Source organism: Nymphalis io, chromosome 6, assembly GCF_905147045.1.
Source record: "Nymphalis io chromosome 6, ilAglIoxx1.1, whole genome shotgun sequence".
Taxonomy (NCBI): Eukaryota; Metazoa; Arthropoda; class Insecta; order Lepidoptera; family Nymphalidae; genus Nymphalis; species Nymphalis io.
The window spans coordinates 14,246,128-14,318,216 of NC_065893.1; the positions used below are offsets into that span (position 1 = coordinate 14,246,128).

At 34.9% G+C, this 72,089-nt stretch overlaps 1 protein-coding gene across 1 annotated transcript; it reads right to left on the reverse strand.

Annotated features, from left to right (window-relative positions):
- Positions 1-1,690: 1,690 nt before the first annotated feature.
- On the reverse strand, positions 1,691-46,432 carry LOC126768871 (protein timeless homolog). Its single transcript, XM_050487249.1, has 22 exons — positions 46,066-46,432; positions 45,816-45,999; positions 45,239-45,373; positions 43,575-43,831; positions 41,345-41,542; positions 40,163-40,345; positions 39,279-39,563; positions 38,819-38,937; positions 33,041-33,191; positions 27,420-27,500; positions 26,481-26,587; positions 23,950-24,003; positions 21,244-21,319; positions 16,379-16,574; positions 14,069-14,217; positions 12,233-12,327; positions 8,507-8,713; positions 6,731-6,892; positions 5,769-5,954; positions 3,648-3,844; positions 2,824-3,232; positions 1,691-1,831 (listed from the first exon to the last, which is right to left on the reverse strand). The coding sequence occupies exons 1-22, from the start codon at positions 46,317-46,319 to the stop codon at positions 1,767-1,769; spliced, it is 3,750 nt and encodes a 1,249-aa protein (XP_050343206.1). The 5' UTR covers positions 46,320-46,432; the 3' UTR covers positions 1,691-1,766.
- Between the last annotated feature and the right edge of the window lie 25,657 nt (positions 46,433-72,089).

Sequence of the window (72,089 nt, forward strand, 5' to 3'; positions counted from 1 at the left end):
ATGCGGGTTCAATTCTGAGCGATGGTGCTCGCTAGATATAAAGCCGCAGATCTCGAGGTCCTGGGTTCAAGCCCCAGGTTGGACAAACAAAGTTTTAGGGTTTTTCTGTCGAAAAATTCTTAGTAGCAGCCTGGAGTTTGGAAGCACGTACACTCTGTGCTTCGGAAAGCACGTTAAGCTGTTGGTGTGGCATCTGATCTCGATGACCTGATTAAATTCAAAGAAGTGCACAACACCCCCGGTCATACCGCCATTTGATCAGTAAATTTTGTAAAATTGTAACACTAATCAATAATTTACTTTTTTTTTTGTTTATAGAATAGGAGCGGACGAGCATATGGGCCACCTGATGGTAAGTGGTCACCAGCGCCCATAGACATTGGCATTGTAAGAAATTTTAACCATCGCTTACATCACCAATGCCCCACCAACCTTGGGAACTAAGATGTTATGTCTCTTGTGCCTGTAATTATTTTTATAAATATGATAAGTTATGAGTGTAAATAATGTGGAATAAGAAAATTAAATAGTCGCGTCATGTAACTTTGTCCCTTTGAAGTAAACAGCAATTGATTGAGCTGTAGTCGACAAATGGAGGTTTTTGGTCGCTTGTTCGCGTTTGACCGAACGGCAATATGTACAGTGGCTACCAAAAGTACTTCACAATTTTGTCAGACTTTAATTTTTGATTTAATATAATAGTATACACTTGCATTGACTGCCTCGTTGGTCTAGTGGCTACATGTAAAGCCGCAGACCCGGAAGTCTTTGGTTCAAATCTCAGGTCGGGCCAATAAAATGTTGAGTTTTCTGTCGAAAACTCTCAGTAACAGCCTGGAGTCGGGAAGTTGGAAGTGTGTACACTCCCGTGCCTCGGAAAGCACGTAAAGCTGTTGGTCCTACGCCTGAACTCTTTCCGGTGGTGTCGGATAGCCGTCCTATCGCATTATGAGAGTGACGGACGAGAGAGTGCACCTGCGTTTGCGCACACACTTGTGCACTATAATATGTCTTGCGCAGTTGGCTTATTTGTCTTGAGATTGGCCGCCGTTGCCGAAATCGGTCTGGAGGACATTATTATGATACACTGGAGGCAGCTCGGTTACGAGAATAGTCTTATAATGAGACTACTTATGTCACGATCGAGCCAAAGTTGATACCGACGACAGAGAAGTAAAAAGTTTCATAAGAGGCTAATCAATATACAAATTCTATTACTTTTTTTAAAATCGCCTTTATTTCATGTAATAAAAGCGTATAAAAAATAGTCTCACTAGCTCAAGTACAAGTTGCACAATCTCATAAACCTGTTGGATTAAACAATTTTAAAATTTAGTAGAAAGAAAAACAAACAAGATTTTTTAACTAAAATGTTAATTAATCAATAATATTTTCGACATTATTCATTCATCATCGAGTGAACTATTCCTGACGGTGCGCTAACACTTTTCGCTCGCCGGTACCTCGCGACCCGCCCGCCGTTCGACGACGGTTACATGAGCGAATTGTCAACAAAAAAACAACTTAATTTTTGATGTTTCGTACATTCAACAAAAATAACGAACGCTCTTTCATCACTGTTGTCCGCCGGTCCGTATGTTCCGGCCTATTTTATTCTTCGAGAGGTTTCCTTCGAAGAAAATAATTATAAATATAACAAAAAAAAGGGAACAATAAATAAAAAACTTCATTCCCATCAAGTATTTATTTCGAATTAATTCAAGAAAGAAAAAATCCAAATGAGATTATAACAATTTGAATAAGTTTCACTCCGAATCGTCGCTAATTACCCGTTTTTTGTAGCGCCTCGACAGGACGGGCTCGTCGTCCGCTGGAAACGAGATAACTTTCATATTTCTTTTTTAATTAAAACGTCAAATTACAGTTAAATCCCCATTTTTGAACAGCGGAGTGCAGCTGGAGTGGGTTCGCGTTCGTAGCGAACTGTGCAGGAATATGTTCAATGTTGTTTTAGAACTTTTAACAAACTATGCCTGGTGATAGGGCCTGGTGAGGCCCGTCTGCCAGCAGCAATACTTAGTATTGTTCTTCCGGTTTAAAGGTCGAGTGAGCCAGTGTAACTATAGGGATATCATGTCAGTTCCCAAGGTAGGTGGTGCATTGACGATACAAGGGATGGTTTAAATTTCTAGTAGCGCTAATGTCTAAGGGCGACGGTGACCACCTTCCATCAGGGGATCCATTTGCCAGTCTGCCTCCTTATTTAAAGTAATATTTTAGATTGATTTAAATACTGTGTTAATTTATAACAGACAAGGGTGTATTGTCACTGTAGCTACTATCTATTCTACCGAGTACTACCGACAAGAAGCTACCTTGCAAATTAATAATACAATCAACTATATACAATTAAAATGAGAGAAGTTAAAAAAGGCACAAGATTAACCTTATGTAATGCTATTTACTATGACAAAAAGCAAAATAAAAACTTATTTATGAGTAATTGAGGTCATATATATGTACTTTACATATATACGGTTGGGTCTGCCTGATAAGTTTCTACGTCTAAGCCATTGTACCGATTTTGCTGAAATGTGTTCCGGTTTGAAGGGTGAGTGAGCCAGTGTAATTATAGGCACAACGGACATAAAATCTTAGTTCCCAAGGTTGGTGACGCATTGGTGATGTAAGCGATGGTTAACATTTCTTACAATGCTATTGTCTATGGGCGTTGGTGACCACTTACCACCAGGTGGCCCATATGCTCGTCCGCCTTCCTATTCTATAAAAAAAACTCTACTTTTTGTTCGTGGAGTGACACCTAGAGTTTTAAGAGCGATGACCAAGTAAGTCAGTACTCACCGCTGTCCGAGTGGTCGGCCGGCGGGTCGGCCGGCGGGTCGGCGCGCTGTAACGTTTTCTTCGCAAACGACAATATATCTTCTTCATCATCGTCTTCATCGATTTTCTGCATTTTTCGATTATTTTCTTCATCGGAACTTAAGCTGCGATTTCTTTTACGATTATTCGAAACACTCCTACTCGGGGTGTTGCTCTTATAAGGGCTCACATCGCGCATCTTACGTAGGTTATCGAATAAGTCATCGTCGTCGCTGGATTCATCTTTTGGGTTATTTTTCTCTTGTATCCCTTCAGCATTATTGTTGGTGCTGTCTACGATGAGCTCCTTGTTGACAGCTTTTATGACAATCTCTCGTCTTTTCCGTATTGTGTCGTAGTGTATACTGCTCGGTATCCTCCAATACGTTTCCTGTAATATCAATTATTGTGTTATAAATCTCTTTATTGCACAAAAATTCATACAAGAAGTTATCTTTCACTTTAAAAGTGGTTAAAGATATTCAATTTGCGTATAAAAATTTAAGGTCAATTCGTAGCTTAGAAGCTTTCACGATAAATGACCTACAGTATGTACTTGAGGAGCTTACGGGTATTACGAGCTATTAATTTTTGCTCGATTACCATTCAAACATTTTAATTATATATATATATTTTAGAAATGTACATAAAACCGGTACTTAAATGTACATAAATCCGATGGAACCGGATTTTGAGAGCAAGGAACACAAAGTAAGTTTTGCGTACACACTTGGGCAATATGATATCTCCACCGCAAGGAGGACATCCCCATCATCATCTCGTCGCCATCCTAATTATCATGTTACCTGTTCATCACTAGGCGGTGCTATTCCTACACTCTTCAATACTTTCATGAACAATGGGTTGTCCATTGCTTCGACGGATTCACTTGAAATGGGCACGAGCGGTGTTCCTTCGGACGTCGGATCGAAACCTTCCGCTTCTTGATCGAGCGCTACTTCTTCTAGATTCTCTGCTAGCCACTTAAGTGCTTCAGTCAAACCTGATATACGTTATAATTATCATTTATATGAAACTTCGAATTATAAATCTACAAAATAATTGTTATCAGTAATACCAAAGTTTGTTATCAGTATTCACTCTTTGAAAGCTGTAATGTCACGTGACCAACCTCTTTTGTGAAACAGTGTTTTTTACATAGGTTTATATTCTACCGATAAATAGCATCATTTTCATATTCTTGAGTTCCTGTTATAAGACACAATGCTTTAGATCGCATGGTCTCTTCGAGCGGTGACCACTTACCACCGGGTGACCTGATTGCCCGACATCATTATATTTGAAAGTAAAAATATATAAAATAAAAAGCGAGCTAGGAAACCAAGTGACTTTTAAATATATTAATACGAAGAAAATAACTGTCATTTCTGAGGACCGGTGTAACTAGGTCGAGTTCAGTAGACTCCGACATTTATATAATAAAATTGGATTTCCTCTTTAGAAATGATTATCCAACGAAGAGCACCAGTGATTATGAGAAGTTTTTAAACGAAGGTATTCGATGCGCTGTTAAATAATTAAATTATTTTATTTGTTATCTTGATGAAGTTAACAAATATCGACGCATACTATTATATTACTATTATACGTGTAGCACTAATTACACTTATTTATTATATTTCTTAAATTGTTATTGTAAGCCAAATATTTTAATATTTTTCGAAATTCATTTAAATGTTATGTTTTTCTTTACTATTTTTTATTATTATTTGTGTCTATTTGGCATGTCGCTGTCACCTATAAGTATGGCAACATTTACTCTTAGACCAAATATGTACACAGTTTATTTCTAATGATCACTGTACGTCATATTGGTAATGAATAATCGTTTTTAATCAATTAAAATATACAAAATATCACGTGACCAGAAAGCGCGCTAAATGTAATAGTACCGCTTTAATATTGGAATTTCATATATATTACATTATCCGATCGTATAATTTCTTATTCATAAATATATTTTGGCAAACGGTAATCGATTTCAACACATTCATCAATCACACGGCGAGTTAACGTTTGAATGAATCAATTCTCTCAGAATATTCCTGATGATACACAACTCATTTCGTTTGAAATCGTTTTTAGACTGTTGAAGTTAATATCATATATAATAATATCCAATATTATATCAGTAACAGCCTGTGAATGTCCCACTGCTGGGCTAAGGGCTCCTCTCCGTTTTTGAGGAGAAGGTATAGAGCTTATTCCACCACGCTGCTCCATTGCGGGTTGGTGGAATACACATGCGGCAGAATTTCAGTGAAATTAGACACATGCAGGTTTCCTCACGATGTTTGCCTTCACCGTATAGCACGAGATGAATTATAATCACAAATTAAGCACATGAAAATTCAGTGGTGCTTGCCCGGGCTTATATAATATATAATAATATTATATCGATATTCTTTGATTGGCTATGATAATTTCACTCTGTAAAAATTAAAGTAACAATAACTATAAATGTCACACAGCTGAGCAACGAAATTTCCTCTTACTGAAAATATTTTATGCTTGTTCTACCATACTGCTACAAAAAAGGCTGGTGGGTGCATTGTGACATTCACATCTTCACGTTTCGCTACACCGTTGAGCATGTAATGAATCATAAGTGATATTTGCTGTAATTACACAAGAGACATATAATCTTAGTTCCCGAGGTTGGTGGCGCATCGACGATGAGCGATAACACCACTTACAATCAGGTGGTCTATTAGCCATTAATGTAATGGTTTTTGACGTATTCTATTCACGGAGCTATAAATATTAGGTTTGTTGTAAGTTTAAAAGGGAATATAGTATACGCACCCACCCCCTACTTCAACTACTACCTTCTGTGGACGGGGCCCAGTTTTCTGCAGTTCTTCTATTTATAGTAAGTACTTAACAGTTAACAGTTGAACACTTACCACTGTCGACAGCCTCGATCAACAGTTTTGCGATTTCACTTGCACTTAATTCCACTCTCGCTGACTTCTTTTTATTTTCTGCTCTCTTCTTTAAAGGCTTCTTATGTTTAACATTAACAGCAGCCGTTTGTGGTCGAACGTTATCATCGCCATCAGAACTTGAGTGCTCAGATTCGGATGAACTTTCTACAAATGTATTAGTAATGTGAACTAACAGAAAAGTTCCACCGCTGCGATAAGTCTCCTCTTTTTGAGGAGAAGATTTGGAGCTTACTCCACTACGCTGTTCTAATGCGGGTTGGTGGATACAACTTAAGATTTTCATCGTCCACATGCAGGTTTCCTTACGACGTCTTCATTTACCGCGGAGCACGAGATGAGTAATAAACACAAATTAAGCACATGAAAATTCAGTGGTGCTAGGTTTTGAACTCGGAATCATCGGTTAAGATTTCTGACCACGACCATAACGGCTCTATTTTCTAAGTTATTAAGTCTATTAAGATTTATTTAATATGAGACTGCCTATTATATACGAGTATGTCTATATGTCGCTTGGGATAAGAATCTCCCTAATTATACATACAATAAATTGTTTTACTGACATAAAAACTAAATCTTATTTATAAGAAATGTGGTTGAATTGACTATGATAGCCAACAAAATGAAATGTTACAGTGTCAGTGACAAGGAGCGATTTCACGCTGGCGTTTCATTTTATCTATAGACAGCCCGTATCAATGACCATTCACGCACACTCTCACATCATAAAAGCGATGGTAAAACATTATTATCACATGAACGAACATAAACAACTAATTGGAAAGTTATACAAGATAATAAATAGACAAATTGAAAACAAGTTCTCGCAGCGTCCGAGTTTATAAATGAAAATATGTTCGACATAGAGGGAGGACAATACAAAAGTCTGGCGGATAAAGTTCAATTGCTTACAAACTCACCGTTCGATTTATCGCCATCGTCTCCCGCACTCTTGGCGTTTCGCTGGCGCCTCTTGCGACACTGCGACTTGTCCTGCACGAGACCCAACTCTAGCAGCCTGTCCACAAAGCTACGCTTCGATCGCTTCCGGGGCATTCGAGCGATTATTAGCCCCATTGGATCTGCGGAATCGGGGCAACTCTTAATCATCGATACCTTAATTATTCCAAATGGAATATCAGATTGTAATTATAAATTAATTACGTTAGCACAGTCTTCATTTTACTAAATTAGTTGCTTTTAATTGTGATGAAAAACTATGTAAATCTATAAAAAAACATGTACATTAGTTTGATCTATATTTGACGAGCCGGTTGGCGTAGTTACTTGCCTTTCATGCCAAAGGTTGTGAGTTTGATTCCCACCCAGGACAGACATTTGTGTGCATGAGCATGTCTGTTTGTCCTGTGTTTGGGTGTAATTATTTATATAAGTATGTATTTACAAAGGAAAAGTAGTATACGTAGTATGTCAGTTGTCTGGTTTCCATAGTTCAAGCTCTGCTTACTTTGGGATCAGATGACCGTATGTGAATAATGTCCCAGGATATTATTACTATTATTATTATATTTGATTATATAAAAAAAAAAATATATATATATATATATTATATATATATTATATATATATATATATAATATCATTGGAAAAAGGTTCAAAGCATCGTATAAAAAAGTCCACCGTTCAGTGGAAATAAGAGAATTTAAGTCAGTAAAGCGAATGAAAATAAAATTATTAAATGAAAGTATTGTTCCGCAATCGTAGGTGATTAGGGCTTTCTCTCTTCGCCCATCGGCCATTAAGAAATTATTTATTTAAAAAAAAAAGTAATTAATTCACTAATCAATTAAATTAATCCTACAGCTGAATGTAAATCGTCACAACTAATTACTTTACAGATTAATATTGAACATCAAAAGATAAATTACGCTAAAATAAATTTACATAAAAATAACAGCCGTGGCATCCCTGCCAGTAAAATATTTTATCTCGTAGATTCATTTGAAGTTCTTTTAGACCTTTTTCTATATGAAAACGTTCAGCTTGTTCAAGGAATTTATGTAGGATTCGTTTTTTGATGAATAGTCTAATCCGATTCCCCCTGAAGTTGATTAGTTTTAGTACTTTTGTGACGATAGAGGTCGCCTCGTTTGCTAAAATGATTTAATGTAGACGATGACGGAATTGTTGTGTTGAATTTTATGTTGTTTTATTGACAACACTAAATGTAACGGGTAGTACGGCTCAGTGGACGTCAGACGGAACACTCGCTCGAAGTTCAACACTTATGTGTTCTGGTCAGAATGGCAAGTGAGCCAGTGGTATGAACATTTAAGTGGTTCATATAATTTTACTAGTGCCCATTTTCTCGTTTGCATTTATAGAATCAGCAAGTTTCTTTACCTTTATATAAGAATATTTGTGTCAATAAATTGCAGGAAGATAAAACTTATCACACAAATACTCTAGAATAAAACCTACTATAACTTTGTATTAAATGAAATGATATAAATGTATTTTTTTTGGTATTAATATCAAGTATTGTTGTTACTTTATGTTAATGTTATTATACATGAAATTTAAATTGTATAAGTGTGAACAAAGTAAATAATTGTATGTAATATTAGTATAAAATTTGGCTGGCACACCACAATGAATTTTTTTTAGGAACAATAGAGTTTATTAAATAAAAACAGTTAATGTATATATAAGCCAATTATCGCTCGTGTACGTACCCGGTGAATCTTTATATTGTTTCCAAAGTTCGGCCAGAAGATTATCCTCTTCTTCGTTGAACTCTTTGGAGACCTTCTCCTGTCTCTCTCTGTTACTCTTTTTAGTCGGCGCTTTAAATATGAGACCTAAATCCTTTAGCTTCTTGATCACACTTCTCCTGGTACGTGTTTGGTCGATCAGATTGTCCAAAATCCAGTCGATTACATCTGTATAACGAACATTACAATTAGACAACACTTGCAGAACACATTCAAAGAAAACATACAACTTTGGTAATTTATTTTTGTATTAACTATTTTCGGAGTTTCGTTAAACGGAATACGGTGATGTTACACGATGAAACGGAACTTGGAAGAACTGATTGCAATTTACTCTCGCGTCTGTCTATGACCAAATCACGGAATTATAGATAAATTAAAGTAATCTAATTTCAGAGTTTAGTAATTGGATGAAATAGAAAATAAATTTATTACATGTTAAAATTATCAAATGACGAATATAATGAATATAAGTAAAGGGCTCGTTTTGAAAGGAAAACCGTAACGAAAATTCTAAGCCTTTAAGCTCCTATGAGAAACGGAATAGTACGCGACCCTCTTCATGCGAGTCCAGCTCGTATTTGTTTAAAGTGATCACGAATGAAAATATTTTTTCATGTAGAGACTTTTTCGTATGTTCCTTTCAAATTGAATGATACGTCTTTAGAAGTAATATTACTATTTACAGTATAATACTTAAGTTTTTTTCTGTATGAAAATGTAGCAGTTGAGAACACATAGTTCAGGGGTTCATTAGTTAATACTGCCCTTCTCTCGAATGTCAGCTCAATGACGGCAAAAAGAGAGAAATCTGTGTTTACTACGCACTCGCTTATACATGTAAGGTTTGAAGCGTTTAGAACATTAACGCAAATTAACAAATGTATGCTTTCAAGATAAAATACATGTTCTTTGAATTATTTTATAACAAGAAAAAATTATTTCATTGCATAATAGTAAACTACTTCATGTATGGCTGGAGTGTAATCATAACACCTTAGATCTTTTTTTTTTCTTTTTTTATAGAATAGGAAGGTGGACGAGCATATGGGCCACCTGATGGTAAGTGGTCACCAAACGCCCTTAGACATTGGCATTGTAAGAAATGTCAACCATCGCTTATAGCCAATGCGCCACCAACCTTGGGAACTAAGATTTTATGTCCCTTGTGCCTGTAATTACACTGGCTCACTCACCCTTCAAACCGGAACACAACAATATCAAGTATTGCTGTTTTGCGGTAGAATATCTGATGAGTGGGTGGTACCTACCCAGACGAGCTTGCACAAAGCCCTACTACCAGTATATATATATATCTCGAGGTCGCCAGTGCATTGATTTTAGGATCTATTCGCAATGGACTAACACTAACCGTTAGGTGGCACATTTGCTTTTACATCTTTTGAAAATATAAAATAAAAAATATTGGAAAAAATTGAGTATAAAATAATACTTGAACCTTATTTAAACGAAATTACTTGGCAAATAAACGTTGATATGATCTTATATTCAAATAAGAATTCTTATCTATCAGACGTCTGGGCTATTTACTTATTGAAGCTCATATTTTAGTGCTGACATTGCGTTAAGCTGAATAAGAGAGCCGACATGGCCCAGTGGCTAGAATGTGTGAATTTTAAACGAAGACTGCAGATTCAAGATCGCGCCAATTCGTTTAACTTTTCATGTAAGGTGTGTAATGAAGGAAAGTATCGCGAGGAGGCTTGCAGAAGATAAATTTTGTACCTGTAACCACCTAAATCCGCATTGCAGTAGCGTGGAGGTATAAGCTTCTCCCCGAGAGGATATGAGGCCTTCGCCCAGCAGTGGGTTACAGTTAGGTACAGACTGTTTCTTCTATACATTACTATACCCAACAAACATACACAAGTTATTTTGTTTCTGTCATAAAGTTTGCCTGTGAATTATCGCTATAGCGATAAAATCGCCTGTGCGAATTTTATAACCTTCTGCTATTATAATGTTATATGCATTGTGAAATACAAATTTTTAAATAATTGAATAATGAATATGATACGTTTATCAGATAAGACAGAGGTCATTAAAAAAACGTTTCGTTCTGAATAATAATTTAAGGCATTATAAATGTTAGCTAATATGTAAGTAGTGTTTCCCTAAATCCTAAAATACATTTTTAACTGAACTTGATCCATAGTCGTATTTACTATATCATAGAAACAAAATAAATGACAAGCTCGATTCATACAAAATATACTTATAACAATATATGCTTAAACAGGTAATCATGGGAGAGGTATTTCACCACAAAGCAGATTATCAGTGACATTTCCAGTATATTGTATAATGTATTTTAAACTAATATTCTATCAATAATATAAATTTCACAGCAAAATTAATTAAAGTCAGCATATATTGAATACACGCAGTAAAACAATTAAATGACCAATAATTATTTGAGCACGAACATGATTATTAATTGACTATCAAAATTAAATATCAAAATTATTAGAATCAAGTGCTTATATAACGTACTAGTTAAAAATAGCCTTTGTTCTTTCTTGGTGTTGAGGCTCACTTCATACCCAATATCATCAAAATCGGTTCAGTAGTTAAGCCGTGAAAGTGTAACATATAGACATATACTTTCGCATTTATAATATTACTACAGATATACTTTGTATATGTATTCTATACAAATAAATGCAGACTTTTTTTGTAATGTCTAACAAAAAAAATACTAACTTACTAATTACTGCGTTGCTCAAATGTTTTAGTATAAATTATTGTTATATAAGTAGCTGAGCTTCACAGTTCCAGCCAGTTTAGACTATTGACGTGACAGGGTGAATTTCACGTTCTTGTATTGACTAAATGAATACTTTTAATACAATTTTTCTACGAATAGAAAAACGCGCGTAAGTTTTAATTACATTTGAGTTTTTGTGATTAAAATGTAAACTATAAAAAAATGGAAACAAACTTTATTTATTAAGTTAAATTGCTTATTGTAATTTAAACTTTATAGTATAGTTATAAGAGCTAGTTCGCATTAACGAAGACGTCATCATTCCGCGAAGAAGAAACTAAGTGCTACAATATTTTATAATTTTAATTAAATATATTTACTAGGAGTTATTTCTGTATTTCTTTAGATTCTTCACAACGGCACTTTAAAAGATAAGGGGAACGTCGCCTTATAAACTTTAAGCGAAAACATCTCGAGACAGAAGCATTCAAATGAGTACTTTTCAACGTTTTGTTCTATTTAAAAAGTCTTAGTTGAAGGCACTGAAGGACGACGGACTTTATATTCCCTTCCATAGAAACCTACGGGAAGACTGGATTGAGAGAAATGCTAATGTGATTTTAGATGCTACTTGTACTTGGATCGTGTGAAATATTCATTTGGAGTCGACGCTGTGTGAATCCCAAACTACCTTTGGGGAGATTTTGACTCACTGACTCTTTTCAATTTAAAATAACATAGTGGACTATACCTTAGCTCATGTAAGAGCCACCACGGGTCGAGATGGGGGTTTTACTCTCATAAGCTCATGAAAATTTAATAACTTAAACAGCATTCGAACCTACGACATCATGTTAAGATCCACGTGTTCATCCATTATGACATATCGGATTTACTTTATGTGCAATGAATTATATATAATACAATAGTAATCAAAGTGAATGAATCCCCACACTTACCCTGATCATTTTCCGGTCTCGCCATATTCTCCATGTACAGGCTCCGAAGTTCCTCTTCCTGTTCCTCCGTCCAGAGCCCCCTGCCCGGCTTATCCCTGTTGACGGACAATTAATCAAGGTTCAACCTTTCCCCGAGTTAAAACTTTAACGTTTCCACAGAGTTACTACCTGCTTAGAGGATAAGTTCCATTTATATTAATGGAAGTTGAGAATTTTCCGTTCCACGTCAAATTATTTCAACTCGAGACTCGTTGTTTAATGCCTATCGAATTATAGATCAGAATAAAGTATGTTCTTTCTTTAATGAATACGGAAAGCACGTAAAGTTGTTGATCCTGCGCCTGAACTCTCCGCGGGAGTCAAGTTGCCGACACATCGGATTATGAGAATGAGGTTATGGGGTATGTGGCATACATACCCCACACACGAATGCACTGTAATATTTCTAGCACTAGTATAATTTTTATTATACGAATTTATAAATTAGTATAATTTTTATTATATGAAAAAAAAACTGTCTTGCAAGTTATTCCTACTATTATAATCAGGAAGATAATATTATTTGTTACGTTTTCACATCTTAACTACTCAACTACTCATCATCATGAAATTTTTCAAACAAACTGTCAGTATAGAGACCGACATAGGATACCTAGCACCGCCCCCTTCGCACGCGAGCGATCACTAGTGCTTAAATACCACAAACATAAGTCCCCTTTTTATTCACTCACTCAAAATCCGATGTGAAGCCAAATCAGACCTGACCGGCAAGAGTTCGGGCGAAGTACGAATGCCTTTACGTGCCATCTGAGCCACAGGAATGTGAACACAGCCATCACCCAAGCACCGGACTGCTACTAACAATTTTTCGACCAAAAACACAACATTTAGCTTGGCTCAGGATTTGAACTTCGAACCTCAGGATCTACCTGATAAGCTAGCCCCTGAGCCAACAAGACTGATATATATACTACAGGGCCGGTAGCAGGTGAATTACGTTCACAATCGAGGTTGACACTAATTGAGAATTTAGACAGTAAAACTTTACAAATGAGCTTTTTATTTCCTTTGTCCTGTCCTGATTAAATTCGTTGCGGGTCCCGGGAGGCCGCGGGGAGCATTTGAATTTCATTGTTCGGTTTATGTTTAGTATTTAACTGTCAATCATTGGAAAATAATTGTATCTCGAACAATTGTTCGATAATAAATAACTTCCTTTATGTCAGTAATTGGGTTCGATTTCGAATTAGAAGTGTTCATTTCATTTATTAAGATTAAATATGGAATTATTTTTGTTTATAATTGTGATAAAGGGTTATATATATATATCATTATGCTTATTTCGATTTGAAGGTACGATCTTCTAAGCGATGATGGGATTAGTTGTCCATATAATAAGGGAGAACGGTTCTTCTGACACGAGTATTACACACTATGAGTTCCCAACCCTGTTTCTATGTATGTATTGTACATTTTATTCGAGAATAAACTAATTTTGATTGTTTCGATTGAGATTGATTACTGGTGGTAGGGCTTTGTGCAAGCTCGTCTGGGTAGGTATCACCCACTCATCAGATATTCTACCGCAAAACAGCAATACTTGATATTGTTGTGTTCCGGTTTGAAGGGTGAGTGAGCCAGTGTAATTACAGGCACAAGGGACATAAAATCTTAGTTCCCAAGGTTGGTGGCGCATTGGCTATAAGCGATGGTTGACATTTCTTACAATGCCAATGTCTAAGGGCGTTTGGTGACCACTTACCATCAGGTGGCCCATATACTCGTCCACCTTCCTATTCTATAAAAAAAAAAAAATATCAATCGTATCGAACTTACCTCTGGTCGCGGTAGAGATCGTAGCCGTGCTCGATTTCGACGGACTCTTTAGAGTTCTTCCAAAATAACAACTCGATAAAAACTTTACCGTTCTTCGATGCTATTTCCGTGAATTTTCTTAAAATAAATATGGCGAACTTCTCCATTTCCTGTCGAGATTTAGATTTGTATTTATTTATAATAAAAATTTTAAATTTTCACTATGATAAATTATTAAGTGAATAATAAAAAAAAACAGTAATACTAACAATACGAATATTGTAATAAATTATAATTGGTAGGAACGTACTAGTCACATAAATCAAACTGAATAAATAAGCTTTTAATCCACTAATCTATTTGTCACCAGACTCAGAAGGGAGTGCAAAACTTTGATTCAATTGGATGTGTGGAATTCAATTGCAATATTTGAAGCATATATATTTACGAAGACAAAAGTGAAGTTTGTAAAAATGATATTTGTGTGGGGAGGAGGGGAGAGCTTTAGTGGGATATTTGCAGGCTGTTACTTTTTTAAGAGTAAATTTGTTTATTTCTCCTCTCCCACTGAAACCTCAAAAAAAGGATACAGGCTTTATCTGTAACTAACTTTCGGGAAAATTTCAAATTTCGGGAATTAAAAAACAGTCATACGTGAGAAGTGGATGGTAAAGCCGTATTTACTATTTTTGCTTCAAACGTGCTCAGTGTAACTGTTTTAATAGAGAAAAAAATAAAGGCCACAGTGTGCTCCGCTATGTTCACACACAAGTATAAACCGTTGCACATATGAAAACAGTGAAGTGCACGATTCCAGAGCGGTATGTGGACAAGTCTTTAGTGAACACCCACCTTAACAACTTTTCATCTGAAACTCGGATATTATTCCACGACCGTTTTATATCGAATAAATTTTCAAATACAAGACTTTCGACCGCAAAAGGTCTTATCTCGCTTAGAATAAGACTGAGAGTTAATCCCGTGCTGACTCGAACCGCTAATTCGTTTTCCACCACAGACTCGGTTCAGATTTGTTCTATTTCCGTCAACATTTGGTAATTGGCTAGACTGTTGCCTGCAATTTCCTCCCCTCTGCATATTTTCTCCGCTTATTTAGATAAAGCGGTTAGGGGTGCCTTTCCGTTATAAACGTAGTAGTAAACCTAACCACATAAGTGAGCTGTAGGATATTGTATGAAACAAAGTTAACGATCCGACTTGGTTTGAAAATAAAGGATAATTTTTTTAAATATTTGATACATTGATCGAATAAAGGACTAGAAATTAAGTGTATTTATTTATTTAAAAAATACCATTAATATCGGATTGGTCTTACGTCCTACTTTACTTCTGTGAATGTAATTTTGTCGCAGATAAATATGTTGTCGACGAACACACATGTTTTTGTGAGCGATTAGACTTATATTGATGTGTATCTATATTTGCTTATTTGTATTTTTCGTTGTGTCTTTAACCGTTCCGTGTATCAAATAAATAAAAAAAATTAATGTAAGTTGCACACAGAAACGTTGCAACCGATTCCGACCTTGAAACTTTTTGCTAAAAAGTTTTGCTAAAAAAATAGCATTACCATTACGCTACGGCTACGAGAAATCTACGACGTAGCATTTATATAGCTGCTACATAAAACGCTACACGAATGATACATTTTTACTAGCTTTTATAAAACTTCACCTGTAAGCATGGTCGAGTCAAGTGATGTAACTGAATTTTATACTAGTTTATAACAATCATTTTTACTGAAACTTTTCATGGTTTGGTTGAAATCACAGACATTGCAATATAGTATCGTTATTATTAGATCAACAATTACTTTAACGTGTTTCATTACATATATTAAGATGTTATTAATATATGCCTATTATACTCATATTATTTTAATTGTAAAAGTAAAAAGTCAATCTGTTACGCTTTCACTAATTATATTTGATGAATTCGGTATGCTTAGCTTAAATCCTAAATCTTCTCCCTAAGGGGACGAAAACGGAGAAAGTATAAAAAATACCTTTCGAGCACTTACGCATCTTTAATTATGGATATATCAGTATTTTTTTTTAATGAGGCGCGCGAAAGTCTTCAACGGGGGCAGGGACGGGGTCGTCAGTACCCAATCGGTCTCGGATAGGTCTTTTTTGTAAAAAATGTTAGTATACGATTTTTTATGGCCGGGCACGATTCATCTCAAAGAAATTTAATAAGTTTTCTTCTGTTCTGTCAGAATCGAGTCATCTCCAATATTCGAAACGCTCGTCGAAGTCAAATCAACTACTCCGATTAAATATCCTAAAGGAGTGTTCGGACGGGACGTACCTTTAGCTGCGGGCTCCGCTTGTTGAGTATCTTCTGGAAGGTGAGGAACAGCGAGGCCTGGAACATCATGGCGGGGCGGTTGCAGTCGCACGCGATGCGGTGCAGCAGCTTGAGCGCGCAGCGGGCGGCGCGCGCCGTGACGTCACAGCGCGCCCACAGCGCCGCGCACGCGCGCACCACGTGCGGCTGGCAGAACCTGCCCGCCGACACGAGTTAACGGGAGCCCTTCGACTACGCCTCTCTAACGTGCACTGTTTATTTTCTATTGTACCATTATTCTATTGAGGCCGTTTTGAAAATTACAGGAAAGTGATTCCTACACGTTTGAATCGGTCTTTTACGAGGATTATATCCACACCCTGATATTACTAGTGGACAGAATTAAATATAAAAAATTGAGCCAACTTTATATTTCTCTTTTTATTTATTTTGCATGGTTAACAAGGAAAAACTAAGGCTTTACATAAAATATACCGAGTAAATTCTTACTCAGATCAAAACCAGGTGAAGCTTGTTTGGGCACTCATTTGAGCATTATTACTCTATATTATTACAAATTACCAAATTTTATAATATTGACATCACTAGTCGTACAAATAAAAGAAGTAAAACTGCCGTAAAACGTACGAAAGGACGAAATAAAAATCTCCGATTTGTTAAAAATAGTTATATAATTAAAAAAAGTTTTTCTGACAAATAAAATGTAATCGACTTGATGTAATGATTTAATCGAGTACCGAATCTACTGTCGATTAAATTTAAGGAAACAATATCGATATATTTCAGTCAAATTTATTTTTAGCATGTCTATTTATATTAAAAAATAGTCTCTATTCCGATAGGAGATTGACAACAGTCAAATACGATATATATATAATATATGAATTTACACGCCACAAAAAGAGAATATGTTAATGTTATGTTAAGAAATCTTAAAAAATGTTATGTACTTTAAAAAATAAGTCCCGAGTTCACCACTAAGTTATTTCCGCCGATCGATCAATGCACAGTACATCACGTTCCGCATATTTTTTCATGCGTTTATTCCAATATCTCGTAATATTTTTAAAATAACTGGTAGAAATTCAGTGTTAGAATTAGCCATATTTATTAACATAAACAGTGTTAAGTACATTTTTTATTTATTCTGATAAGGTTTTATTTTTGTTAAAATTAAACTTAACTATAGTTGGTGTAATTATTTTTTCCTTTATGAATATATATATATAGCATGAAAGGCCATTCTGGTTAGAAAAAAGTAATGTTAAGGCGGTATTTTTATTTTAGATTGACTATTATTCTTTTAATAATCACAAATGAACATACTATGAATTCCTGTAGTGTCACTTAATATATTTTATAGTGGCTTAAATGGCTTGAAGAAAAAAATATTATACAAATATCCGATCTACGATTCTGTTGCTTAAATACCTCAGCATCTACCCATGCCGTTGGATATAGTTAATACAGTTTTTTTTATCAAAGTCAAAACAAAACTATTCAACTCACTAAAACCTTATTTATAATTAATAATTGAAGCACCTTTTTGGAAGCGGTGGTAGGCCCAAGCCCGCACCCGAAGCCCGTCTGGGTAGACGGATATTTCAAATCTAAACAGCAATACTTTGTATGGTTGCGTTCCGGTTTGAAGGATGAATGAGTAAGCCAGTGTAACTACAGGCACAAAGGACATAACATCTTCGTTCCCAAGATTGGTGGCGCATTAGCGATGTAGGTAATGATTAATATTTCTTACATCGCCAATGTCTAAGGACGGTGGCAATCACTTGACATTAGGTGGCCCATATGGCCATCCGGCTACATATAACATAAATAATAATAATAAATATTATTTACACTCAAAAACATGTACGTAATTTCAGTTGTCAGTTTTCTCTTAATCTAGGGTTTTTACATTAGCAACACTCTGGTGGACCTCTGCCTCCGAAACTAATATAAATTGGAATATCAGAGTCGGATTCTGATATTAAAATTTACTTAATACATATTATTTACATAAAAAACTACGTTAGTGGTATTTTCTTTTGGGGCCAAAATTAATAAGTTACTCGCTGAGCTCAGTCTGGAACAAGCAACATAAAAACTGTCCATTTTATAACAGTTCTCACTAAAATCAGTGCTGGCCATGTTCAACGACAGGCAATGGGACTTTTGATTGTCATGGGAAAGCACACTTTAAGAGGGAACTATACTTTCAAATTCGAATGATATACATATTAAAGTATATCACTAACAGTAAAGTTCGTTTACATAAAAGTATTACCTGCACCTCCCTAGGAGATGTTGATATTAAGACATTGTGTATTTTGCATTTCATTATTTGCACCCAGAAATATTTGAATGAAGTTTTTAGCGAAAATGTACATACGACCGTTCTAACACTTCAAAACCAAACTAAATTTCTGAAAACTTTGAAATACATGTATATCAATTCAATCAAGAAACACAAACGATAAATTTCAAGCAGACTATTTTATTCATTTTTATACTAATGTTTCAAACTCATTTTTTTTTGGGTTGAATTTCTAAAAACGATGATATACGAATGCATTTATTTTTTTTCAGAAGCTTTAATATTAAATATCATTCTTCTTACACCAAAAATGATGGAATCAATATAAACTTTCAATCCCTATTTTAAGGGTCAAATCAAAAAGTACTAAAACTATTTTTAAAAAGTATTTCAAGTCACTGTTGCATAAAAATCATAAAAAATAAATTTCATCAGTTTAAAACAGAAATATAAACAAAACCGAGTTAATAATTGCAACCTAAAGCCTTAAGCCACTATGTGTTTAATTAAGTAGATTACTTAGTTTAAACAAGAAAAAACTCAAATCAATCAGTTGAAACAACAACCCGAATTCTAATAATATGTATGTTAGGTGGTCACTTAATTTCGAAAAATCTGGATAGCGCGCTTCAGAAATTGACGTTTTGAGCACACCGCCATCTATGGGCTAATAGCCGCGACATATGTTTTAACAACAAAAAACGTACGTTTTTATAACTTTTAATAGACTCAACCGATTTTGATGAAACAAAGACTAAATGGAACTTCTAAATACTTCTTAAAAAATTTAATTATTTTAATTTGTAATTTTTAGTCGTTTCCGAGATTAGCTTGGACAAACAGACAGACTGACAAAAATAATGTTTTGGTTTAGGTAATTCGCAAATAGCCAACCTACCTTTAAAAGAATTAGAGTTATTTTAAAATCACAGACAGACAATTCAATTTTATTTATATGTATAAATAAAAATAAATACAATGGTTACGGTGAGTTATCTACAATAAGAGGTGGTATATGCTATCGTTAAATTTTTTGCAGACAGTTTGGATTACAAACCGAGCTACAAATTTCCTATGCAAAAGTTTTTTTGTATTTGTCATAGTTTTGACGTTCGCTACATAACTGTCTAGACCTACAAGCGACAGCCTAGTACGTAAGCGTACGAAAATAGTTTTATCGACTTAGACATTTATAAGTTATATGCTCTTTCTGTTAATGAAACCCGAATTAAAATCAGTTGCAAGGTTTAGAAGAAGTTAGCGGTGACATGGACAGAGGATTTGAGCGACTTTGTTATATAGAGAGAGAGACTGTACACTATGTACACCCGGTTTTTCCCGGCATTGGTAGTGACAGATTCTCGTTTGATCGGAAAACAAACTGATCTCCAGTCTTCTAACGTCCAATTATTGTGGAAAAATCGATAAAATATCCGGTAAGTTATATACAATATTGACGATTAGCTACCGTTAATTGGGGCCAGTGGCGGGTTGGTGGGATGTAAATTTCTTTCTTTGTCTCATTACCCATCTTCTGATTGCAATTACCTGGACGTCTTGAGCTTCTACTGGAGCTGAACAGCGTTAAGACCACGGTCTCGTAACGAAGAGGTTGCAATAAATCGGTCTTCATGTTCTCTAGCTAATTAACGTTTGCCATTTCCAGGTCTCTAATAATAGCTAATAAACCAGCCTCCAAGTACTTTTGGTACACCAGTTTTAACTTTAAACGACATAAAAGAAATCTACGCGCCATTTTAAGCTACAACTTGGTCAGCTTTCGACGGTAGCATCGATTTTATTACGAAAACTGATTACCGTAACATAAATAAAAACAATAATCGCACGACAAATTACCCTTATTTCAAGGTTATTTTAAACCTTTCAAATAATATTTGTTTCAAATTGATATAAAATTTTTACCACGAGACATGAAAAACCGAATTGGCTCGATTTTTTTACTCCCAAGTTATACATATAGACAAGTGTTTCTCGGTTGTAAACGAGTTCCTATTGAGTTTATTGCAATTTTTTACGACAGAATCTAAAATTTATATAGCGGTTTTGTATTAAATATTATCTCTTTAAGTTTCGATTCATAAGTGTTTGTAAGATTTCCTCGAATAAAGTACCTTGTCGTTTCTTAAAGCACGAAAGAAAATAAAAAGGAGAACTTTCTTAAACTGAAATTAGTACATTAGCGACAATATTGGCTACTGTCGTAAAATTTATTTTTTGTTTCAAAATCAAATCAAACGAGTTTTGATACTTGGTTAGACAATAAATTTAAAAAAAAATAATCATGAAATTAGGTTCGAGACCTCGTATGTACTCCATACTCGTGTATGTTTCCATCCGAAACTACAAAGCAAATAGCTTGAACATCCTCTATATAAGTTATCATTATTATATTAATGTAAAAAGTAATTTAAAATAATTATATGTTTTGAGGTACCTGTATAGAGATTGAAAAACAATCTATCCGAACGAGAGAAGAGTCAGCCACAGAGTTATTAACGTAAACATTTCATAAATATAAATAAGAACTTACCTCAGAACGAAATCTTGGAAATCGAAATCCGTTTCCACGACGGACGTTGTTCTTTCTTCTTCTTCTCCTTCTTCGTCTATTTACAACAAAAACAAAATCGTGAAGAAGCGTTCGTAATTAGACCTTAACGAAAAAAAATTAATGAGGACAATACGAGGCCCCCGGATATATGTATAAGAAGTATTTCTCAAACAAAGTTGCGAGTTGAATTATCGTAAACAAATGACTTATTTATTTTCTGTAGCGTTTATAATTAAATTTGAGTTAATACGGTATCGCTATATATATTTCAAATAATGATATATCATTAATTTCGAGCGGATTCTTTTTTGTTCTGGAAATAATTAAATCTGGAAACAGATAAACAAACTATATCCCACCTCACAAGGAACTTTTGAATAGCCATTGATTCAGTGTAACGTAAGTATAATATACAGGTATACGATATCAAGCGATTTCCGATTTCGTAAATTCATTATATACTTGGGCCGGTCGGCGTGGTTGGTAGATACTCGCCTTTCACGCCGAAGGTTGTGGGTTCGATTCCCAGCCAGGACAGACATTTGTGTGCATGAACATGTCCGTTTGTCGTGAGTCTGGGTGTATATAAGTATGTATTTACAAAAGAAAAATAGTATATGTAGTATATCAGTTGTCTGGTTTCCATAGCGCAAGCTCTGCTTAGTTTGGGATTAGATGGCCGCGTGTGAATAAAGTCCCAGGAGTCCTAGGATATTCCCAGGATATCCTTGGTATTCGTTAGGATCTGCAGATATTTAAACACAGCCTCTTAAATACTTAACACTTCCAGCAATGGATAAGCTTTATTACACAATATAAGGATATAAAGATGTGGAAATTTGGAGAGGTTTTGTATTATGAAGTGCAACTTACCAAATTAATTTTAACTCACGTGTTGAACATTTTTATTATATATTATTAATTAAATAAATACTATCAATTATAACTAATAATACAAACATAACTAAAAATAGTACATTGAGGTTTCAAACGACCCTTTATCCCGAGTGATCCACGCCGAGTCTAACTGGCATAATTTTAATAAGCATTTTTAGAAAATGAAGCTGAGTTTCTTGTCGGTTCTTCTCAGAATAATCGATATGTCGTATATCGTTTATTCTTAACACTGGTTGCTGAACATTCAATTGAATTATTTAACGTAACTCAAAAGTGCTTACAACAGCCTACTTGAATAAATTTAGATTTTTTCCTACATTGGTACCTTGAATTAATGAATAAATTTATTTCCCCATAATATTACAAAGCGTTTTATCAACTGAATATAATATCAAATCTTAGGAGACTGGAGCCTCAAAAAGGTAGGATCCTGGTCTTCAGGTCACCAGGCCCTGAACCCTTAATTAAAGCAACACTTATTGTACATCACAAAAATGTTATAAAGTAATATTTACTTAAAGAATCATCAACATACTAGGCTTATAATTATAAAGGTAGGTGAACTAAATATATATAATAATAAAATAAATAAATATATTTATTTACCTTCGAAGGTAATTGATCAGAAAAAAAATTAAAATGAATACACATAATTAGCGCGTGCATTTGTTAACGATTCGTATTAATATTAAGTGATGTTATAAAGTAAAATTTAATCTAGTGCGAGGGTCGTCTAACGAGCGCAGCGGGACTGCAATGCTTTAATGCGGAATTATCCGGATTGTATGAATTTCTAGGATTCCGAGCTTAATTTCTTCTTTTTCTAATTATAAACTCATAATTTAAATCGGTTTTTGAATTTCTGTATTTCTGTTTGTACGAGTTTATTATTTTCATAATTTATTTCGAATTCGAAATTTTAGTTTTGAACGAATATTTTTTAAAGCGCGGTCGAAGATTTATGTTTGAAGATCGACTTTAGTGCAACATGTATGCGTATTTGACGTAAAATGGTTTCACTTCGATTACATGTTACAGCTGCACGAGTTTTAAATTAAACTTTTTTTTTATATTTTAGTAAATTGTCCTTTTGGGTATGGAGAGATAATCCATACTGATACAGAAGCTCGAAACAGAAAAAAATTGAGTTTTAGGAAGCATATTACACCCGAGACCTGTTTTGACCTGTTTTTTAGAGGTTTCTAGAAGCCTGATCAAAGTCAAATTCCAGCAGACACTAATCCGACTTAATACTCACTAAGGCTTATTGGTCGCCTATTACGTCATCGGCTGCAGTCGACCAATGAGCATTCAGACAAATTGGGATCAAATCTATTTCATTATTTAATATTTTTTTTATAATTGAATGAATTCTGTAATGAATGATTAATTTTAAGTAACTTTATATAATTTGACATACTTTTTTCCTGATGTTCGTACTTTTATATATTATATATGAAAAGGTTTTAATTAATGTGTGCTTTTATTCTCTATTGTATTGTTTATTATTGTAAGCTTTATTCTTTAATTCGTAATACAGTTTGCTTCCTGAAGTATATATATATATATATATATATATGTATATCTGATTATAAATATATATATGACTTTGATCAGACGTCGCGAGTAATCTCAGTTCCCTGCTATTGTTACTTTAAGCTGAGAACAAGAGAATGATGAGTAATGATAATCATAAACATAGTGTAGCTAGAGTGATTATTGAGTTTAGAGTGTAACGTTTAGCTCTAAGACATTTGTTTTCGAACCGGTACTAAGTACTGTACTCACCATCGTCTTCATACGCGGAATTTTCTTCTACCTCTTCTTCATTAATTGTTGTATCTGAAACAATAATAACATGCAATAATCAAACGGAAATGTTTACATAAACAGTAACAGCCTGTTAATGTCCCACTGCTGGGCTAAGGCCTCCTCTCCCTTTTTGAGAAGAAGGTTTGGAGCTTATTCCATCACGCTGCTCCAATGCGGGTTGGTGGAATACACATGCGGCAGAATTTCAGTGAAATTAGACACATGCAGGTTTCCTCACGATGTTTTCCTTCACCGTCAAGCACGAGATGAATTATAAACACAAATTAAGTGATCCTTGCCCGGATTTGAACCCACGATCATCGGTTAAGATTCACGCATTCTAACCAGTAGGCCATCTCGGTTTACATAAGACCATTTATATCTGAAACAAGTAAACGCAAAATATAATATTCAATTGTTGGAACTAGCGCGTCTGGGTAACGTTTATTTATGAATAACTTGAATATTTATTCTAGATGTTACTAAAATATTATTCTGTTATAACATGGAACAGGTCTTATAGACGGGCGTACGGAACTTTGCTATAGTTCATATTATATTAAATGTGTTTGATTATTTTGCACCGCACTGAATTTCCAGCTAAGTGTGAAGTTGCTGGAACTAACGAAATAACAAACGTAAAGATTCTATTATATTTGAAGTCGAGATGGCCCAGTGGTAAGAACGCGTGAATCTTAACCGATGAACGTGGGTTCAAACCCGGGCAAGCACCTCTGAATTTACATGTGCTTAATTTCTGTTTATAATTCATCTCGTGCTTTTCGGTGAAGGAAAACATCGTGAGGAAACCTGCATGTGTCTAATTTCATCGAAATTCTGCCACATGTGTATTCTACCAACCCGCACTGGAGCAGCGTGGTGGAATAAGCTCCAAACCTTCTCTTCAAAAAAGGGAGAGGAGGCCTTAGCCCAGCAGTGGGACATTTACAGGCTGTTACTGTACTGTAAAGATTCTATTTACATTTTGGAATTTAATTTTATTATATCCTTATTACCAAATTACTTTGAATGGGTTTCTTACAAATATATCTGTAATGTATTTCAATTTATAGTATATACTAGTTCCCGCCCCTGGCTTCACCCCCGTGTTAGGAGGGAGGCGCTAGGTAACCCATATCCTTCTCTGTATCCCTGACAACGTGGAAGCAAATTTTCATGATGATAAGTTTAGTAGTTAAGATGTGAAAGCTTAACAAACAAACTCACTTTCCCATTTATAATATTAGTAAGGATTTGTACGTATCGATTTGTATGAATTGATGAGTGATTTACTGGCGGTAGGGCTTTGTGCAGGCTCGTCTGGGTAGGTACCACCAACTCATCAGATATTCTACCGCAAAACAGCAGTACTTGGCATTGTTGTGTTCCGGTTTGATGGGGGAGTGAGCCAGTGTAATTACAGGCACAAGGGACATAACATCTTAGTTCTCAAGATTGGTGACGCATTGGCGATGTAAGCGATGGTTAACATTTCTTACAATGCCAATCAGGTGGCCTATTGATGTATGTGGATATGTGGCCCATACGCTCGTCCGTCCGTCTTTTTATAAAACAGGTAGTTACGAAAAAAATGTAAATACAGTGAAATTATAATTTTTTTCATACGCTACGCGAAGTTCACGTTTTGATCAATTTCATTAATGCGTAATGAAATATTAACAAATTAACGCCAAACACGAAAATAGTAATACTAATCATTAGATAGAATCAGATTCACTCACGTTAATAAATAATTGAATCGTAAATCGAGTGAGTTCCTATCGAGGATGTCGAAATTAAGGTGAGCGCTCAACCGCCGCTCGATGACATCATCGACCGCGCGAAACGCTTCCAGCTTACGGAACTGAATATTGGTTAAGTTAATACTAATATTATCGTAGTCCAACTTTGAGTGTTTATTATATTTTGTTATTTATAGGGAAAATCGATTCAACGGGGAATACAGTTCGCATCCGTGCCAGCATTCCTCGCAATCAAGATCCGTTAAGTAGCAATTTTTAATTTTGATTTGTGTACGCTTATTTAAGTCTTCAACGTAAATACTTCTTATGTACATACATATACACACAAAACATATACAATTATTATAGCTATAAATATTTTTTTAAGTATTTTATATAAAAAACTAGAATTATATTTCTGTTAGACTAACCGATGAATTAATGGTAATATGTGCGGTGTGTTTGGGCATAGACCATGAACTTGTGGACTTTTTTAGATTATTAAATAGATTTAAATTAGGAAGACAGAATGAATCATGGGCCAGCTGATGGTTTGCGATGACCGCCAACCATAAACAATTGCACTATAAGAAGAAATGTCTGTAATTACACTGGCTCACTCGCTCATCGAAACCAAACACAACAATAATAATGAAATAGTGAAAAAACGAACATCAGTTTTCGAAGTCATAGAATATGCGACGCGAATTAATTCTCAGTGACGTCAAAACAATGTACAGTTTATAATTGATAGCGTTCACTAACCCGCTTCGACTCCTAAGTCGGTGTTGTAAATGGTCTCCAGCATGTCGAGCTCTTCGTCCTCCGTTATCCCGGTATCGCCAAATATTCCTTCCTCCGGCCACACTTCCCTGAATAGTTTTGAACCAATTAACAATAACCATTTTTTTTATAGAATAGGATGGGCCACCTGACGGTAAGTGGTCACCAACGCCCATAGACATTGGTATTGTAAGAAATGTTAACCATCGCTTACATCGCCAATGCGCCACCAACCTTGGGAACTAAAATGTTAAGTCCCTTGTGCCTGTAATTAAACGATAATAATCTAACATAAATATTCTATTTTTGACACGCATTTGTTGTGCGCTAATATGTACACAGTAAGAGTGGCAAAGTATTAGTGTATCACAAAACGGTACATGGTTGCAATGTCAGCATACATATAGCAGGTTTCCTCGCGATGTTTTCCTTCGCCGCTGATCATGGGATGAGTTTCAAACATCTTGAGGATTTGAAAAGATCACCATTCGCGTGTCATTAGCTCAGTACAGTACAGTAACAGCCTGTTAATGTCCCACTGCTGGGCTAAGGCCTCCTCTCCCTTTTGAGGAGGTTTGGAGCTTATTCCACCACGCTGCTCCAATGCGGGTTGGTAGAATACACATGTGGCATAATTTCAATGAAATTAGACACTTGCAGGTTTTCCCACGATGTTTTCCTTCACCGTCAAGCACGAGATGAATTATAAACACAAATTAAATTAAGCACATGAAAATTCAGTGGTGCTTGCCCGGGTTTGAACCCACGATCATCAGTTAAGATTCACGCGTTCTAACCACTAGGCCATCTCGGCCATTCGGTCATTAGCTCTCACGTGTGTGATCCTGATACGAATTGTTTGTTTTAGAAGCTTATATAGTGAGTGAAACGTCATATTTTTATTGTTGGCATATATTTTACCTTGCGGCTCGTAGAGTACCGACAGCACCTTCGTATTTGTGATCGCGCATCAGCTTTTGAATCTTCTTCATGCAATCCTCCCTAAGAAAATAAATTTGTGAAATATTGAATACATTTAGACTTTTTAACTTCACTTGTTGGCAGTGAATTAAAATCATGCAAGTGAATATAAAACTAGTTCCCCAACCGAAGGGCTGGAATTTTCGTCACCCTTTGGTACTGGTGACAATACAAAGAAGTATGATATTTATTGCGTACGTGAATTGAATGAAGGCTCGATTTGCAAACGGTATTTGTAATAATTTAACTTGTTTCGTTTTCGTTTCGTTTATATTTTTATTTCACATCACAAAATCCATATAAAGAATATTAATTTTATATTACGGAGTTATGGTAAAAACATTATCTTCCAGCCAATCTTAAGTACTGAACGAACGTTTTAATATGAACATGTTTCATAACTGCGCCAGTTTTTTTTTTATATAAAATAGGTAGTTGGACGGACAAATGGGCATCTGATAGTACATAAATGGTCAGTCGTAGATATCGGCACTGTAAGAAATATTACCAAAAATAATATTCTTCTACCTATAATTACATTGGCTCACTCATCCTTAAAACTAGAACAATACAATACCAAGTTTTGCTTTTTGACGGTAGAATATCGGGTAAGTACTACCCACATGGATTTGCAAAATACTTACAATGCATAGAAAACTCCAACACAAAATAATATTGGATCAAGTGAAATCCTATGAGACCTTTTAAATCGACATTTTACAAAACTACTAAATGTAAAGCTCCAGTTTCGGAAAGTAGATTCTATCCAAAAAAAGAAAAGCATCTCGAAGCAACGACAAGAATAGGAAACATCGGTCAAGTTTTATAAATTTACAAAGCTTTTACGCTTCAATCCCATAGTCGAAATTCAACGTCTAGACTAAGACAGGCAAAGAGCTAAGAGCCGCTTTTAAGCGTAATAAATTTAAGCACGTTTTCTACAAAATCTCTTAAGCATCCGGGCTATTTACTTTGATGCCAGAACTTTGATAAATTAAAAAGCTTCAATGATAAGATGAAAGAGTTATATATGAAATTAAATAATATTATTTATTTAACACCGAATAAAACGAAAAATACAATTGTATTGTTAAAGTCATCGCGATTTATGTTGTTTTTTATAGACACACGCGCAAAAAGGCTACATGACGCCATTGACATTGGCGCCGTAAGATATACTAATGATCCCTTACATCTCCAATGCGCCACCTTAGGAACTAAGAAGTTATGTTATGAATTATACTATGTTCGGATTTCAACTGCGGTAATTTTTTTTATTCTTATCTTATCCTCGACGTCAAAGTCGCGTGCGAGTGACACCTTGCGAGATGGCCCGTAGACAACTGAGCTACAGATATATAGTATTTGGTGTGTGGCTAGCTAATACAGCAGCGTGAACTCGTGTTTCTTGCGACTGATCTACGGTCGAGCCATAACTGTGAGTGCCTGTTTGTTTCTATGATATCTCCATAGCAGTTGCCTATCAACACCAGCCTTAATCAGTTAACAAACTATAGGTAAGCGAAAAATGATTTCAAGTGGTGAAGTTCACTGAGGTTGGCAGGCTCGGAGCCAAGAGATATTGATATCTCGAACAGTGACCCAACCACTAAATGATAAAAGAAAGATATGTATGATGGGTACATCTTCTTTATATAAAAGAATTTATATTTCTTAGTGTGTCCCGTATTCCATTTTTTTTAAAAAAAAATTTTATGTATATTTATATGACATTTTCATTCCAAATGCGATCTATTTAGGCTTGCCGTTGTCGACCGTCGAAGTTTCCCACTGCTGGCTAACGGCGAAAAGAAGTCTTCTTGGCTTAGAGCTCATTCCGCCACAATTAACATTAAAGTCAAGCACAAATTCTGTATAGTACACACAAAATTTCACATATGTATGTGTGTTCAACAACATCGTAATTTTCCTTACGACGTCGTCATTTAACGAGGAACACTAGGTGAATTTAAAAAACACGATTAAGCACATGGGCAGTGTTTCTTGCTCATATTTAAACCTATAACCTTCGAATAAGATTAATGTGTTCTAGCCACTGGGCCATTTCGGTTCTTGAACTATAACAAAAATCGTTTTAATTTTAGAAATTGTATTATTTTATAGTTTCAACTTTGGTTTCTGTGTCAAATGTCCTGTGTTACGAATGTAATTAATTTTAGATTGAACGCAAAACAGGTTCGTATACAGTAAAGGAAAACTTTTTACATTTGTGTAATATGTAAATATCATTTAGATTTTTCCTTCCCACGACACTTAACTAAACTTCACAAAAATAATTTAATGGTGTCTACCTTCACGTCAAAATAAATTCAATCACCTAATGGTACACCCATTGCATTTTCTTAATGAAATTGAATGTAGATTCGTCTTGCGTATTTTAAACTTCGGAGGAAATTCAACAAACCTTTTTATTTGCAGAAACGATACTTCAAACGGTAAAACTTTTCACGATTTATTAGAATTTTAGTTAAATGGATTTTAATAGACGTAAACGAATATTTCGACTTATATTCAATGCAGTTTTACGATAAGTATGCATGTCAAAAAATATCAATAGTGCGACACGGATCTTATGGCAAACCAATGACATTGAAAAGGGGCGTAGGCTTAAGGGTACGGTACCAGTTAATAATCACTCTTAATATTTATTACATTCTATTTTGTTTGGAGGAAGGTAGTAACAGCCTGCGAATGTCCCACTGATGGGCTAAGGCTTCCTCTCCTTGAGGAGAAGGTATGGAGCTTATTCCACCACGATGCCCCAATGCCGGTTGGTGGAATACACATGTGGCTGAATTTCAGTGAAATTAGACACATGCAGGTTTCCTCACGATGTATTCTTTCGCCGTCAAGCACGAGATGAATTATAAACACAAATTTAGCACATGATAACTCAGTGGTACTTGCCCGGGTCCGAACCCACGATCATCGATTAAGATTCACTCGTTCCAACCACCTGGGCATCTCGGCTTATTGCTCTATACAGTATACTACTAGGCAAGCGCGCTCCATCTTAGACTGCATCTCACTTTCCATCAGGTGTGATAACAGTCAAGTACTAGCCTATACATTTAAAAAAAAACTGGATATTTCATAAAATGTTTTCCGTAACTTAATCCGGGTGGGAATTTAAGATTTCCAATTAGATATGCCGTCACTATACGGTGGCAGAGGATATCAAATTATGACATTAGACAAGATGTTGGTATTAACTTCGATTTTGGCTTCGCGCCAAAACTATCCTTGTCGTACTACATAGAAATATATAAAAGACTAAAGTCAAAGTTAAAAATCTTTAATCACTATAGAAGCATTACACTTGCTTATTGATAATCAAAAACACTACAGACCTAGGAAGAACCGGCAAGAGAACCTCATCGGGTTTTATTTCCAACAATTGTATTTATATTCATGCAAACAGAAGTCATTAGGCTTAATAATATCCTTTACCACAAACGTTTTTTAACGATTTTATTTAACTTTGCAATTAAATATTTTTGAACGTTTCCTGAGATCATATTGTAACAGCGTATGCATTGTCCATCAAAATAATTATTAACCCTATGTAGTCGGGTGTTTTTAACTATGTGTAATATATATATGTCGCGGATTCAAATGGATTGCCATCCAAATGGCCGTCATTGTCGTCCAATATGTTGATTTTATTAAATCAGTCAGTGCGCACGTCCTGTCCTGAGAGCGAGAAAGCGAGAGAGCGCGAGAGAGAGCGATAGAGAGAGAGAGAGAGAGCGCGGGAGCGCGGGGCGCGCTCGACAAACGATCACACGCGCTACTGGCAGGTACTCCTTTATATTTTATATTTCCATCAGGCGGCTGCATAATCAAATACCCGTCTTACATTTTTTACACTTGACGTCTGACAACCGACCAGTAAGCTATAAGATGTCAAACACCTTGTGTGGTGTTGCTATTCTAATAAAATAAGGTATATCCGCTTTATTATCTCTGACATATGTGTATATATATATATATATATATATATATATATATATATGTATTATATATAGAGGGTGGTAGAGCATTGTCCTTGTCTATTTGTCAAGGTGACGTGAACAGTATTGACGAATCGTCAATACTGTTCATTGCGGGCACAGGAGATGTAACGTCTAAGATCCTACGGTTAGCATTGACGGTTTAAGGAGTAGTATTTACTTCCGCCAGTAGTGTCAAGGGGCGAAAATGATAAACCACCTGGAAGTGGCGCATTTGCTTGTCTGTCTATCTCAAAATAGATTTAGGCCACGGCGACAATCCTCAAGGGAGACTAGCCGACTGCGAAAGAGACAATGTAATCCACAAATTGTTCTCATAATCTAATTGGACGGCAAATCGCTGAAGGGTTTACGTGCTTTCCGAGGCACGGAACGTTGGAAGTTAGACAGTTTTGGAAGTTGATAAGAAATCCCAATAAATGTTGTTGATCCGACTCGGTATTTGTACCGAGGACATCGGGATCAATTAAAAATAGCAAGTGTCGAGCGAGTAAGTTGATATACGTGTAATGACCATGTAATATGTATGTACATTAGTAAACAGGCCGGCGGCACTGAGGTCGCTGTTAATTGCTGAAGTGCCGCCGACCGCGGGGGGCCGACGTTTATACTGGCTCACTTGTTCTTGAACCGAATTAGAACAATATTAGCTTCGTTTATTCCACACATAGTACTGTAATAAGTACTCGAATCGAAGATATAACTTATTAATACTGTTATGTAAGTTTGTACTTCCTTATTATAATATAAAGATTGACTGTCAGAGAATGCCTATATGGCGTTGTCCGACTTGTGTTAATTGTTTGCGTACAATTAAGTTTAAATAAAAAAAAAAATAGTTTAATGATAAAATGACTATTGTATAAAGCGAACAAGTAATGTAAAGAATTATTTATATATTTAGTATTCACGCATTCTTAAGTTTGTGGTAAGCATTACAAATAGATTTATGTAATCGCATTTAGGTCGTATCTATCCGCAATAAACTTTATTAAGCCTAACGTATAAAATCTAGGTATAATACAAGCGAAATTTATGTTTTACGGCTGTACCGTTTGTTTTATTTTAACCTTCAATCTATCTTTCTAGTATTTTGTTAAATTTGACCACATTTTATTATCTCATACAACGTTAAAAATGATTGTTCATTTTATAAACTCGAGCTGGACAAAAACATTTAGTAAGCCAAAATTGTTTACGTAAAGTATACCTAATGCAGCTAAGAATCAATAACAGCTGCGGTTAAGCTTCTGCCTATAATGTCTATTAAAAAAACACGTCCTATTACATTGCATATGTTAGAATCGAGCAAGGTGGAAAAAATTAAAATATCCAAACAATTATATATCAAGTACATATGTAATAATAACAATAATAGTTTTATTTTACTTACGTCTTCCAGTTAGTAATTAAATGTACGTCTCAGGGAATTGTGTAATACTATAATAGTTTTAGTTACAACAAATTTATGCATGTTAACTGTTTACCAAATAAATAAATAAAAATACAACAGCAGTAAAGACTTACTTCTGTTGGTCTATCGGCGTGTCGGCCGCCGCGTCGAAGGGCGGCGGCAGCTCGGCCACGCGCGCCGCCAGCACGGCGGCCACTTGCGGCCGAACCTCCTCCCACTGCGGCGTTTCCACTTCTTTGGGCTTGGGAGGACGAGGTTTTTGCTCTGTAAACGATATCATTTGAACGCCGTGGTTCCAGCAGAGTAGAATATAACAATCCTCATCTCGAACTTTGAGGGTCCGGGCCAGCTGAGAGATAACAATTGTTATTCAGTGGCTCATCGACCCCTATGTTATCTGAAACCGATCCCAGCAAAGTAATTCCCAATGTTTGGATTGGCATCCGATAGGCCGCAATAGTTTGCCAAATCTCTTCCCCAGACGCACATAAATGAGATAATGGCAACGGAAAAGTGAAAATGTCTCGTTAAAAAGCAGCTGTTTTTAGATATACATTCGAAAACCCTGAACAAATCCAGGCTGGAATAAATTGTGGGTATTGTTTAATTGCATGCAACCTTTAAATATGAACGTGGGCTAGTCTGTTTTTTTTAACCTAAGCTTCGTTCCACGGTTTCATCGTTAAACATATGATACACAAGTAAGTACAAGTAACAGTCCAACGCCACTTCTCCGTTTGAGAAGGTTTGGAGTTTATTGAACCACGTCGCGCCAATACGAGTTTACGGATGAGGCAGATTTTCATCCGACACACACAGATTCCTTCCCGACGTTTTCCTTCATCACGGAGAATGAAAACTATTATAAAAACAAATTTAGTACATGAAAGTTTAGTGGTGCTCCTCAGGGTTTGAACCTTTAAACTCGCAACCTTCGAATAAGATTCACGTGATCTCACCACTAGGCCATCTCGGTTCTTATAATCTTATAATACACAAGCATGTTTAATATAAATGATACGTGGCCCATCAAATCGAAATATACGTATTCAAATTATCTCTCACAAGCATTTCGATTCGTAATTCTACAAGATTATCCTTCATTTTCTGAAACGCTGATCAAAGCCGGATTAATCTAAATGGTCACTGGGCAATGGCAGTTGATGACGCAATATGCGACCAATCAGCTATCAGTATTTAAGTAACTGATGGACGATTCATAACCTGGACGTACCTATATTTAATCCTAAACTACATTCATTAACTAAATACTAAGGCCTACATCTGAGGTTCCTATTTATTTGAAATAAGTAACACTAAAAGGAGTACCACAGTTTTCGATGTTCAATGATTGTATGAATATTTTAATTAAAAAACCTCTTTTAGGATTCAACTTATGTATACCACGAAATCAATGTAATTTCTAAAGTACCTACAATAGCGAGGTGACGCAAATCTATTTATACGAATACATCACAATTACAGACGATGTTGAAATACGATTCAATTTTAAGATTTAAAAGCAATTTATTTTTTAATTTGTATTAATGACGCGTAAGGTATTGTTGTTTAATATAAAATAGAGAAGCCAAAACAAATAACGAGGGCCTTATATAATCGACATATTCTATCCTTTATTATTAAATATTTTGTAATAAAAGGTACTTTTAAATCGTAAATATCCGTTAACAAGTAAAATAAACGAAATCTAAAATAATTCCTATTTTAGCTGCACATATTCCTACTTAATTCGTAATTACATGAAGCAGAAAATGTTCAACTCATTACGAAACTTAAGAGAGGTAAGAAAATTAGCAGTTTAATATAAAAGCTCGTTAAGGGATGTAAAGTCGCGCTCTTAACAAGCCTTCTTGAAACGTTCCGACTGCCACTTGCGTATGTGGAAACTCCAAGATATTTGTTCAAGTGTTCAACTACACACGTTGGAGATGTAAATATTGCCAAAAAAAGCTATACAAATATTATAAATGCGAAAGTCAGTTTGTCTGTTACGGCTAAACCACTGAACCTATTTTGATGAAATTTGATGTTTTTTTTTAGAGAATAGGAAGGCGGACTAGCATATGGGCAACCTAATGGTAAGTGGTCACTAACGCTTTTAGACATTGGCATTCAAATGTTAACCATCGCTTACATAGCCAATGCGCCACCAACTTTGGGAACTAAGATTTTATGTCCCCTGTGCCTGTAATTACACTGGCTCACTCACCCTTCAAACCGGAACACAACAATATCAAGTATTGCTGTTTTGCGGTAGAATATCTGATGAGTGGGTGGTACCTACCCAGACTAGCTTGCACAAAGCCCTACCACCACGAAATAGGCTATTTATTTTATTCCTAACACCAACGTCTGCATCTGCTCTGCTATTATATATTTTTAATATTTTTTTATTTATAATAAAACACTATTCTACTTATATCCACTTAAATTTTAATTCCAAAGTTCTGATAGCAACTTCGCCGTCATTCAAAACGCATTTATTTCATTTTCGAATACGTAATTCAAGATCTCGACCAATGACATCGCATCAATTCAGATGTTGTTTCTTTGTCTTTGCTCTTGCGTTCGGATTGCGCCATACAAATGTTTTATAACGAGTAAAGGTGAAAATTCGCTTTAAAGTATTCGTTAGTTTAACGTTTGAAGAAATATCAAATAGTTTATATTCAAAATTGAATGTGAAATCGCTTTGATAATATCAATTAACAATTTACGTCGGTGCAGCAAACGTATTTATTGTCGCATGAGAATCGTTTGACGCTTTGACTAACGTGGCACGTTCGGCGCTTTGGCACGCAACATTTTATTAATTTTATATTTACAAATGAAATGCGGAATTAAACTTTAAGCCCTGTGAATACGGTCGCGATTAAATTATCACGCGAGCGTTAGTTCCATGGAGTTTTTGATCTAGGCGTGAAAGTGAAATGAACGTCAAGAGCGTATTGATATGACTTGGAACACGTTTAATTAAACATTTAATTGCTCGTACACTTGAGTCGGGTGTATATTTTTAACGTTATGTAATTCTCGCTTCAATGATACCGTGTCTGCGCTTGGTAAAGTGAATATATTTAAAACTCATTCAAAAAGAGGGCATACTATACTGTACAAGATTATGTCGGTGGCTATATTCCGCACGCGGCTTCACCCGCGTCAAGAGGTCAGGTGTAAGGTACCTCATAGGTACGCCTTTATATTTTCAGTACCCCTGACAACGTGTAAACAAAATTTCATTAATCTTGTTGAGTAGTTGACGCGAAAGCCGAACAAAAAATACTGACTATCGCATTTACAGTAAGGGTCACTTATAAGGGATCTAAGAAAGTCCGATCCTTGACTCGCTCGCCCTTAAAACTGAAATAGCAACACGAAGTATTACTGCTTTGCGATAGACTAATTGGTGAGTGGGTAGCACAACGTACCAACACCGGTTAATAATATTTGTATATTTATATATAATATAAATAATAAATTCATCCGTTAGTATGTGGAACATTCTTGTAAATGAATTGTAAGCCAGTTCTACACAACCGATTGAGCTGACATTTCGCACACACTTTCGGCAATACTAAGTATGGTAATTCTTTTAAGTCACCAAATAAAATAGATATGGAAAATAAAAATATACTTCATGCAAGGCCATTACAATAACTTTTGAACCGCCATCTTACATGAGTAATTTATATTTAAAGTTTAAATATCTATATTCCAACGAGAAGAACCTGCAAGAAACGGTAAACATAAATTCATACAAAAGAGCCATATTAATGGAGTCATATCAGTAGAGATAGAACAAATTGCGTAGAACATAGATTCTTTTTATTTGAAAATAAAAAGCTTTCTTTTATATTTTCCACTATAATATTGAGGGAATGAGAACTATTTTCACTTTAATAGCGCGCGTCGTTAGTAATAAGAAATTGATTGCATACTTTTAATTGCACTTATCGGAAATAGTCCGAGGCATTTTTAACTTTATATGTAACACATGAAGGTTCATTATATAATCTGTCATTGTGTTGTTGAACAAATAAAAAGTCCACCAACCCGCAAAAAAGACCACGCACCTCAAAAAGAGGTGCGGAGGCCTTTAGCCCAGCAGTGGGACATTCACAGGCTGTTACGGTACGGTACGGTAAATAAAAGTATATTATTGTTATCTGTTTCAAATACATATCGAGTTAAACCGTTTAACATAGTCGAGGCAATAAGAATCGTGATGGCCTTATGATTAAAAAGTGATTTTTACTTATAATTGCTGTTCGAATCGGCTTCTAAATATATTTTATATCAAATTTATATACATAGTAATGGTCTCCGGGTCGATTTTGGCCACGGTGGCCAATCTCAAGAGAGATTAGCCAACTACGCAGTAGATATTATAGTGCACAAATGTGTGCGCAAACACAGGTGCACCCTCTATTTCTTAACTCTTATAATCCGATGGGACGGCTATCCGATACGACCGAAAAGTGTTCAAGCGCCTGCCAGCCAGGGTTAGCTGCTTTACGAGCGCACCAACGGCTTTGGGTTGTACACACTTCTAACTTCTAGACTCCGGGCTGCTACTGAGATTTTTCGACAGAAAAACCCAATTTTTTACTGGCCCGAAATGGGATTCGAACCCAGGACCTCCGGATCTGCGGTCATATATCTGGCTACTAGAACAACGAGGCAGTCAAATGTAAAGGTATAAAAAGTACAACTATATACACACATCTGCCATTATTTAGACTAGTTCCCGCCCGCATGTGAGAGGAGGGGGTTTAACGTTACTTATGTCCGTTTCTGTATCTGCTGAAACCCGGTATCATTGGGTACGCAGACGACAGCACTGTAACGGAGATATACATATTTGAGCACAGGGAGGCCTTGGTAGAACGCATCAATTTGACGTTGGAAAACGTATCGGATTGGGGCGACGATAACCAAGTCAAATTAAATCCTACCAAGACTCAAGCGTGTTTGTTCACCTCCAAGAGTCCATTCCCCCGACTTCGACTTTCCGAGGTATATCTGTACCCATCACCGATAGTATTTAGCTTCTAGGAGTTACTTTAACATGCAAACTCAACTTTGGGCAATGCATTGAATCCAAAGCTAAACCTGCTGGCAAAAAACTTGGTATCCTTAATATGGTCAAACAGTACTTCACACTGGAACAGCTTCTGACCTTATATCAAGCCCAAGATCGTGCATGGAGTACTGCAGCCATTTATGGGACGGCTCTGCTAAGTACCACTTGAAGCTTTGGATTCAGTGGATCGTCGTGTTAGAAGGCTCATTGGCGACCAAACACCGCAAAACTCCAGACATTGGAACACCGTTGTAAGGTTGCCTGTCTGACGGTTTTCTACAGAATATATTTCGGAGTGTGCCCAGGAACTATTTAATTTGGTTCCTCCGTCAACTTTATACTACAGAACTGCGAGGCATCGTAAAGATCTGCAACCGTACGTAGTTGACGTATCTAAGACGCGTACAAAACGATTTGCTTCTTCGTTTCTGATATGCACCGCTAAGATCTGGAATACCCTCCCGACCTCCGTTTTCCCACCACCTACAATATCCCTTATATATTGTACCTTCAAGTCTAGAGTGAAAAGGTATCTTCTAGGCAAGCGCGCTCCATCTTAGACTGTATCATCACTTTCCATAAGGTGTGATAACAGTCAAGCGCTAGCCTATATATTTAAAAAAAAAGTAGCAACACTAGTACATCCTCTAATCGTACACTCAACAACATGCGGTCCGACAACCGCGAGTGGTGTGCGACACCATGTATAATAGAAGAGCTCTTCGAGGGTCGCAAGTTCAAAGCCACATATGATAAACTAATACTCACTTGACAAAATAATACTCACTTTTGGGTTTTCCCTTCTTCCTCACCTTCTTCTGCACCACGAGTCCAGTATTCTTGCAAAAATGTTCCAGCATTTTCAGAAACAAATGTTCCGTCTCAACCAAATCTACCAAATATGAGCTGTGGGAAAAGATTACACTAAGGCTTAATTACAAGTCTTCATCATTATTATTATCAACATAAATTATTAGCTTATTACAAAGTAAATGAATTTTTATTTTGTAAATATTCATGTAATTTCAATGTCACTATCTACTCATCAATGATATAAGACAATTAAAATAAACTTTTTTTTTTAAAGCACATAATATTATGAATTCGACGGGTACCCGATTTTGCCGCCGCACAGTCAGCTCCGGGCAGGCTGGATAGCAAAATAGCTTAATTAAATAATTTCGATCGCGGTCAATACTAGCTAGACTATCGGTTATTGTAAAAATGAAAAAAGCTGGAAGGCACACCTCGGCATCTTGTTCTCGTCGTAGTTCAGGAACATGGCCAGCACGAGCTCGCGGTACTCCGGCACGTAGAAGACGTTGCTCTGCAGCACGCGCGCCGCCTCCCGCGCGGCGCCCGGCGCGCGCTGCAGGGCGCGCAGCGAGCGCAGCAGCTCGGCGTAGGCGCGCAGCGCGAGGTGCAGGCGGCGCACCCACACCGGGAACTTCTTCTTCTCCACCTTGATCATGTCGGTGTACTTTTCCATTTGCTGCTGCACGTAGTGGAACGTCGGCACGGACATCGTTTCGCTGAAAATTTACGCTCGTGTTGCACCGGAGTAACTTCGACGAAGGTCGCTTTTGAAGTGATCGCCGCACATTATAGTCGGTGCTTTATGAATGTTGGTGTATTATATAGCTCCTTAGTCGCAATCGAAGTGAGCTAATAATGTATCAAACGAAAGACTCGACTATCCACGGCCAAAAAAAAATATTTCCCCCAATTGAACATCAAAAATAAATTCAACGAGATCCTCGGTTAAGGTCCGGCTGCGAAAGTTATACAAAATAGACATACTTTAAGTCGACTTTTGAAGTAAAAGTCTACCTACTAAATAAATGCCTTTCATATTAAGAAAAAGCGGAAATAATTCCACTAAGTTTGCAATTAGCACCAACAAAGTTTCATTGGCTATCCTTAGTTGGGACTGGCCGGCGAGACTGAAACCCGTCAGCAGAACATCACCATCACTTACCTCACTTTATTTTTTCACGCTGTGGAAACTTTTAGAAGATACCCAACTCCCATGGAGATGGAAACTGGGTTATGTGGGATTCTTATCCACTAAATCCACTGCGATGGCCGTCCACGGATCGGAGAGGCTGCGGAATCGTGTTAAATCACTTACCTGACTAATCCAACTTGGAAGTCGTGTCCCCTGTTGAACTCCATGAAGAATTTCATCGCCCACAAGTAGTACGACTCGTCGTTCTGTTGAGCTTTCGCCCTCACCAGAACATCCTTCACGTAATGCATCAGAGGATTGTACGAACTGTTTAAGAACTCTATACAAAACTCCTTTAGAAACAATCTGAAATGTTTTGCTGTTTTTACTCTCTATGTCTACTATAAATATTGCCTCGTTGTTCTAACATTGCTCTGTTACATATTAAATATTACACCGTTAATTTTTAACCAACATTATTGTGATATTTATATTTTTACAATTTAATTCAATGTTTGAAATAACGTTTTCTATTTTTCTTATTTATTCTGCAAAAGTAATCGTGGTAGCTATCTTTCTACACTTCTGAACGCAGTGAAGTATTCAAATGGATTGCATGCTATAAAATAATATAGGTATTTAGGATATATTAAACATTCTCTAGCACTTAATTTTCTTATATTCGCGAAGGCCTTCAAAGGGTCTGGCGGCCGATAAGTTCACGAGTTAGTCTTGTTACTATTTTGGACCGGCGAGCGAAAAGCGGGTCCGTATCTGAATAGCAATTCGATTGACTTATTGCTAGAAATGTATCGACTATATACGCATATATTGCAATTTTCTATTAAAAATAAATATCAAACTACCCAACATGTTTACAAATTTGTTACAAATTGTAACATTTACATTATCGTTACAATATTTCACGTATATATTACGTATTTTTTTACTTGTTTATTTTATTTGTCCTTTGCAATAAGATTAAAAACAGTATATAAAATGTTAAGTTTCATAAATATTTGTATAATGTGTTCTCTCAAATATATAATTTATTGTGTTTTGAAAAATATTAGTTTTCATTTGTCTCTATATATAGTATTTTTATATGTATTTAATTTACAGCTGATTTAAACTATAATGAAAACTGATTTAAAATACATTATTGTGTTTTTTTATGTATAATAATCGTTATCCTAATGTATGATAATTTTGATCCATATACGATAATTTTACGGCTCTGGTACAATAACTGCCTGGCTTTAGGTTTTGAATACTAGTTACAAGCACTATTAAAATCTTTTTGTTTCACCCATTGTACATTTCATGTGAGTTTCTACGTTATTATTTAATTAAATATAGTTTTACCTGATAGCGAATGCAGATCTTCGTTCCAACATGCCGCTCTCGGTAGGCCTTCTGTTCTTGGGTTTGACTAGTTTCGATTTTTTGCTGCCATTAAAATCAAAGCCCGATATTTTATTTAAAGGCTTAAAGGAAATCAGCTCGTTCTCTGATATAGACTTCATGTTTCGTACCACATAAGTACCCCCGAAACGAGAATGCCTACAAGAAACGGTATTTGTAATAAGTTTGAAGACAAACTGTCTAGGGAGAGCGGTGGTCAAGCCGGGTCTTCGAATTACTGATGTCACCAGTGAGTCCATCATATCATATAGGCCTCTGCGTCTTTGACAGATGATTTAAGCAGTATCGCGAAGGCACTTGCGTTCATGACTGATGAGACCAATGCGAGAGAGGATCCTTCGGCCGCACTTCCGACAAGTGTCGCATACCCCCAGATGGGCGGGGGCTTAAAGCCCGCTCATGACGCCTAGTGCGTTTTTCTTTTAATAATTCAAACCAGGCATCGTCATGGTCAATCAAAGCAATCAAAGCATGACGATGCCACTGAGTCCAGGTGCCAAATAACAGAGCGGGTCTTCAAACACTTGTGGGCAACTACACCGGGTTTTAACGACAGAACTATTTGATACGATCGTGTGATCATGATTGAAGAGAGGAACTCGATATTTATTTATTTATTTATTATAGTATTAACGGCAACAAGAAGTGCACTAATTAATACAATTGAGTCTTTAAACATGACGTTATACAAATCAAGTGTCTCCTAAATTATAGGTGTTGCAAAATGTACCAACATTTTGAGTTAACAAAAAAATAATAATTTTAAAAATCAAAATATTTTTAACAAATAGAATAGACATTAACAATTAAATTATTATAAAATTACCACATGATTGGTATAAAATGAGTAAAATATAAATATCGGAGAACATTTAAATTAAAGATGAAAGAAAAAGATGTTAAAAACAAAAATTTATATATTATTTTTATACATTATTATTGGTGAAAAAAAAAAGATATTTTTTTTTACGAGACTGATTCAAACTGTCATTAAAAATATCAATTATAGAGCTTCGTTTGACACTTTCTTATTGTTAATCATATTATTGAGCATTTTGTAGATATTATTAAAATCGATGATTAGCCTGTTAATTGGAGAGTTGCGCCCCTGACGGGAGTGAGTAAGTTTTTCAACGACGGGAGTATACACAGATGGTCTAGTGGTCTTTTTAGGAGCACGAATCATCATTTTAGAAAGGAGATAACTACAGTCGATTGTTCCGTTCAATAACTTATATAGGAAAATGTTATCGAGGACGCGTCTACGATCGTAAAGAGAAAAAAGCTTAAAATGTGAGAGTCTATATTCGTAACTTGGCAGCTTTGAAGCTAAATTTTGACCAAATTGAAATGCCTTACAGTAACAGCCTGTAAATGTCCCACTGCTGGGCTAAGGCCTCCTCTCCCTTTTTTTTTTTTTTTGAAATGCCTTAAGAATCTTTTTTGTACACTTTCAAGTCTATTCTTGTAAATATCGTAGTGAGGATGCCATACAATGCTACCGTATATATCGTAAAATACTGCGAACTAAGGCAGTGTATAAAGTAATTTTAGTCTGAGGCTTTTTAAAATCCCTATAATTTCGCAAAACCCTGAAAGCCTTAGTTACTATAGTTATATCGGTTACTTGAACTAAGAACATTTGTCTAAGTCCACAAACACCTGGACACAACCTTGAGACCAGGTCCTCGAACATTTGCTAAAACAAGATCTTCAAAAAGCCAACGACGCGAGTAGCGATCACTAAACGACATATTCAATGACAATTTTCATAATTTTTTGTCAAATTTTTGTCATTATATTTAAATGGACAAATAATGTATTCTAGCACCTTACTAATAAAATTTGTATACATTGTCGATTTACAAAATATTTTATCTTTTTCTTTCACTGTCAAATTACTGATAACAGAAAGAGAAAACATTACAACAATGATTGCGAGTTATGTATTGTTCCCATTATTATATGTATCCAAAATGTCTGTATATCTCTTATTTATTTATATGACATCTAATTGATTTTCTAATCTTAACCTCACCTATCCATCTGATTTGTGTTTTCTCTAATCTATGCACAGCTAGCTCAATTAAAGGCCAGTAACCAAAGGATTAAATTGAATATTGTTAAGTAAGCCGCTAATCATTTTAAAAAATCTATAAAACCAACTGACCTCGTAGATGAATACATCTTTACTTTGTTCATTCTCTCCTTGGTCTCCGTCATTCTCATAGTTAACAACTCCTGTTCATCTCTGAGTTTCTCATCCACACTCCTCTGTAAAGCTGCATCTGCTAAGCTCGTGGGGTTTTGTTCTCTTAATAAATGAGATATTATTTCTATAATGTGCATGAAGTACTGTTTTTCATTTTCCGAAGACATGTACAAGATTATATCTAAAATTCCTGCTTGATTTAATGCCCAAAGAACCTAAAAAGAGGTTTAATATTCATATTCAGCATAGAGAATATACAAATTGAAATTGTTACTGTAGTATTTTATCCAAGACATATACATAAAAATAGAAAAACAATGTAATGTTACATTAAATATATAATACATACCCTTAGCCTACTTTGTCACATATGGTATGTAAAAAGTTATAAATAACTAAATATTTATTAAATTGTATAAAAATATATTTACATTACACTAAGATTGGACTTGTGTAATACTTTTACATCTATTATAAACAACAACAATAGAATTTATAAAAAAAGATTATAATATTCTGAAAAAAAATTTGCGAGCCCTTATACAATAAATCGGGTAAAATATTTAAAAATTGAATTAACATAATTTGTACAATGAAAACATTTGATTGTAACCTTAGTATTATATTTTAAATGGCTGAAAATAAAGATAACACTTAAAGTACATTGTTCGCTGTGTTGATACAGCCTAGTAAATAGAAAATATACATGTAATGAAAGTTTTTTGGTTCATATTTTACATGAAGAGTAATATTGCAATTTGTATGTGCTCAATTGGTAAGAAATTCATCTCATGCATAATAATTAATAAAGGAACAGTTTAATCACTTCTACAACTACTCTTGTTGATAGATTCTGATGAGGGTCCAAAAGTGCTGTTACAAACAAACTACTATGATGGTGTTCTCCTGGGTGATTTTGGTCACTACAGCCAATCTCAAAAGATATTACGCAACTGCATGGGATGTTATAGTACACAAGAGTAAGCGCAAACACAGATGCTGTCCCTATTCATGCACCCTCATAATCTTATGGGACAGCAATCTAACACAACCAGTAAACTGAAATCTTAGCGCAAGACCAATGCCCTAACATACTTTCCAAGGTACAGGAGTGTACTTACTTCCAACTTTCAGACTCCGAGCTGCTATGACAATCTTTGAAATCGATAACGTTTTATTGACCCAACCTGGGATTTGAACCCAGGACCCAGGGATCTGCAGCCTTATATATATATTTATGTATAGGTAGGCAAATGAGCAAATGGGCCACCTGATGGTAAGTGCTCATAGACATTGGCATTGTAAGAAATGTTAACCATCACTTACATCACTAAAACTCCACCAACCTCGGGAACTAAGGTGTTATGTCCCTTGTGCCTGTAATTACACTGACTCACTCACCCTTAAAACCGGAACACAACAATACCAAGTGCTGCTGATTTATGGTCGAATATATGATGAGTGGCACCTATCCAGATGAGCTTGCACAAAGCCCTACCACCAGTATATATCAAGCCTCAGGACCAACAAGGCATTCAAAATACTTTTATATAATTATAATATTATTTTATGTATTATATTTAGACTTTAATTAAATTTGGCTATGATTTAGTCAATTATACCTGATCATGTACACTAGCATCATTTTCCGGTCTTCTCTCCTTGTCTAAGTCAGCAGGAACATGTAAGACATTCCTTATTAAGATCAATATTCTTTCTATTATCAATCCTGTGTCTTCGTCTCTTTCAGACCAATCCTGTTTGGATGATTATGTTCACAAATAAAATGTACAACTGGTTTAACACTTCCTACTTTCTTATAAATATTAAAACTAAATTTGCTGCTTTTGAACACATAATACATTGTCTTTATCTCATATATATTACGATAATTTTAAGCAACAAAACACAATTATACATAATCATAGTCAGTAGTAGATATTTAAAGAATCTATAAAATAAAGTATCAATTATGTCTAAAATTAAATAATGCTCTGAAAGCAAGTAAAGAAATATATAAATATATAAATTATTTAATGAAATTTTATGAAATGATATATATTTTATTAAAATATTATTTGAATAATTATGTAATTTAGAATAATTAATGAATAGCTATCACATCTATTCAAATATTTAGCGTTACATTAGGCTTAAGCATTACTAAATTGGTTATCAATAATGTTTTATTATACTCACAATTTCCAGTATCTTAGCTAATTTCCTTGCAAAAACTTGCCAAGTTTCAACTTTAGTAAAAGCTTCCTCCTTATATGACTGTAAATGTGTCAATATTTGTAAATAATTGTGTCGAGCAGTCCTGTCAACTGGTACCTCTTCTCTATACAGTAAGAGGGCTGGGTTGGTCAAATTTACTAAAAGCCTGTGAAATATTATTGTGTTCATGGTCTTATTTATTTACAAATTTATCAAATGTAGTTAATCTAACCTGAGGGTGACGTCAAAAAGTTCTTCTTTTTCCCAGTGATCCACAAGCATTGGCAGTAAGTCGGTTTGTAACACTTTAGTTTGTCCAAAATGTCTTCGAATTTCATGATCTTCTCCATCACGTCGCAGATATCTTATAAGATCTTTCACTGTATTCAAAGTAAAGTCATCTATCAAATACTTTCCTGTTTTCTTGTTAAATGTCCCTAAAGCATTGCAAGTTGCTGAAAGTTCTGCAGACAGTAAAGAACTCATAATTAGACAGTCACTCAAAGTTTCACACACACACTTTCGACATAAAACTATCGTTGTAATAGGAACTTTTCCATTTATTTTTAACTTATAAACTCCCTTGTTATTAAAGTACACTGACAACTAGAAGCAAGAATTTTGACATCGAAAAACCCGCGCTAATGTGACGTTTGTATATTAGAACATACATTCCGTGACACGTTAATATTATCTTAAGTTTTGAAGCTTCAAGATTGTGTAATTTCATAGTAATTTTTGACATGGAATAATTTCTATTTGGAAAATAATAGTTAAAAAAAATATTCACACTTCAACTACAATGAGATTCTGTAAGAATATAATTTTATATACATTAACTGACCTTATATTTTATAAAGCAGATAGGTAAATTATTTATTACACTTTATGTAACGTTCATTAATCCTTAATTTATTTAGGAGTTAAACATTATTATTTTATTTGTTCAAAATACGTCCTTGTTGTTAGGTATATCAATCTTGTACCCATATTTTAATATCGTTTTAAGTTACATTAATTGTTAATTAATTACCTGTAGTTAAGTTATATACTGCTCTGCAAAATAGGTGGTACCACCACGACCTTTGCGGTTGCTTGCATTTAAAAACGCATTATCAGACACGAGGTGAAGCGTCATCGTGTAGAGGTGGCGTAATTCTAAAATGTTTCAGTTTCATTTATAAGTAAACCTTTAACTATCGAAACGGAAATTGAGCAAATCAGAATTTATTAGTGGTTGCCTGGATTTCAACACGCGATCTTTTAAAATCCACTTGTTTCATCCACGGGGCTACGCAGCTCTAATTCATTCGAGATCAATAATACTGTTGCCTGGTTCCAAAAGGACTAATATCAACAACGATTACTTTTTGTAATCAGAAAATAAATATATATTAATCAGATTTTAATTGTTTTATATACAGTAACAGTAACAGCTTGTTAATGTCCCACTGCTGGGCTAAGGCCTCCTCTCCCTTTTGAGGAGAAGGTTTGGAGCTTATTCCACCACGCTGCTCCAATGCGGGTTGGTAGAATACACATGTGGCAGAATTTCAATGAAATTAGACACATGCAGGTTTCCTCACGATGTTTTCCTTCACCGTTAAGCACGAGATGAATTATAAACACAAATTAAGCACATGAAAATTCAGTGGTGCTTGCCCGGGTTTGAACCCACGATCATCGGTTAAGATTCACGCGTTCTTACCACTAGGCCATCTCGGCTTTATATACATGTTACATAATATGCCTTTTAACTTACACAATTAATATACCTTTTAAATAAATTACTAGAATATTTGATTATTTTAACCCAATGAAAACCTAATTATTTAAAAATAACATAATATCATAATACAAATTTAATTTATATAGTTACAAGGACTTGGAATAATTTTGTTTGAAGAAGTTAGCATTACGGCTTTTGTTTCTCAAGTTTGTCTACTGTGTATCTACTTGTTTCTAACTTCCTTTATTTTGTTAGAGAAGATATTTCGTAGAAATAATAAAACTGTAGACCGTGTAATATATTAGGTATATAAATCGTTTTTATTGTGTTTAATACGCTATCAAAAATTAAAATCAAAATATTCTTTATTCAAGTAATGCTCTTGTAAGCACTTTTGAAACGTCATGTTTAAATTTAATGTGGTAGCTTTACCTACATTTAATTTAATTTATTGGTTTGTAAAGTATTACCGCATTGCATACATAATATTGATTATTAAATATGTTAAGATTTACTTGATTTTTACAAGATTAGATAATATGAAAAGATACAAAATTGATTTATATAAATAAAATTAAGCGGTTGCATTGACATGTGACATTTCTCACGATTTGCTATAAAATCGTTTCACGCGTGTTACATGTCAAATTTAACATTCAATTTCGACCGAGTTTACGATCACATTTTCACTCTAAAACATAGTCTCTCTACTCCACACAACTCTTCTATTTAGTAGCCTGTATGTTCCAATAAGCCCACTTAGAAATACGCCTCTCGAACTATCCGTCGATTTTAATTGCTAGTGGATTATTACAGCACTTTTGTGTTTTTTTTCTCTGCCTTTGCATACTTCCCTTTAGTGGACGTTTATATTGAGTTCCGAGCTCCGTAAAGTTAAGAGAAATGAAGTTAAATTAAATTCAACGCTAAATTTACAGAGTGCATTTTATTTTGCTATCGTCAGTACGTATAATTATGCTCGGGAAGTATTTAAAGTGTTTTGTTTAAACTGTTTTGTAAATAGTGATAACTAACACAGAGTTTGTTTTGTTTTTAGTTTCATACATAACAACAGTCTTAGGGTACATATTGCTGTTACATAATAGCCTGTAAACTTGCCACAGCTTAACAAATACGAGGGGTAAACATATATAATTTTTAGTCAGTTTATAATATGTTTTGCTATGATATATGCATAATTTTACATAACGGCTTTTCCATTGGCGATAACAGAAGGTATTTACTTTATAATTGTTTTTTCGACTACGCTTGACCAAAATAATACTTGATAAAGTAAGTAAGTATTGATGCAATCTAATATAGAATACAATTGCCTAGAAGATGCCTATTCACTCTTGACTTGAAGATACTAAACTGATAATATACGACTTAATTTGATAGAAATAAGAAAATAAGTGGAGGATATAAAACCTTGGCAACTTTTTGCTTGATAAAATCAATGGATATCAACATCTAGCGAAACACAAGCTTAAAGCAACGTTTTCCCATTGATCTCTGTCGGCGAACGCAATCGTAGCCTATTTTCTGGCCTGTAGCCAGCTCGCAGTGCCCAGGATACGTTGGCAACACACCAATAACAGGATTATCGCGCTCTAATAGCGACTGTACGCGTACTGTCCACAAAAAGAGAAAACGTTCAAGTTGACAAACTAATTATTATGTCGGATCTCACGAATTCGTTTTGTGGATCTTTAACGTAGATTTTTTGATATTATATTAGTGTGCGTACAGCTTAAATTCAATACACTGCTAAAATAAAAGATAGGTACTTATTAGATGGAGTTATAACTCTCCTCTTTGTATAAGTCCACGATCAGGGTGCAGTCATTAATAATAGTGATAGGTGTACAAACATCAGATTGTAGTTAAATGATTTTTTAAGTTATGGTACCCAATTTAATTAAGCAATTTCACATACAAAATCTATGAGGCCGGACGTGAGCAGATTTTTTTTGTTATTATTTTAGCTGCTAACCATGCGAAATAAGATGGTTTGTTTCTTGTGTCTATAGTTACACTGAACCTTTATACCGGAACACCGGAACAGCAAGACTTAGTATTAGTCTTGCTGCAACTTATCATATATTCTACCGCCAAGGAGCGCTAAGAGTGAGTGGTACCTACCCAGACAGGCTTGCACAAACCCCTAGCACTAATGAACCTTGATTGTATAACGAATACTTTTTATTAAAGCGCTGTATCGTAAAAACGCAGCGGCGTATCTTTACCGACCGGACCAAATCGATCGAAATACATCCGAACTCTAGGAATAAGCGAATTAAATTTTAATAGAACTCGTGCAAAGTGTGCATACCTTTACATTAAATATTTTGTTTGTGTTATTTTAAAACAACATATTTTTCCAGTCTGTTGAAACAATATTGACCATTGTTATTATTTTATCGCTTAGGCGATTGAAGCTATTAAGCTTGCTAAGCCTAAATAAATAATGTAGAAGAAGATATTTCAATTATCTTAAGCAAAGCATCTCTGCTTTATGCGAATTCGAATGTATCTTGTTTCTACAAAAGTTTGCAAAGCGGAAATTCTTCTATATTTATTACAATTTATTTATATTTGCTTTGCAAGCATTAACTTTCGAAATAATAATTCAAAAAGTTTATAGACTGGAGAGTGGCATAAGAAGAACACACGGTTGGATGAAATATATTTCTCCATAGAAAATATTATAAAAAAAACCTTTCTTACGTTGAACCAAATACAATCAAATTAACTTAAAATAAAGTTTAGCAAAAACTTAAAATTAATTGTTGCTATCAATCAAAGCCAGGTCCAATAATAACGAGTTATCACATATTGTCAATAAAGGCAACCTCAGCATATCATTTATGTGCATTGAATTTTATAATTATTATTTATTATATAACCTGGTGAATGCAATCTCAGCTATGAGAGAGAGAGAGAGAGAAATAGTGTTGATGTTTTTGTTTTGTGGTAAGTCATGCGTCAAATATATGTAATGTGCTGAAAGCCATATAAAGACGTCAGCTTACTCAGCACTAGCTCTTAATACCAGCACAGATTGGTCGGTGTTCCTGTTCATGGGATATCCATATTAATATTATGAATACGAAAGTAATTCTGTCTGTGCGTTACGTTCATGATGAAACCATTGAGCTGATTTTTATGAAATTTGTTACGGAGTAAGAATGAATTCTATGAAAGGACGAAACGGTTCGATAATAGTAACGCGTAACGATCGGTTACCAACGTACAATACGACTCGTTAAATATAAAAACCGGGACTAGATTTATTAAACGTATATCTAAGTTACATACATTACAATATTTCATTTTTAATAATAATTACAGAAACACTTTTTGATATTAAAGCAGTTGATGACAACGTATTTAAATAAATCAGTTTATGGAAACGATAAACAAACAATTGCTAGATAGAATAAGGTATTCAGATTTCTCGGTCTAAACGAGTTACTGGAATAGCGTCTTGTTAGTTACCGCTCCCAGCCCAAGGGTAAATCACTGATTTAACCCAAGGAATGAATGTTGTTTGAGAAATTGTTCTCCGAGGAGCGCAACGCTTCTTTTTCTTATTTTCTTCCTACGTTCCGTCTAAACTACAATTTCCTCAATTTACTCTTCAACGGAATAATGTTTGGCTACTAACGGGAATTCTCGTGGTAAAGGATTATGTAACGTTGATACTGGTCAGCTTCAACTTTTATACAAATATGGATGTTGGTATACCTGTTTAAGATTAATAGACTATTAGTCTACATATTCAACTGCTTTAGCGTAAACCAATTGTGTTGACAATTGATACACGATTAACGGGGAATATTTTAGTGTAAGTTATATCGGATAATACTCAACAAATAAATTTAAAGCATATCAGACTTGTTCCTTATAACTCAGAGTATCAGTGTATTAGTATGTATACTAATGTTATATAGGATAAAATTCATACAAAGTAAAAAACAACACTTTAATTTTTTAATATAGTTGAAAATTCAGTTTAAAATTTCAGATGGTGAAAAATTTATATTTGATAAGATTTGCGTGAGTTTTACGTCATGGAAGGTTTCGGAGATCTCGCGATGTGTCAGTCACTTAGTATTTCGCTTACCTATATACATATATAGGCGTAAGTGACAAATTAATTATTAATGAACTTGGTTACTATTATATTATTTTATTTTAGGCGTTTTCCCAATAGCAATGGCGTGGCAAGATCTAAATATGAGAGCAAGATTTATCTTGAAATACCAGAGGGCATCGTAAAGTAAATTTTCGCTATCTTTTTGTGCACAAAGACAAGTGTATATAAAATATATTTTTAGGGAAATAAACATTTTATTGCTCAATACGTCGCCAATCGTAGGATTTAAGATGTTTTGTCCTTGTGCCTATTTACAAGATGATTTGTTTAATCTTTTAAACGATTTACGGGTGGTACGGCTTTATGCAAATTCGTCTGGATAGGTACCATTTTGGTATAAATTTCTGTGTTCCGGTTTGAAGGCTGAGTGAGCCAGTATGATTACAGGCACAAGGGACATTATATCTTAGTTCCCAAGGTTGGTGGCGCATTGGCGATGTAAGTGATAATTAACATTTCTTACAATGCCAATGTCGGTGGGCGTTGGTAACCACTTACCATCAGGTAGCCTATTTGCTCGTCCGCTACCTATACTCTAAAAAAACGAAGTATTGCTTTTGGTAATATAATTATAATGGTAATGTTTTACATTCTCCATTTAAAAACGATTAAAATAAAAAGCTTTTCCAGAACGATAATCTATATCTTAGCGCATATTATCTTCCTAAGTATATCTTAAAAGTTTTTATATCATAGAATTATAAGTAAGTGGTAGCTTATATAAATATATATAAAGTGCACGTTAATTAAATAATTAAGGGTTACTTTAGTGGTTGATTTTAAGCTAGCTCAGGGTAGCTATTTATAAATATGTTATTGTTATCCGCGTGAACTGATTTATTTTAGTTAAGTAAAATATATACTAAATATTAGGCCGCTTAACGATGTAAATATCGCAGGTTAGATTATGAACTTGTTTGGGGTATTGTCGTCTCCATTCCTAACACAAGATTTACGCTTAATTGGAGGAGTGAATAGGAATATCAGTAATTCCTTAATAATGGCCATTGCTAGTATTCTATTCTCCTTAAGTAAATCTTTTGCTGCATTTTAAGAGTTTCTAATAAACGCTCGCAAACAGTTGTTTTTTTTTTTAATATAAATAATAAACATGTAATTTTATTCGTTCGTTTATTTCCTTTTACAAAAGTAAAAATAAGCGTAAATGAGGAATTCATTTAAAAGAAGTGCTATTTAATTATCAAATAAGTGTTTTATTAGCGTAAGTAGAGCTAATTAAAGCATTGCAGTTGCCAATTAAAACCCATTAAGCCGTCTGGACAAAATGGAACAAATTATTCAGTTTACATTCTTTCTGTAAATGCTATCCCGTGTTTGAGTTTTGTTCCGAACTTTTTATTGTTCTTATTTATATTTTTTTTATTATTTAAAAATTTATTTAATTAACCAATATAATAATAAATATAAATGTATATGCGACCAATTCATTAATAAACGCGTGAGGTTTTTGAAACAAAGTTACTTTATATAATAGTGATGTCGCCTTAACCGTTTTCGGCCGCAGCAGCTCAATGAAAATAAGTCAAATATGCAAGGGATATCAAAGAGCAAATATTGCGCATAAGCCTGTGCATGATCTCATAATCCAATGTGATGGCAATCCCACATGGTCGAAAAAAGTAGTAATTTGTAATTAGTAGTAGTTTTGAGCCGCGGTCGTTTCAAAGAAGACTAAGCTACTATGCACGAAATATACGTAATAGTGCAACTGTGGTTAAGCATTACGACACGACTGGAAAGTATTCATAAGAAGAACGAACAACTTATCGTGCTCTTCGTTGTGAAAATTTTGGGATATGAGAAGCAGAGGCAGCGTTATAGTTCGTAAATGTTGTAGGATTTTAATTTATATGTTTACATTAAATTAGTAGATTCTTTTGTCCCTATAGCAGCGTTGATAGGAAAAGATACGCGCTAATCTTAAACCGCCATTTTGTTTGTGGACAACAAGGTAACGTTTTAATTCATGATTGGGTTGACGACTTGAGTTTTCTTAATAGTATTTTAGTTATTATTTGTACTTTTAAGAGTAATTTAGTAAGTTGTTTACTTGTTTCACTTCTAGATGCTTAATATATAATATCATTATTGTATATTAAAAAATTATAAATTAATTTAATATAACTATTACGAATACTTACTATAATAAATAATAGATAAAGAACTATATTACATTGTTGAAATAATTTTAGATATAATTTCTCCCCGCCCCTTGCTCTTTGTTGCAATAAACTAACATATTCCCGGGGGAACTTTTTTATCTACTAGTCGCACTCCATCGCTGAGCCCTCCAAGCTTTCCATTTGGTCCGCTGTGGTTTATACAACACCTTGACATATCATCAGAACTTGTTACACCACACTTACAATAGCTGTAGAAATCTTTCTATAAAATTAAGACTAGAAATATTACAAACTAGACCTTTATTTCTTGAAATTATATAAATTTAATTTGACGAATTGATAAATAAAATAGATTTTTTTGATATCATTAATGACAAACTATACAAAACTTAAATTCAATTGTAGTAGACGAAAGTCAGGCAAAAAAGTGCGTTTTCTTGAACGCTCGAAACTGCTCAGATTTTGTTATTTTTTTCAATCAATCAATCAATCAACAGCCAATCGTTGTCCACTGCTGAACATAGGCCTCTCCCAAGGTGCGCCAAAGCTCCCTGTCCTCTGCCTTCGCCTTGTTATTTTTTTAAATCTTATTAATTAAAAATACTTCAACCTTTAAGTGTAGTTAAGAAATTGACAAAATATAAATCTAGCTTTATTATTTTTTCATTTGCAACAAGTTTTTTTTACAAAACTTTCAATTCCATATCTTCTTTAAAAACATATAGTAATCTGAACATTTTTAAATGTCCATATAATCTGTTACTTATTAAATTTTCTGTTATCTTATTATTTTTCTGTCCAATTCTAGACGTCTATTAACGAAGCTAATTAAAGTTGTCTATCTTATCTTCAAAGTTGTCTATCTTATCTTTATTTCGTTTTGTTAATCAACAATTATTTTTCACGGCGATCGGTCGAACTGTGAAGTAGAAGTAAAAGTTGATGACAGAAGCGCCATTTATCAGCGAGTTACAACAAAGTGAATACGAGTTTAAATATTTCTCCATGAAAAAATTCAAATATGTATGAACTGTCTTGATAAGGCTTCTTGGTAGCACTTGACGATTCGTACTCGTAAGTAATTGTTAAAGTCTATTTGAGTAACGATATTTTGCTTTGATTTTATGGTGATCAGTCAACAGTGTCGAAGTTATTCTCAAACAGTACCAACATCCATTCTTGTTTATGTTAAGCGTTACTTGCTATATATATATAAAATTTAAGCACCAAGTAAGTACACATTATTGTATTTATATAGAGATTATCTTTATGTAAAATAAATTTTAATTTCTAAAAGTTCTAGGAGAAGACCAAAGGCTCCCGGATCTATGTAAATTTTATCGTTTTCCCAGCGACATCTTATTCAGCATTAATATCGGCACTGACAATATTGGTTTCATTCCATATCTACAAGTACATAATGTTAAATCAGATCCGAACATACTACAGAAACACCTTGTCATAGTTTTTGTTTCATGAATTTTTCGTCACTCTAACGTACATTATAACCCGTTCTACCACCAAACGACAAAATTTCGATTGCTAGCAAAAAAGAGATGAGGAAGATGCTTGAGGAGAAGATCGAAGAAGACAATCTATACCTCATCATCATCATTATATCAGCCGAAAGACGTCCACTGCTGAACAAAGGCCTCCCCCAAGGATTTCCACGTTGGCCGGTCTTGCGCTGCCCGCATCCAACGGCCACCAGAGAATCTATACCTATTAATACCCAAATACGCAGACGATATTACGAACGACTGTAGAGAGTTCTGGCGCAGAACCAACTAGAAAACTTTTTAAAGATTCCCAAGTTAAAATTCCTGACCGAGTTATGTCGGATTCTTACTAACTTAAGCGCCTACGATGGCCGCTCTCGGATCACATAAGAGTACAAGATTGTTTTCACATAAAAATCCACGGCACGTAAGCGAAGCTCTCCTAAAGTGCAAGACCCACCACGCCTCTATGTGGGATTGTTACGCACTAAGATCTCTTTTTTTTCGCTGGAAAAACGCATTTACGCGTTTCCCACACACGAGGTGGTTGGGTATGTGGGACTCACCAGCGCTGAAGGCGCCGGAACGCCCACTAAAAAACCAGTGGTACCTACTCCATCTTGTCGACGGGGCGTCACGGGATCGCTTGCGCATCCTACCGTGACGCACCAACGGTTGGTCCGCTCAAGCGGGCCTCCATTCCTAGGGGGTTCTCGGGGTACGGAGTATCCGCCTAACCCCAGTGGCTCCTACGGTGCCACTGGTTTCGCATAGTGTTAGCGCCTCCTCCCCGGTCTTCTTCGGCGGAGCGGATCAGCGGCGGCTGACCTAACCTCACGCTCTCGCTCCACGACCTCCTTCTGACATGAAACTCTCGCGAAAGAGAGTGAAAAGAGACCATCTCCATCTAACACCTATCGCTGCCAAGCATAGCGTTAATCACGCTCGGCAGCGAGATGTCTTCGCCAACTATCACCGTCAGATTGTGCCTCTAGGGCCCCCCTGCAGCACACTCCGTCAAAGTGTGGTGTGCCGTGTCCAGTTGCGCACCGCACTCGTGGAAGGAGGGTGATATCTCCCGCCTCGCTATCCCGTGTAGGTACTTACCGAAACACCTATGTCCGGTAAGCACCTGCGTCAGCCTAAACGTGAGTGTGCCGCTCCTTCTTGTTACCCAGTGATTCAAGTGGGGGCGGATCGCCTCCGCTGTCACCAGGCCTGCTGATGAGGATCCCAGGTCCTCGTCCCATCTGCAAATCAGAACTTGTTGGGCTACAGACCTGATTCGCTCCACCTCCGCTGATCCTGGACGGTCGCCATTCGCCCTGGCTTCCACCCGGAACCGATGCACTTTTGCGAGTAATTGGCCAGGAGTTCCCAGGGCGGATCAATCGCAAGAAGTGTCGCCGCCGTTCACGACACCGTACGGTAACCTCGTACCGCTCTCATCGCTATAACTCTCTGCGGTCTCCGCAGAAGAGCTCTATTACGAGCGGTGAGAGCGTCTACCCATATGGGACGCACTAAGATCCCTGCGACCAATGTCCTCGACATGTGATATAAAAAAATAAAATTTAATTATTCAAAAAGAGTAAAGTTATAAAAAAAAGTTTAAAACGTGAAATTAGGAACATAAAATTTGACATAAAACGGTCATTTATCTTTTATGCATATTGCCATAAGCGAAGGTAAGTTAAGTAGGTAATACGGCTGTGAATTAATGAATGATATAAAATATTTAAAAAGTTGTAATAAGTAAGTACAAAAGATGAACAATGAAAGTTATTTTATGTAAAACAACTTATAATATGCTCAAATTTTCTGTTATTCTTTATTTGAAAAAAAAAAATTGTAAAGAGAATATTCGGCTACTATTTCAGCCATTATTTACTTTTCTATTCCTGCGTACTATTTTACTGAAAAGTTTTGCGTACTTTTAAATTAAAAAATAAATAAAAATATATATACTTTTCTAGCGATCGTTGCGGTTACCTGACTAAATGGCTTATTAGCTGTGTGTACAGAAATTCAGCAGATCCGGCACACGAGGCCGGCCGCAGTCATCTCACGTCCATTTCGGGAGGCCACAATACCACAATTTATTTACTACTACAAAGAGCAGCGCACGACGCGACGGGTACAAATAGCTATGTACATTAGGTGCCTTGCGAAACGTATATTACATTCTAGATGGGCCCTCACATTTATGTAATATGTTTACGCTTTTAAATGAAAATATAAATCTTGAAAATTGATAATTTTCTTCTTATCAACATTATTATTAATTTTATAATATATAAAATATAACCTTATTTTACTACTTTTCACTTATAAAAGAAATAGTTACTATTTCGTCAGACTCCTAAGAGAGTCGTCTATATTTTTATTATTTGTAAAAAATTTTCGCTGTATTTCAACTCGATTCAAATATTGTCTATAAAAACGGCGATATTTTACGCCTTAATACGCGTTACTAGTAAATTATAAAACTACTACAATTTAAATTTATAAATCATACGTACAAATGTTAACCGGAGACTTCGGGGTGAAACCAGGGTATGCACCGCTGAGTATTTATACGCTTAATTTGTATTTATAATTCATCTCATGCGTGAAGGGAAACATCGCCACTAAATGCGAAATTTTACCGCAAGTGTAGCCCCCAACCCGCATTGGAGCAGCGTGCTGTATACGCTCTAAATGTTCTTTTTAAAAAAGAAGGAGTCATTTTTCCTGCATTTACTACATACAAAGATAACAAACAACTACATTAAACTCAATAAGTATAAAAACAATGTTATTATACGTGAGGATGGGTGGATTTTTGTTATTCATTCAGGGAAAAACTACAGAACGGATTTGAATGACATTTGAAATATATATATTTTAACACCAGTCCTTCCCCCCACACGCGAGCGTAGCCGCGGATGAAAGTTCGTATATACAAAGGATTTTGAAGAAACACGACAAACTATAATATCTCCATGGCCTTTTCCTCTTAGAAGACAAAAAGCAATGTTAAAACCTTTGCACGAAACTCATGACTCAATCACGGATTCATATTAAGTATGCCAGGTGAGCTAAAATGTCTCTTTCGTTGTTGAGAAACGTACCAGTAGAACTGTCACGGACTTTTTACGTCTACAGTAATCTAATATGAGGGTAACGTACGCACCAGTTTGGGAAACCTATTTTTCATAGTTTGTGTTCAATTTTGACTTATTTTCTTAATTTTGTAAGAACTCACTTCATTACTAGCCCGTGAAATGTTGACAATCGACTTATGGAGATATACTACTTTGATGCGTTTATGTATTATTTTTTTTTTTTTTTTTTTTTTTTTTTTTTTTTTTTTTTTTTTTTTTTTTTTTTTTTTTTTTTTTTTTTTTTTTTATAGAAAAGGAAGGCGGACGAGCATATGGGCCACCTGATGGTAAGTGGTCACCAACGCTCTTAGACATTGGCATTGTAAGAAATGTCAACCATCGCTTACATATCCAATGCGCCACCAACCTTGGGAACTAAGATTTTATGTCCCTTGTGCCTGTAATTACACTGGCTCACTCACCCTTCAAACCGGAACACAACAATATCAAGTATTGCTGTTTTGCGGTAGAATATCTGATGAGTGGGTGGTACCTACCCAGACGAGCTTGCACAAAGCCCTACCACCATTATGCGTTTATATATTATGTAAATGTCGCATATTACGGTCAATGTCACATATCACATTCTAACATTTTACAACCGTTTCTTGCGGTGAGTTTCGAGTTCTTGTTCTTAAAGAATAACCCTATTAGACGTGATCGTTAAATGTCTGAAAGTGTAGTATATAATAATTATAGCATTTAAAGAACATCAAAATATATCTATTCGTTCGTTATCGTGTCTATGTAAGTCTTACAACATTTTACGAGAATCTCTTTCAGAATATAATTGAAGACTTTTATTAAAAAAAAATTTACTTTTTGTAGTTGATTGTACAACAGCAAAGAAATTTGCTAAAAAAATGTTCTTATGAGATTTTTTCTGAGCAATATAAATATGATTATATTTAATAGAAGAAAATAATAAAAAGTGACATTGTTTATTGAATGAGAATATGGATAAAGTATAAGATAACTTTACCTGACATTTCGCTTACATTGGGCATTTCACTTTTATAATAAATATTATTTTTGGTAGGCCGACGAGCAAATAGGTCATCCACCCACATACACTTACGTCATCAATGTACAGCCAATCGAGTGAAACTTTGAATTCATGTCTGTTGTACCTATTATTAATACTGTTATTACACCGAACGAGTGCCACTCGATTTGGTGGGTGAGTGGATGGTACTCTCTGTTAGTGGCTGTTGTGTTACTATTAAAACTATTATTATTATCACTTCGATAAATTATACGCAATTTTAAACATAAATGCCCGTAACGAAGTCGTAAAGGGTACATAAGAATAATATGTTTTTTTAATGGTTAACATTATTTTTATAACTAACATATACTTTTATTATATACAAGTTTCAATTTTGTGAAGACGCACACTGTTTTATTATAATTGGGGTCATAAAAGGAGTCCACTGCAGGCTGCAGCCGCGATGCGAGATCGTATCCAGACCGTTTAACAAAATAATAAATATACTTTTTACTGACAATTTCCGAAAGAGCAGTTATTAAACGTTTTTATTTATAGAACGAAATTTGAAATTATCTTATCACGTATGTATATATAGATGGGTTATAATTTATTTTTCCAGTCAGCTCTATATACATATATTTTTTCATAGTTTAGTTGTTCGCGTTACTGATTCTAATAACATAGCACCAAATACCATTTGGCTTGTGTTGATATTCGAGATATGTAAAGCTCTTGACTGTACTGGTCTCGCTTCTGGCAGCGATGGTACATTGCGTAACAGTGCGGTACTAATTGGAGGCAGCGTCAAAGCATGCGTAAGGGAAACGCTTTGAAGCGCTTCGGTATTGTGACGCACAACGTTCCTTACTTGTTACACAATATGTGTCGCTGTACAATATTATCACATACAGCTGTGCAGCGGGCCAGCCGCTGGATTGTCAAGGTATATTATCTATACATTATAGCCATCTAAATTGGCAGCTTATGCAATTGAATAACCTTGTCTGTTAATTATAAAATAAGAACAAAATAATGTTTTAACAAACAGACCGGGATTATTATAAAATACAAAGGTAAATAGATAATGTAAAAGCGTGGAGCTCGTATTTATTGTTTTATATAAAGGATTTATTATTATTATTATTATATTAATATAATTTATATATAATAAAAAACTCATACTAAGTAAAATAAATAATATTTTTTGATTGTATGTTTAGCTGATATTAAGTTTTAACAAAGATTTTTCTAATTCAATTAAATGTGTTTAAGTATTTCTGACATTAAAACAAAAATATTTTATCGTTGGTTTACTTAATATTTTTAATGATTCTAAGACAAAATATAATTCAAATGTGAACCTACCACTGGTAGCAATATAATTCGAACAAGAAGAACTGGCAAGAAACTAATTCTCACTTTATATGTATATTAAAATATTTACAATCTTTAATACTTCACTAATTATTTACATCAAATGAAATTTATATCAATATAATATTAAAAAAAATTACAGTAATATTCGATTTTTGCTAATACTCTTGTACCGTATTCAGAATTGTCGTTTTTATTCGATCAATTCGATAGCGACTAAACAGTCCTTTAATCAAATCATGTCGAGGAAAATCGATTTCGTTTTGCCATTTTTTAACGTTGTTAACCACAAATATGAACTAAAATTGTACGCACTCGCCACTACACGCTTACTGTTTATTTATTAGAAATATAACAAGTTTTTCAAGTAAAATAAACCGCTGCTAAAATAAAAATTGAGAGATGAGAGTTATGATGTTAAAATAAACGATAATTTATTTATTTATCCAAACACGTTATTGACTTCAAAAAGAAACCTCATTACTGCGCAAAAACGAGCCAGCCACGGGCGCCCCCAATATAAATTTAGTAAGGGTCATTTTGCGGTTAATCAATATCGGCAGCCGATGGAGTTTTAATTAAAACGCAGAAAATCCCAACAGCTGATGTTTATTTAAATTAATATTTATTTTAGCCACGTCTTTAATTGTAATAAGTTTTAATGGACGTCTTAAATACTTGAATAAGATTTATGTTTCGTCTGGAAAGTTATTTGGATATTTTATTAAGACAGGTTATCAGGTGTTAGAGCGTAGCTATTCGTGGAATTATCAAAATTGTTTCTTGTAAACATTTTAAAGAGCTATTTGTTAATAAAATCCATTGTAACACCGCTTTTTTATATTTATTAAATTTTTGTGGAAGGTCAAACTAGTGACCTCGTACACTTACCATCATTGTATATACACTGCAAGAAGTGTAAACCACTCCTTACATCGTCATTACACTGGCTCACTCACCTTTTAAATCCGAACACAGTACGAACATGCTTTGGTGGACGCCTAATTAATTAGTGGGTGGTACCCACGCACACGGAACTGTCTAACTAACATAACCAAAACAATTGTTTGTCAAATTATATAGCAAAAATTTTTTCTAACAATTATATGGCAAATGAATTAATTTATTGAACCAATAGTTTGTATACATATGAAAATATTATTCATAATTGTGCCAAAAGTAATTTGTTAGATAATAATTTGTCATTTATTATTTATGAAATGAAAATGACAGAATTCCAAATACCTACAAGCTTGTAAAAATAAAATTATTCACAAAAAATTGAGAAACACAATACGGAAACCAAAACGGAACCGGAAACCAAAAACACCAATAATAATAATAATCAATGAAAATATTGTCTTATTTGTTTTAAAGATTACTTTTAGATAACACAAATACACAAAGACATATCAGTCGGGGCACTGTGCCGCTTTATTCCTGCTTATGTATTTAAACGTTGTCTGAAAAAGATAGATAGTTGTTATTTAATATAGAAGCATAGCAATATTGTGTTTCCAGCTGCGCAATAAAAAGCGATATCAACATTAGTTTTTCTTAATTCAACCCTCAAAAGATAAAGATGTCTGCAACTAAGTCTGCAACTAATCCTACTTTCGCAACGCAAGAACGATCGCCAGTTTTATGAGACGTCGGCTCCGGGGACCTATGTAAATTTTATAGCTTTGCTGAATACAGCCTCTCTCGATCCAACGTTCGTCCGTCGGTATTCTTATTCAGCGACACATGAAAATGTGTTCTTGTGATTTATTGATGCGCAACAACAAAGCAATTGAAAATTGATATCCATAGATGTAATCAAATAAATTTCCAACATCTGCAGTACGACATATCGAATTGATTTCACTTTATAGTTCTCGCAATTCCAGCAAATAAATAAATAATTATTCTGTATTTCACAGCAAGTTAAATATATGCCTTCGCATTTCAATTCGCAACGTTGTACATTACGATATTAAAATGGTTTTGTATTTGAACAACCGTTCAATATTTGAAAGACATTCGTGATTAAATTGTTTCGTACTGTAAAAATATTAATTAATTAAAACTGTGACAGATATAATTTTCACAGATCGTAATGATTATTTATCTTCAGTGATTGCGATGATGGCTAGCCAGCTGCGTATAAGCTATAGTGACAGGAGTGTAAACTGAGAGATGGATCCTGGGTATGAACTCTCTCCGGCGGGTTCGATTCGCAACGCTGGCTGAGAACGGTCAGGATTTTATAATTCATCTCGTGCTCGGTCGAAAAGTAAATTTGCATGTGGTGGATGAAAATCTGCATTCCAAACTTCCAAAAATAAATAAAGTATGTATATATATTTATAAATACATACTTAGCTGGTAAGGCTTTGTGCAAGTCCGTCTCGATAGGTACCACCCACTCATCAGATATTCAATCGCTAAGCAGTAATACTTAGTATTGTTGCGTTCCGGTTTGAAGGGAGAATGAGCCAGTGTAATTACAGGTACAAGGGAAAAACATCTTAATTCCCAAGGTTGGTGGTGCATTGGCGAAGTAAGTGATGGTTAACATTTCTGTAAAACCACTTCTGTCGCATGACACCCATGCTTCTAACATATTATATGTTTTGTTTGTTGTTGACTGCCTCGTTGGTCTAGTGGCTTGATATAAGGCTGCAGACCCGGAGGTCCTGGGTTCAATTCCCAGGTCGGGTCAATAAAAAGTTATTAGGTTTTTCTGTCAGAAAATTCTCAGTAGCAGCCCGGAGTCTGGAAGTTGGAAGTGTGTACACTCCCGTGCCTGGGAATGCATGTAAAGCAGTTGGTCCTGCGCCTGAACTCTTTCCGGTCGTGTCAGATTGCCGTCCCATCAGATTATGAGAGTTAGGGAATAGAGTGCACTTGTGTTTGCGCAAACACTTGTATGCTTGTAATATCTCTTGTGTAGTTGGCTAATCTCTCTTGAGATTGGCCGCCGTGGCCGAAATCAGTCTGGAAGACATTATTATTATATTTGTTTCTTAAATCGTTCACTGCTGTAGCTGTTGAGACGAAAGGACTACGGAAAAAAATTACAGCGCTTTGTCTTCATTATCACATTATAGTTAAAAGCCATATCCTTCAGAAAAAAATTAAAAACTGATTGATCTGGAATTTTACCTAAAAAAAAGGTTTGTCTCACGTCCTTGTTCGCCATAACTCTAAATGTAGAAGATCAATGCTTGTATAATAACTTAGTTATCAAGTGATACGCCGACGTCGACGGGGCCTGCTCCTGCATTCGGGCAACGAAATTCAGTTATCGACTATGATAGGAGCCGCAACGCCTTCAAATGCGATTAGCTCCTGGATAAATTTCAAACTAAGCGGCGAGACAGTCCACACAATAGCCTCTCAGTATAGTTATTAAGTGGCAATATGCGTGTCATTAAATGCAAATTGATGTTATAACGAAACATCATATTGTTTTTTAGACTTTTGCGAATGCGTTTTTTGCGTGGGATATTACTGAGCATAAGTTTAGCAGATAGAAACCGCTCTGAGAAAAAGTGACGTATGTAACAGAACACATTTTGGAAGATTTTTTTATAAAGATCTGTTTTGTTCTTGGTCTGTTCAGTAGAGCTATTCTGTAATAAGGAACTCGAACTTATCGCAGAGTACGACTACAATGACATGCGATATTGACTGAAATCATTATAATATTTGATGAATAAACGAATCAAAATAGCGTACCACTGTAAGTCGGTTTGTTACATCATTCGAATGAGATACGACACGGGTTCACACGGAATAGCCCAGCGAAAATTAAACTAAAAAAATATTATTAATGTATAAAAAATATAATAATTATTATTTTTTTTAAAATGCGTATAAACGCATATTATTGTCTTAGGACGATGATGACCTTCACCGTCGATCTCTACTCCCGTGTGTGTGCGGGGCGCGTACGCGCTTCATTTTATTTATTTTATTAATAAGAACTATTATTTAAAAAAAAGTTTGAACAAAAATAAGCTATTAGGCGGAAAAGCGCAAATACAATTTATTTGCGTCTTCTTAGTGTCAGTATTTCTTTACCATTCTTTTCAAGAAATAATAGCTTGTATGACTGTATTGACTTTGATTAATTGATAATACGTGTATAAGAATTCGGTGCGTCTCTTTCTACATTATAAATATATATATTTTATACACTTATTTACATAAAAGAAAAGATGCTTGGCTAAGAATCTCAAATACCATTCTAATCTATTATCCTATGTTATCCTACCCTTTGCTTAATAAGTAGGAATACATATACCGTCACCAAGCAAAACTGTTTAGGTTAAGTACCAATATTTAACAGTGTTAAATAAAAAAGTAAGTGTTAATAGTTAATAATAATAGCCTTATAAAAAAATATTTTTAATCTAACATACTTTTCAAGTTGTCGTTTCAGTTACGTCCTTGTAGGCAGCGGCGTGTTTTTGCTGACAATTTGAGGAATTGGAGCAACATTTTGAGGAAAAATTTTCTGTAGTTAAAGCAAAAAATACTTACAGATGCGCCCTTTTTTACACCGGATATAAGCTCCATATTGCAAAAATACCTCAGATATGTTTTTTAAGTTTGCAGATCCTCAAAATGTTTTTACCTAAAATACTATTTCGTCGCTACTTTTGGTAATATACAACTTATATGCGTAATGTATTCATGTTCTAGGTAGTTTATTATTAAATAAAATGTTTTTTTTAATATGCTTTTCATGACATTATTTTTTCAACGTTTTGCCGACCGACCTTCTATATCGCGGTCATGAGCTGCCAAAAAATATATCTGTCATAAATAAAGATCACATGTAAATAGGCTTGCCTCAGTTACGGGCACCGTGGAACGAAATGCCTTCCTGGTGCGAGCGACGTTATCGACATCACGTGTATCGTGTAACAAAATGATTCTAGTGTGTCGCTATCGGTAATCTTCAAGTACACCGTTAAACACAGTTAAACGTCCTGCAGGGAAACGTGACTCTTATGTTAAGAGTTGTGCTAACATCTATGATTCAATGTGTCAGAATAGCGCTTCGGCTTTTAAATGGTTAGACAGACGTGAGGTAAGCTAGCCATGACGTCATAAAATAAAAATAAGTTAGATTCTAAAACTACATTCATGGTTTGATCAATTTTTGAGTCTGGTTTGGTAAGTAGTCGCCACCACCCATAGACATTGGCGATCGCCAATGCGCCTGTAGTTACACTGGATCACCAACCCTTCAAACCAACACTAAATATCGCTACTTGGCAGTAGAATTTCTGATGAGTGGGTGGTACCTACCTGGTGGGCTTGCACAAAGTCCTACCACCGAGCAGATTTGGAGCGATTTAGAAAATTGTTCAAAATACAAATTTTATACGAACCACTATTACTATCACACATAATGATAACCCTACAAGCAATACAGTACAGTACAGTACAGTAACAACCTGTAAATATCCCACTGCTGGGCTAAGGCCTCTTCTCCCTTTTTGAGGAAAAGGTTTGGAGCTTATTCCCCTACGCTGCTCCAATGCGGGTTGGTGGAATAGGTGGACATGGAGGTTTCCTCACGATGTTTTCCTTCACCGAAAAGCACGTGATGAATTATAAACAGAAATTAAGCACATGAAAATTCAGAGGTGCTTGCCCGGGCTTGAACCCACGTTCTTCGGTTAAGATTCACGCGTTCTTACCAATAGGCCATCTCGACTTTTTTTTACAAGCAATAAAAAATATATAAATTAGATTTTCATTCAATACACAATAAAAAACATAAAAAAATTATGATAAATGCTTACCATTTATTTGCAGTAAGTAATTGGCTAGTAATATTTGATCTATCTTGAGCTAACTATCAATATTATTTCTAGATGAAAGGAACACATTTTATTCATCAATAACCAATATAAAAGTAATGAATATTTTATTTTATATATAATACAGTTTTTATACTGAACACAGCGAGGATGTCATATTTTCAATTTATTAACTAACCCAATTAGGCTATTTACATGTGACGCCATTGTTGCAGTAAAAAACAAAATGGTGTTACAGGCTTACAGTACACGAACTTTGAGTACATTGACAAAAAAACGATATGTCGATGTAAATTGTGTTACATTGAAAAGTTAATCAAATTGCCAGTAATATGATAATAAAAATAATTAAATCGATTTTTTTTATGTAAATGAAGTGCAAACGGGAAGGAGGCTCACCTGATGGAAAGTGATTACCACCGCCCATGGCCACCTGCAACACCGGATAGCTTGTAGGTGCGTTCCCGGCCTTTTAAGAAGGCTTTTCTATGTTATATCGGTTTTGACCGCGGAACTCTCCATTCGAAATTACGACGCCGATTATCCTGATACATTTATCATGTCGTATTATCAATTTGTGTTAAAATCCACGTGTTCTGTCCATTCGTGAAATTTAAAAAGTTTTCTGTAAACTCTTATAAAACATTAAGAGCATACAAAAGAAAATTGGAAGTGTTTTCGCAATTTCTGCAGTTAACAAATAAGGAATAAATTCTATTGTTATTTTTAATGTAGTCCGGTCTCACAATAGCCGTTAATGGATTTTCAATATTTGTATTGACAGTCCAAACAAGGGGAGCGAAATGACCTCCCGATTCGCGTCATGTTCTTGTCGCAATGTCGCTAAAAGCGTATAATGTTTACGAAATTTTGGTCTGGCTATTTAACGTAATTCAACAGTTTATTTTATATATGAAAAATAACAAGATTTTAATTTCGGTAGGCTGACGTGCAAATGGGTGACCTGATATGTGGCAACCACCGCGAATAGACATTGGCACTGTAAGAAATACTAACCATTCCTTACATCAATGCGCCAACATTAATTTCTTTTGGTGTGGAACTATTAAAAATTTTGATAGAACAATAATAATGTTGTTGAGAAAATACTAAGATATTCTAGCGTGTGTGAACACTAACCTTTTTTTATTATACATGTGTTGTGATTTTTATTGATAATTAGTATTATGTGTTGCAAATACCATATGGTATTTGCAACACATGTATAATAAAAAATGGCCCAGTGGTAAGAACGCGTGAATCTTAACCGATGAACGTGGGTTCAAACCCGGGCGAGCACCTCTGAATTTACATGTGCTTAATTTCTGTTTAAAATTCATCTCGTGCTTTTCGGTGAAGGAAAACATCGTGAGGAAACCTGCATGTGTCTAATTTCATCGAAATTCTGCCACATGTGTATTCTACCAACCCGCACTGGAGAAGCGTGGTGGAATAAGCTCCAAACCTTCTCCTCAAAAAAGGGAGAGGAGGCCTTAGCCCAGCAGTGGGACATTTACAGGCTGTTACTGTTGCAAAGCGGACGTGACGACTACAACGTTCACTGGTGAACCAAATCCAAATCAGGAAGCTAAACATTAACTACGAACTTCTTGAAAACTTGCAGTACTAACTTTATTGTGTATAACTTAAATAAAGTAAGTTTTTTTATTATTATTAAACATATAGATACATGATAATATATTACTTACGATACGTTATTATGATATATTTAAAGGCAAATCCATACCATACATACACACACCCGTTGTAAAAAAGTTATCAGTCGCAAGAATGAAATAAGTTAAATTGGCATTGCAAACGACATGCTCGATGCTACACTGTAAATTTGGTTTATGAATGTAATAGTTACGACATAAATAATTAATAATTACATTCATTTTAATAAATATCGGTAGTGAAATTATAAAAAATATCTCGTGTTCGGTGGCTACAGATAACAATGCTAGGAAACTTTTTTTATATCGAATGAAATTCTGCCACTTGTGCCTACTTACCCGCATAGCAGCATAGTGGATAGTGAATCTAACCTTAAGAAAAGAGGAGACTTTGACCTAGCAGTGGAACATTTTCAGGTTTTTGTTTAATATACACTAATTAATTTATTAAATATTGGTTATATTTAACAAATAATAATAATAATATCCTGGGACATTTTTCACACACAGTCATCTGATCTCAAATTAAGCTTGTACAGAGCTTGTACTATGGAAACCAGACAACTGATATACTACATATACTATTTTTCTTTTGTAAATACATACTTATGTAGATAATTACACCCAGACTCAGGACAAATAGACATGTTCATGCACACAAATATCTGTCCTGGGTGGGAATCGAACCCACAACCTTCGGCGTGAAAGGCAAGCATCCACCAACCACGCCAACCGGCTCGTCAAAAAGTAATTACTTCTTATTTCGGTCTCAAGAAAAATATAATTTTAAATTAGAAACCATAAATATGTATATCACAATAAAGCTTAATAAAGATAAATGTAATGTAGAAAGAAATTAAGAAAAGGTTGCATCGAGATCCTCTAGAGAGAACACTACTCTTAGTTGCAGTCTACCACCGTTTAGATCACTGATTTACCATCGAGGAGTAACGAGATTAGCTCTCAGTTAGACAGATAGAGAAAACCGACAAGCGATTTTTGTTTTTAACATTTTTTTTCTCAAATAATAAAATCTCTACAGGAGATTTGTGCATTTAGTATATCCTTTCTATTGTTTTGGTTTGGCCTCTATTGTTTGTGGTATGTTTTTAATTCAGGATCACAATTAAAATTTTGAAATTAGGCTGTTGGCTTTTAAATTTTAATTGGACGCTAATATTATAACATTTTGATTTTTATTTTATTTTATATTTTTCCTAGAGACAGAATTTCGTGTGACGATTCCTTGACAAAGGTCTTTATTATTTATGGAAATTTAAGAATTGAGTTTATTCTGCTCGAGTCATTAAAACCCTCAAAACATACAATTCTTTTTTTTTATTTGTATTACAATTAGTACATAATATTAATACTTTCTCGATGTTCACAGTTCCTTTGAACATTAGAATATTCAATTCAATCAGCAACGTGCCTGGGTATTATCAGTTATTTAATCCTGCGTTCGCTTCGCAGTCTAGTATTGGGATTTAAAGGCAATCTTCAAAGGAGATAACGAATCGCGAGGGAGGTGCGATGATTAGTTTCCGACAGAGCCGATCCGCTAGAGGGATCGCCGCCTGCTATAAAAGTAAATTGAATTGTTCTTCTGATGTTGTTCCCTACACAAGCGCTGCGAGCCCTTCATGGTGTGTGATTTTTAATTTTACGGCTTTTAGATATTATGTACTTTCATTGCATTTCAAAGAATTTTTGAGAGCGTGTGGTTTTTTTCCAACATGTCACGTATATATTTAGATTTGTCTAGATTTTTATTTATAGTGAAACAGTTACCTTTGAAATTTATCCTTGGTTAAATCACAATACAATTTTAACTTTAGTAAAGATAAAGTCAAATGTGTCGAAAGTAACAAATGTTAGTTCACGCTTTCTATCGCTTACAGTTTGCGTAATAAGCCTTATCAATTAAAGTTATTTTTTCATAAGAATTTAATGTAATTTTATTAAGAAACTTTTATTCACATCAGCATTTATGCAATGAAACCCCGATATTGAAAATCGACGTCAACAATAAAACCCGTAAGAATGAAATCAGCTTTAATGTTGTAACTAGGGTCGGCACAATAAAACTTCGACAATTAAATGTAAGTCAGTGGCGTCAGGAGCCGGCAGATAAGACTCAATAGGCCTCTTAGTTGAGTACTTTCGCTATTAACAGGGTGACCCTTTGATCGTCTCGAGGAGAAACTGTCTCGAGATTCACTCTCGGCGCTCTAACTCTGATTAGATACACGCCAGAGTACGCTCGGCACTTGGACATTAAGGAGCTTAGTCTTTCCTTGCTCAAGAATAGCGCTTAATCGGATTCGACCTTCTACTGATAGTAACACGAGTTTGCTTTCCACATTCTTGAGTGCAGTTTTCATTTTATGGAAATCGTCAGACAGCTGAGTCAGCTTATCTCTGATAGGATTAAACGGAAAAAGTATTTAGTGTTCGTTATGAGAATAATCTCAGTGTTTATTGAGAATTCGTTTTCCGAATTTGTGTCGAGTCATGGTTGTCGCAGAACCTTAGTTATAATTGGTGAAACTTCGCAGGCGACGGCTGCGGGCCGCGGCCAACTTTTACTTATGCCTCTATAATTGCTTTTATTGCTTTTCTACTATTATTAAATTGTCGTTATTGAGATTAATGACAGCTCACGTCCAAAATGCCATCCGAACTTTTATTTCCATTAAATATCAAGTTAATGTTGAAAACTGTCGAATGAAGTTAAATAAAAAAATAATCTAGTAAATGCTGGATATAAAAAGGTTTTCGAGATCCTAGATAATGGTTATATTATATAATATTTTCTACATTCAAGATTATTCTAAATGTATATTTAATATACAAGCTCTTATAGCTAGCGAGGACTAATTGAGTAAAATTTAAACAATTAGGCCTGAGCTCTGATTGTTACATAACTTATGGGATATAAGCTAAAGATAAATTTGATACGGTTAAAATCCATGTATAAAGTTTAATCAACAGTAAATAAGTTAAATAATATACAATTTTTTAAGGAAAATACGAGAAAAAAAATACTTAGAAAAATAAATCTAACGAAGTTCAAGCTAAATTTAAATACAAAATGACAAATAGTTTTCCTCCTCATATCTATCTGATATATATTCTTCCCCTCATATATATAAGATATACCCAATTAGGCTTAAGAAGATTTATATTACGACAAAATTCCAAGTTTATTTAAAAAAAAGCTAACATATTTGCCATATATAGTTATTGATTTACTTTAAGCTTATATTTAAGCATATTTGTAATTGAATGTACTATAATCGGCATTGTCTAATACATAGTAAACTATTTTATTAGCTTCATATCTGTGTAACAAGGGCGAAGATTGATGGTGCTCGTGTCTTCGCTTTATTTCCCCGCAGATAATCTCGTTGTCTCCAGCTTAAAGACATGTAAGACGGAAATACGGAGGCAATTTTCCTTCAACTATAGAAAAATGGGGTGCATTTAACACCGCATTCGGGCGCCCTTGGGTGGGCAGGCTTATTCCGTCCAACGAGTGACACGAGACACTCTCAGCTGATGGATTTTACATTCAACATGAGTGAATTACATGACTTCAACGGTTCCCATTTATAATGGAGACTAAACAGTATAGTTCGATGCTTATATCGATTTCATAAATGTCATATGTAAATACACAATACATTTTATCCAAACAAAATTACCATCTT

Coding starts and splice junctions, on each gene's coding strand:
- LOC126768871 (XM_050487249.1), bottom strand. CDS start 46,319: ATGAGTTCTTTACTGTCTGCAGAACTTTCAGCAACTTGCAATGCTTTA. Junction 38,938..39,278: donor GACGAGAACAAGATGCCGAG/GTGTGCCTTCCA, acceptor CTTTTCCCACAG/CTCATATTTGGTAGATTTGG. Junction 5,955..6,730: donor CGATGGCGATAAATCGAACG/GTGAGTTTGTAA, acceptor ATACATTTGTAG/AAAGTTCATCCGAATCTGAG.